We start from the raw sequence: 71,195 nt of genomic DNA on the forward strand, positions 1-71,195 counted from the left end.
GACAGTGGCCAATGCCAGGTGCCTAGAAGGAGTGAACCTAACAGGTAATGATCAAGTGATTTCTCTCCTGCCATCCATCTCCACCCTCTGACAAACAGAGGCTAGGGACACCATTCTTTACCCATCTTGGCTAATAGCATTAATGGACTTAACCTCCATGAATTTATCTTGTTCTCTTTTAAACCCCGTTATAGTCCTAGCCTTCATAACCTCCTCAGGTAAGGAATTCCACAGGTTGACTGTGCGCTGTGTGAAGAAGAACTTCCTTTTATTTGTTTTAAACCTGCTGCCCATTAATTTCATTTGGTCGCCCCTAGTTCTTATATTATGAGAACAAGTAAATAACTTTTCCTTATTCACTTTCTCCACATCAGTCATGATTTTATGTTCCTATATCATATCCCCCCCCCCCTTCAGTCTCCTCTTGGCCTTCTCTGAACCTTTTGTAATGCCAGTATATCTTTTTTGAGATGAGGAGACCACATCTATACGCAGTATTCAAGATGTGGGCGTACCATAGATATATATAAGAGCAATAAGATATTCTCCATCTTATTCTCTAACCCTTTAAAAAAGATTCCTAACATCTTGTTTGCTTTTTTGACTGCTGCTGCACACTGCGTGGACGTCTTCAGAGAACTATCCATGATGACTCCAAGATCTCTCTTTTCTGATTAGTTGTAGCTAAATTAGCCCCCATCATATTGTATGTAGAGTTGGGGTTATTTTTTCCAATGTGCATTATTTTACATTTATCCACATTAAATTTTTTACTTCATTTGATTCTACATTTTCTTACACATATAGTGCCACTCTCCCTTCCCTTCCCTTCCCCCCCCCCCCCCCCTGCATAACCTGTTCTGTCTTTCTACTACATTTTGTACCCCGGAATGATTGTGTCCCATTGATTGTCCTCACTCCACCAGGTTTCTGTGATGCCAATTATTATTATCCTCCTTTAACACGAGGCACTCTAGTTCACCCATCTTATTATTTAGACTTCTAGCATTTGTGTACAAGCACTTTAAAAACTTGTCACTGTTTGTCTGCCCTTTTCTGATGTGTCAGATTCTTTTTTATGTGAATGTTTCCTGTCTGATCTGGCCCATACTTTATCTTCTTCCATCCTCTCCTCCTGACTAAAACCTAGAGACGTCTCTGTCTGATCCACGTGCTCCTCTGCAGCAATCAGCTCTCCTAGTTTTAAAACTGCTCTGCAACCTTTTTAATGTTAAGTGCCAGCAGTCTGGATCCACTTTGGTTTAGGGGCAGTCCATCCTTCCTGTATAGACTCCCCCATCCCAAAAGTTTCCCCAGTTCCTAATAAATCTAAATCTCTCCTCCCTACACCATCGTCTCATCCACGCATTGGAATTCTGAAGCTCTGCCTGCCTATCTGCCCCTGCGCGGGGAACTGGAAGCATTTCTGAGAATGCTACCATAGAGGTCCTGGATTTCAGTCTTTTTCCTAGCAGCCTAAATTTGGCCTCCAGGACGTCTCTCCTACCCTTCCCTGTGTCATTGGTACCTACATGTACCACGACCACCAGCTCCTCCCCAACACTACACATAAGTCTATCTAGATGCCTTGAGAGATCCGCTACCTTCGGACCATGCAGACAAGTCACCGTATGGTTCTCCTGGTCATCACAAACCCAGCGATCTCTGTTTCTAATGATCGAATCACCCATTACTAACACCTGCCTTTTCCTAATGACTGGAGTTCCCTCCCCCAGAGAGGTATCCTCAGTGCGAGAGGATACCCCAACATTATCTGGAAGAAGGGTCCCAACTATGGGAAGGTTTCCCTCTGCTCCCATTGACTGCTCTCCTTCCCTGAGCCTTTCATCCTCCTTAACAGTGCTGGGGTTGTCTGACCGGGGGTGGGACAAATCTATAGTGTCTCGGAACGCCTCATCAACATAAGTCTCTGCCTCCCTTAGCTCCTCCAGTTCCGCCACCCTGGCCTCCAAAGCCCGTACGCAGTCTCTGAGGGCCAGGAGCTCCTTGCACCGAATGTACACATATACCACCTGCCCACAGGGCAGGTAATCATTCATGCTATACTGAGCGCAAGAAACAAGATAGCCCCCAATCTCCTACAGCTGCCTAGGTTACTGACAGGGGTTTTTGTTTAAATCAAGAAGTCTTGATTATAGTTTAGTTTAAAGGTTTTAAGGAATGGCAAGTGTACCTCAACCCCTTCCCACTCCCCTTCCAAACTTCCTCTCGAAGCTCCTTGTTAGCGGCCCCTGGTCATTGACTCACTGCTTTATAAAGCCCTGGCCTCCCTGACAGCCCCGCCCCCTGACTAAGGCTCAGCCAATTAACAGAGGCTTCTAGAGTTCAAACCTTGTTTAGAAGCTCACAGCTTTCAAATGTCGGTCACAGCACACGGTCCTTCAAACAAATAAACAGACAGACAAATACAAGCTCAGCACACATCAAGTAACCCCCAAACACAAACACACACTACAGACAGCCACTTACCTCAAGGGTCCTGTATTTGCTTCTCCTTCACCTGGAGAACTCCCTCTTCAGCCCCCACCTCTTGGTTGAAGGACCCATCTTCCCCTGCTTGCAAGAGCTCTGCTCCTTGGGCTCTGGTGATGCCAAAGGTGGCTTCTTTCCTTGCTTATATCTTCCAAAGCTCAATGACCTTGGTTCAAGAGGCAGGATGACCTCATGCTGTTCTTCCCTTCCTGTGGGCTTCCCATCTCCCAGTGTGATTTCTACATAAATGGGGCTTCCATTGTTTTGATTCTATCAGGCTTAATTTACATAGGTGACAGGTAAATAGCTCGCCCACCTCTTGTCTGGGAGGGAACTGTCTCTTCCTTTGTTTGGCCTCACACTTTAAAACATATCAATGAATATCCATAATTCCTCCTAGTGTTAATACAGGCTGTTCACAGTGATATTAATCACCAGTATCTCAGAGGCTTTCAGCAAAGACCCCACTCTGAACACTTGTATAATAGGGTCATATTGTATCCAATCAGCTGATTCAGTTGCTTATCACTTGAGGCTCAGCCCCCCTGTCTGTATAGCCCAGTGAACTTTTGCACTGGAGTCTTCTGAGAAGTAAATCCCAGACCAAGCTTCGCTCTTGCCAGATGTGGGCGCCATGCTGCCTTCCTCCACCCCCCAGCTTGTTAATGTGACTTTACCTCCACCCCTTGTTAGACTGATGACTGTTTACTGCTTATATGTAAATTGAGGTAAACACATTTCTTTCTTTAGGCTAGACCTGCTTAACAACTTGCCTGACCTATCTAGTTCACACACACTTTAGTTATAACTCCAGCATATATGGGTGTCTTCATACCCATCATGTACATACATCATGCAAGAATATTAATGATCAGTGAATTATTAGTTTTCAAATGATAACTCACAAGGCATATTTTGTACAAGATTACTAGCATAGTAGTGCGAGCTGTGAAGACGTGTTCTTAGTGTCACATTGTCCTCCTTCCAGTCCTGCCTCAAAACTCTCCTTTGCTGTGATGCCCAGTTAGGCTGCTGGTGTGCAGAGATCACTGCCCATCACCACCAGTATTGTCTTTTGTTTCTTTGTACTGGCCTGTCTCTCTTCATCTGGTGTCTCTTGTCTTATTCCTAGATTGTAAGCTCTCTGGGGCGGGACAGAGACGGTGTCTTTTTGTTCTGTGTCCATATCGCACCTAGCACAATGAACATAAGAATGGCCATACTATGTCAGTCCAGCTAGCCCAGTAGCCTGTCTTCTGACAGTGGCCAGTGCCAGGTGCTCCAGAGGGAATGAACAGAACAGGTAATCAAGTGATCCATCCACTGTCACCAATTCCCAGCTTCTGGCAAACAGAATGGGGTCCTGGTCCATGACTGGGGGACCTAGGTACTACAACCATACAAATAATAGATAAAAATCAAACTGGTGATTAGTCACCCAGGAGAACAGAACTGTCCATTGGTTGTAGGGAATGATGCAAACCCAGAGGACAATGCCCAGACCTGAAGGCAGCTCTGTGCTGTGCTGAGGGCCCAGGCCTGGCTCAGAGACCTGGGTGCTCTGGGTAAGGGCCAAATGACAAACTGGAATGTAAGGTTTGCAATCAAAGCTTTAATCATTTCAGATCCAAATGTCAGACTGAGGGAGAGTGGCTGCATGGAGGCACCATCTCCCCTCGGCACAGGTGCCAAGTTCCCACCCACTGCTCTCCAGACAGCAGAGATATCAGCCACATCCTCTCCTCATAGCAGCAGTTCTGTCACTTCAGGAATTGGGGCGGGAGCAGGGAGGGAATCCCTGGCCTGCGAGCCGTGCAGTGACTGCTTAAGAGGGATGCAGTCTAGAGAACTTCCAGGAGCCCAGTCACACCAGGGTGCTGGTACAGTGGGCCCGGGGAGAGCAAAGTGTGTCCAGCAGGAAGATGCAGACACCTCCTCCTATGTACTCATTGTGTGGCAGTTTAGACAGCCACAGCATAGCAAGGGTTAAAGCTGCATTAGAAAATCAGAATTATGATGCGCTGTGTCGTCATATTCAAGGTTTTTCATTCACACCAAACCTGCTGCTCCCCACCCCCTGGCATGGTCAGTTTCCATTGAGTGGATGGTTGTGGTTGATCCACAGCAGAACAGGTCTCCGGGGCAGGAGGGAATTTGCCCCTTTTGACTGACACTGACACACACACACACACACACCCCCCCCCCCAGGAGGGCCAGGGACTTGCGTTATGGACTTCAGTCTGTGGGGAGGAAGATGCCACTCTGTGGGCACAGGGCTTGCAGGCTGACAAGCGTATGCCAGCTGAGATCTCCTGCTTCTGGGGCAGAGAGAGAGACACACAGAGAGTTCACTGTGGATTGAGGTGGGGCAGGGAGCTGGAAGGCAGGCAGCAGGCGGTCTACCATGGGCTAAACTTCAGGATGATGGACTCTCCATCCTGAGGCTGGTAGTCAGAGATGCCTACAAAACAAGACAGCAGAGCACAAGTCCATGAGTCAGAAGGAGCAGCCTGGGCACAGATTAAGGAATTCATGCAGCACAGCTGAATTAGGAGCAAGAGCCACTACCTCAGAGACAGTCGGCTTCCTCGGGGTTTGGTACCATTCCTCATGCAGGAGGCACTGAGAATGATTTCCTGGGTGTTGGCTCATGTGCTTGGAGGATCTGCCTAAGGTGCTTATCCACCACTTCACTGTAGTGTCTGATACCTCACAATATCGAATGTATTTATGCTCCCATCACCCTGCAAGGCAGGGCTGTGCTATTATCCCCATTGTACAGGTGAGGAACTGAAGCACAGAGCAAGTGAGTAACCAGCCCAAGAGAACTGAACCCTTGTCTCCCAAGTCCTAGCCTAGTGCTCTAACCATTGGACCATCCTTCTTGATGAGATGGAGCCCAGAGCAGTAGCTGAGCCCCAAAGGGGCGACATCATGGAGTTGTGATGTTGCACTCCATATGTTATGGAAATATGCTTATGAGGTATCATTACAAAGCTTTTAATCTATTGACTGTGTTCATCCTATTTGTATCTGAAGCTAGAAATATGAAGTATTACTCTGAAGTCTTATTGTAATTATGCAAAGTGTGGGCCATTAATGGTGGCTTGGAATCTTGATGGCTCCCATTAAGTAGGACACTTGGTTGTGAATTGCTCTGTTTACGTATAAGCCTTCCTGGGGCTCTGCGGGGCTAGACCCCAGGTCTGCGGGAAGGCAGATATCTCCATGCCACTACTTAGCAGCCATGATAGAGCCCTCACAGCAGGCCAGACTGACAGCTTCTCTTGAAGCTTCTATGCTCCCCTACCAGCCATAGTGACAGACCTGCCACTTGGCTCGCTCTTGGACTCCTGTCCCTTGGCTCTGACTCCTGCTCTGGTTTCTGACCACAGCTCTGACCTTTGGTGCTGTTCCTGGATGCTGACCACCCTGCTCCAACCACTAGGTCTGAATTCCTGAGTCATGTGCTCCTTTATCTTCTCCCAGACCTTTTCTGTGCCATCGGCCTACAGCGAGTCTGGCCCACCTTGCTGAGATAATTTGTTAGTCTCTAAGGTGCCACAAGGACTCCTCATTGTTTTTGCTGATACAGACTAACACAGCTACCACTCTGAAACCTATCAGCCTATTTAGGTTCCCCTAAGAGCTATTATTGCATCTCAAGCCACCTGTGTAGCTACCTGTCCCTACACGCCCAGTCTGCTTCACATCTGCCCCTGGGATATAAGCCACTGGTGATGGCAGGCACTATATATACAGGCTTAAGGAGTCCCCTGAAAAGAGCCACTGTCTTCAGTGGGGCAGCCCAGGGGTCTCTGAAGGCGGGATTTGTTGATGATGCATGAGCCAGAATGGAATCCACCTCTCTCCCCAGTGCCGGGCGTGCTGCAGCAGTAACAGCAACCACACTCATCTCTAAAGTGGGCTAATCTGGCTGGGACACAGGGCAGGTCTAGCTTGCAATCCAAGGTGTGACTGCAGCTCAGGCAGACCTATCCTTGCTAGCTTTACCTGCACTAGCATTGCTACAAACAGTGCAGTGTAGCTGCAGTGGCATGAGCTTCAGCACAGGCTCGCCAAGCCAGCCTGGATCCCTGGGTACCTATTCACATTGCTGCCACCCACGGCACTGCATCTACACTGCTCTGTGTAGCAACGCTGCCATGGGTACATCTACCTGAGCTTCAGACAGCACTGACCTACCCACGCATGGAGCCGGATTCCCCATTCCCTGGCACCTCACGTAGCCCTATAACAGCTGTGCACAAAGCCACCAAACCAGATGGCTCAACTTGCCTCCAGCAGCAACTGTGCAGAGGGGTAGGTGACAGCACAAGGTGCTGGACAGTGGGACATCAGACCCACAGAGAGCAGATCTGCCAAGCAAGAGGGTGCCACTTTAAAACCACATTTTAGGCTAGAACTGCACTTTATCATTGCGATTCCTTTGGCAGCTGGAACATAACCCCTTTATGCACCATCTGGAGATACGGGACCAAATCCAGCCCTGAGGGATGCAGCTCTCACTGAAGTAATGGGAATGACACCTGCTTACACCAGCCTGAATTTGGCCCCTAGGGTCTATGTGATGCATGGAAAAGCCTTTCTTGAAGCTGGTCGATCCCTGGAAGAATCCTGCGGCCTAGGAAGAGGGGTGGATCCAGACCAGCAGGTCCATTTCTTACAGCACTCTCCCTTTCCATGCCCCAGAGCTGTACCCCTCTGCCCAGAATTCATTGCCCTTCATAGCCACGTGAGCAAACAGCCCCTGCCCGTGTTCTTTAGAGCAGCTTTTGGTGCATTGCAGCAGCAGCAAATTGACAGAAAATTCCAGGGCTGCCTTGGGGGGGGTAGGGGGGCGGCAAGGGGAGCTGGGGGGCTCCCCAAGCACACACTGACCACGCAAGGTGCCAGACTGCACTGTTTCCCACGTGCTGTTTCCCTCACCTTTCTGAAGACTGGTGGCTGGGGCCTGGAGGAGCTGCCAGTATCTCCGCTCTCCATTGCTGGCTTTCACCCCCATCACTGCAGTTAACAAGGGCCCATGCAGGGTGTTTTGGGTTTCATACCTAGAGTTGAAAGGGAAGGAGAAGAGGGGACATGACCCCCAGGCAGAGCAGAGAGCAGGTTGTTTCTACTTTGGTTCCACTCAGGCAGCAACAGCAGTGTGTCCCCGACATCAGGGCCCTTGCACAGGGACTGATGGGCTAGGAGCATAGTCCTGACCACACATAGCTGCACATGGTGCCAAACCTCCTGTCACAGGGAGGTGCTGGGTGTAGCCCCCATCTATGACTAACTAGCTGCCTTCCCACAGGTGGGATAAAAGACTAACAAGCAGCGCTGCAGACAGGCTCCTGCAGGAGACCCTGGGCCAGAGAACAGAGATGGAAGGGAATTGGCCACACCAGCCGGGGAGAGACCTGGCTGGGGATCCCTGGGGTGCTGGCAGCAGCAGAAGCCCCTGAGGCAGAGGCTTTAGAAGGCGTCAGATGGCAGGGCCTGGTTCACCTATCTGGACTGATGTTGCACTGAGTTTGTGTGAACAATAAATCTCCGCCTTGGAGAAGGGAATGAAATGCTGATATTGGAGGAAGCTTTCCCAATGTGCTGGCTGTTGAATTGGTCTGCCGGCTAGCACAAGAGTGAGGAAACTGAAGCAGATGCCAGGTTTGGGGAGATCCTGTTACTCTCCCTTCAGGATCATCCCACTTGTACAGACCTTCCCCACATACCCAGTAGATCCCTACAGAAACTACAACCTATTCAAGCACAGAGGGGTTGTTTCATAGTGACGGATGTCCCAGAACTGTCGTAAGAATCTGACACCTGGTAACTGTCTGGAATCCCTGAGGGGGCCGGGAAAATCCAGACCAGGTCCAGAAGGCGGACGGGACACTGTATTGTTACTGAACTAACAGCGCTTTGCACCGAAGGGTCTCACAGCACTACACAGCAGGTTGGTGGGTGTGATCATCCCCATATTATGGGAGCGGGGCAGGGGGAACTGAGGCACAGGGAGGGAGAGCAACTTATCCAAGGACACACAGTGAATGAGTGTCAGAGCCAGGAACGGAACCAAGAAGCTCTGCCTTACAGGCCTGGGCCCCGGGCCACTCTTCCTAGCATTAGTCCTGGAGGTGTGCAGGCAGATTCCCTGCTAGCATTGTGGGTGGGCATGCCCTGGACTGCCTCCCCCCGCCCCTTTAGGAGGCGGCGCGCTCCTCTTCCCAGGCCTCCCCATCAGTTTGTTCCCAGCACAAGCAGGAGGCTCTCACGTGAACTGCTCAGGGCCCTGCTCCACAGCGGTTCTCAGCACGTCCTGGAGGGAGGACCCAGAGGGCACTTGGATGGAGTGGTTGTACAGTGTCTCAGGGCTCGGAGGGTGCTCCACAGCCAGCTGAACGGTGATCATCTTGGTCCCCAGAATTACTGTCCTGGATCCTGGGCACTTGGTGTCTAGCTCCAAAGTGTCTGAGAAAGAGGGAGAGGCTGTCCGAAGCACCAATAGTCATGCAGACCCACTGGCATCAACTTTTGTTGGTGCCAGTGGGTGCTCGAGCCCCCCCGGACCTGCCCTGACTCTGCCCCCTCCCTGCCCCTATTGGATCCCCACCCCAAATCCCCACCCTGGCCCCGCCTCTTCCCCAAGTGTGCTGCGTTACTCCTCCTCCCCCCTCCCTCCCAGCTTGCCGCACAAAAAAGCACTGGGAGGGAGGGGGAGAAACAGGACACAGCAGCTGCTCAGGGGAGGATGCGGAGGTGGAGGTGAACTGGGGCGGGTCGGGAAGCTGCCAGTGGGTGCTCCTCACCCACCAATTTTTCTCGGTGGGTGCTCCAGCCGGAGAAAAATTGGTGGGTGCAGAGCACCCACTGGCAGCTCCCCATCCCGCCCCCCCACACACACCTATGCGGCGCCTATGCGCAGACCCCTGTGGGGAGCCCTAGCATGACAACCTGCTACCCTAGTCTTCCCTCTTCTCGGGGCATGTTTGCTGGGCTCCTGGGATTTCTCCACCCTAGCTCCTTTCTTCAAAGGTCCCTACTGCAGTGACTGTAACTCTAGCCTCTCCCCTTCCCTTCCTCTTGGTGGGATCTGCAACTAGGTGTGGGACCCAGGGCTCCCAAACCCTGCCCCTCACTCTAGCATCCCTGTCCTTCCTGTTACCTTGCTCTGCCCGGCACTCCATGGTGGCAATATCCAGGTAGCTCTTGCCATCCAGCACGGGCAGCAGCTGGGACATGATCATGGGGTTCTGGAAGTGACCCTGTTCCAGGCTCCCCAGCAGGGCATCCATGCCTTTGGGACACTCTGGCTTCTTGCTCATCCCGGTGGCGATCAAGAGCTAACAGGAAGGGTTCAGAGGAAGGGAGAGAAGCCTCATTTCAAACAGCTGACCCCCCGTGTCAAAGCCAACTACAGGGGAAAGTGAACCATCTGGCGGGCAACACCCCCTGCAAGGCAGCTACTTCCCTTCACATGAGTTGGGTGGGCGGACACCTGCTCAGTTTGCTCCCACCCGGGGATGGATGTGGGGTCAGGATAAAATTGAGCATGTCACTGTAAGAGGAAGGGCAGGATAGTAACACCTGTAGGGGTGAAGCGTCAGCAGCCTGACACAATTTAACATGTGGGGGAAGAGAGCTGGGGGGCCTGGGGTGGTATTATCCCTGGGGTGAGTGACTGTCCCATGTGTGCCAAACACACTTACAGCTAACTAGGGGGGAGGTGGTTTGAGCATTGGCCTGCTAAATCCAGGGTTGTGAGTTAAATCCTTGAGCATTTAGGGATCTGGGGCAAAAATCTGTCAGGAATGATACTTGGTCCTACTGTGAAGGTAGGGGACTGGACTCAATGACCTTTCATAGCCCCTTCCAGCTCTATGAGATAGATATATCTCCATATAAATAAGCCTGCTCATCATTAAGGCTACAATTTAGTCATAGGTAGTTTTAGTAAAAATCATAGACAGGTCACGGGCAATAAACAAAAATTCACAGCCCATGACTCGTACCATAAATACCCCTGACTAAATATTAGCTAGGGGCCAGGAGGCACTGCTCTGGGCGGGGAAGCTGGGGGGCCACTGCTGGGTGGGGGGCTCACAGGCCAGTGGCACCAGCTGCTGGGGGCCACTGAGCTGCGGCTATTCCCACAGCCCCCGGGATCGCTGTTCAGGTGGTCCCCAGGGCCAGCTGCACCGGCCGCTGCTCAGGTGCTCCCTGGGGCCAGCTGCCCGGGGCTGTTCCAGCAGTGCTGGTGCGGCTGGCTGCTGGGCTGCTCACCCGCCGCTGCTGCGTCCGCCCCTGAGACCGCTGCTGCGGGCCGCCAAACTGCGCCCCTGGGACCGCTGCTCAGGTGGTCCCCGGGGCCAGCTGCTTGGGCAGCCCTGGGTTCAGCCACACTGGCCACTGCAGAAGTCACAAAGGTCACAGAAAGTCATGAAATCCATAATTTCCGCAACCTCTGTGAAAGACACAGAGTCCTATTCATCATCATTCTGCGTGCTTTCCATTAAAGGAGCATTGCCAAATAATGTTGGCCTGGCACTCAGAAAAGATTCAAATAGACTAGGATTTCAATTTCACCCCTGCTCGCCCTATGTTAGAAACTCAGAGAGGCTGGCCATGCGCTAGTGCAGGAGAACCAGGAAGCACAACCGACCAACTAGTTTTTCTATTTGAGCTGAGCCAAGTGCAAAAAGCAAATGAACCAATGAGACAAAACCAAGGCCCTTCCTGCTTGTGGCCCTCACACATTGACTGGCACTTTTTCTCAGAGCGGAATCCGTTAACTCCAGGATCTCCAAATTCCAACATGGGATCATTCTTCCCACTCCAGGATCAGCTGAAATTGTTCTTAATTTCCTGTCCTAAGTTACTGTGCAGTGATGATGGAGATTGCTAAAGAGCAGCTGCTTCCACCCCAGAGAGGACTGCCTTCCAGCAAGGAGTGAGGGTAAGAGATCCCAGAAACCTAGCTAGCCTGGTGATAAAGACTGGATTTGATTTGCTGACCTCTGTCAGTTTTATGGTACTAAATCAGGCAAGGACATTGGGAAAAAATCTACATCAGCCAGATGCTGGTGTAGATCAGGAGTAACTCCACTGAAGCAGAACATCAGTGTGAGACCTGACCCAGGCCCTATGTTTTTAAATGGACAATGTCCCTTTAAGCCAGTTTGTACTCTGTACGGTAAGAAGATGGGGCAGGGCAGAGGTAATGCTGATGGACAAGCAGGTGACTCGGGGTATGTCTACACTGCACACTGAGCCTGGGCTCTGACTCAGATTTGAGCTCAAGCACCCCTTCATCCACACACAAATCAGTCTGACTTTGGTCAGCAAGCACTCAGGGCCCAGTCCTAGGACCCTGCTGGGGGTGGGTCAGCACCCAAGTCCTGCTGCGACTCGGGTCCAAACCCTGTCACTTTGCAGTGTGGAGGGAGCTCAAGCCATAGACACCAGTCAGAAGGTCTGCATAGTGCAGCATGGTCACATTAGCACAGCTGAGATCCGAGTCCAACAACAGTAAACCCAGATTCACAATGCCATGTGGACGTTCAAGCATGGACTTGGAAACACCGAAAGTACACAGCCTGCCTCAGAGCCTGGGTCAGCTGACTTGGGCTCGCAGGATACGTGCTACGGGGCTGACAATAGCTGTGTAGATGTGCAGCTCGGGTTGGAGCTCAGGCTGTCAGACCCAACCCCTTGCCAGGTTTCAGAGCTCGGGTTCCAGCGCAGCCAAATATCCACACTGCCTGCCGGGTGAGCCAAGTCAGCTGACCCAGGCTCTGAGACTCGGTGCCGCGGGTCCTTCTTTGCAGTGTGGATGTCTCACGGGCTTTGTGTGCAGTGCAGACGTATCCTCAGAGGGCTCCCCCAGAACAAAGGGCTATGCTACGGGAAGCTGGCAATGCTGGGATCCTGCAAGCCACGCAGGAGGAGGACGTGCTCCAGAGACCCGCTCTCCCCACCTGCACGGCCAGTGGGCTACTGAAGATGTTGCCGAAGGTGCCCTTGGTGGTCTGAGCCTGGAGAATCCTGTCCGTCACTCTCTGGACAGCGAGGCTGATCGCTGCCACTAGCCTGGGCTCGTAGAGGTTGGCCTGCTCCAGGCAGGCGAAGGCCAAGCCTGCCATGGCCTTGGTGTCTGTGTGAGGAAGAGCAGGAGAAGGGGTTACGAAGAGAACCACCCCATGCCCAAGCGACTTCAGTGGAGGTACGGCCCTGTGTGGCTGGAGCACGGAGCTGAGAATGGGAGAAACCAAACCCCTCTCGGAGGGAGCTGACTTGCATGTACCTCCCAAGGGAGATGCAAAGGCTGTGCTATCTCCAGTCAGGGCAGGAAGGCCGGCTAGCCTGGGGAGCTGGCACAGAGGACCATGCCAACAAGCACGTACCCACGGAGAGCTTGCCGCCATGCGTGAACTTGTTGTGCTTCTCAGCATTCAGGAGCTTCTGGATCACATGGGTGTCGATCTTCTTGCCATGGACACACAGGGCCAAGACCCCCAGGCTGTACTGGTAGTAACTGGTGATGGGGCGGCCGTTCCCTTTGAAAGCTGTAAGCAGGAGAAAGGAATCAGGATGAGCTCCCCTCCCCCAGCACAAGCCATCCCTCCCCCTCCATGTCCCGGGATTCTGCACCAGGGACTTTCCTCATCGCACCCCATTGGATGGAACTAATACAGCAAGCTTGTAATCCAAGCCACTGCCCCCACTTCTGATCCTTACCCGGTGCATACTGAGTTGGGGGTGGGGGTGGACAGATGCTTCCTGGTGTTCCCAGTGTGGCTCTTTGTTATGAATGGCTCAGGAGGGATATTGCCACTGGGCCTGAGCTGTGAGCAAAGAACTAGTGTTCCACTGACCCCCGTTCTCTGGCAGGGACATTGAGCTGGGAAGCGTCCCAGAGATGCTGCACGCCACCCCAGGCAGCTTCCTGCCACTCTCTGCAGTAGCCCTCAGTGCCAGCCCCGAGCAGTGCCCTCTTACCTATCTGCTCCTTCTCCTTGTGCAGATGGTACTTCAACCGGGTCACCAGCTGCCTCCCCATGAGCGTCTCCATGTCTTGGCAGGCAGCCCGCAGTGCTAGGAGGTACAGAGCCAGGCGGCCCGTGTTGGGCTGCTTCTGTTGGCCACCTGCTACGGAGCTGAGGTGACAACACAAGTCAAATACTCACCACCTGGCTCCTCCTTCCCACACGTGCCCCCAGCCCTCCCGCCTCCCCCACCCCCCGGCTGAGGGGAGTTGTGTCCCCAGGGGCAGCAAACACCAGCACTGGGACAGCGGCGTCTCTGAAGATCCTTAGCAAAGTTTGGGGCCTGACTGACCATAGCCTTTTGTGTACCTGACAGGAGCCCGTAAATGCATCCGGCCCCACGCCAACAGTAAATCAGCAGAGAGCCATGCCTACCCTCACACTGTCTGGGCATCTCCCCTGGAGCTGCTGGGGCACAGGATCTTGGGGCAAGTGTGGGAGGTCACCACACACAAGTGAGCGGAAAGCCAGCCCCTTTGAGAGGAGCCCATGACAGGAATAAGACAGGCTTTGGGGAGGGCAGGGGGAAAGCGTGTTCATCTAGAATGCCTTTGCCCCAAGGGTGCTCCTGCAAGTGGCAAGATACAGAGGGGCCCTGCTCCTTGTTCCACTCTTGATGGTGGGATTTGGGCTCCATTGGCCATACCTGCTGGCACTGGGCTGGAAAACATTCTTCAGTCTCTGGAGGTACTGGGCCTCTTTCTCCAGACTGTGGTCAGCAGAAAGACGAAGGGCCACATACACACTAGGGTTGAGCTCCTCCGTCAGATCCTGGCTGAGTCTCAAGAGCTCCGTGTTCAGGCATTTGATCAGAGCAGAATTTCCCCTGGGGATTTCTTGGATAAAAACAAAGGAAGGAAGAATGGAAGGAGAGGAGAGGAGAGGAAAGTGATCAGGAACAGTCAGCATGGATTCACGAAGGGGAAGTCGTGCCTGACTAACCTAATTGCCTTCTATGATGAGATAACTGGCTCTGTGGATGAGGGGAAAGCAGTGGATGTGTTATTTCTTGACTTTAGCAAAGCTTTTGATACTGTCTCCCACAGTATTCTTGCCACCAAGTTAAAGACGTATGGGCTGGATGAATGGACTGTAAGGTGGATAGAAAGCTGGCTAGATCATCGGGCTCAACGGGTAGTGATCAATGGCTCCATGTCTAGTTGGCAGCCGGTTTCAAGTGGAGTGCCCCAAGGGTCGGTCCTGGGGCCGATTTTGTTTAATATCTTTATTAATGATCTGGAGGATGGTGTGGACTGCACTCTCAGCAAGTTTGCAGATGACACTAAACTAGGAGGCGTGGTAGATACACTAGAGGGTAGGGATCGGATACAGAGGGACCTAGACAAATTAGAGGATTGGGCAAAAAAAAACCTGATGAGGTTCAACAAGGACAAGTGCAGAGTCCTGCACTTAGGACGGAAGAATCCCATGCACTGCTACAGACTAGGGACCGAATGGCTAGGTAGCAGTTCTGCTGAAAAGGACCTAGGGGTCACAGTGGACGAGAAGCTGGATATGAGTCAACAGTGTGCTCTTGTTGCCAAGAAGGCTAACGGCATTTTGGGCTGTATAAGTAGGGGCATTGCCAGCAGATCGAGGAACGTGATCGTTCCCCTTTATTCGACATTGGTGAGGCCTCATCTGGAATACTGTGTCCAGTTTTGGTCCCCACACTACAAGAAGGATGTGGAAAAATTGGAAAGAGTCCAGCGGAGGGCAACAAAAATGATTAGGGGTCTGGAGCACATGACTTATGAGGAGAGGCTGAGAGAACTGGGATTGTTTAGTCTCCAGAAGAGAAGAATGAGGGGGGATTTGATAGCAGCCTTCAACTACCTGAAGGGGGGTTCCAAAGAGGATGGAGCTCGGCTGTTCTCAGTGGTGGCAGATGACAGAACAAGGAGCAATGGTCTCAAGTTGCAGTGGGGGAGGTCCAGGTTGGATATCAGGAAAAACTATTTCACTAGGAGGGTGGTGAAACACTGGAATGCGTTACCTAGGGAGGTGGTGGAGTCTCCTTCCTTGGAGGTTTTTAAGGCCCGGCTTGACAAAGCCCTGGCTGGGATGATTTAGCTGGGAATTGGTCCTGCTTTGAGCAGGGGGTTGGACTAGATGACCTCTTGAGGTCCCTTCCAACTCTGATATTCTATGATTCTATGATTCTATGAAGCCATGGAACAGAGTAAAGGGTAGGCAGCTGTGTGAGAAAAAAGACGGTTACTCACCTTTGTAACTGTTGTTCTTCGAGATGTGTTGCTCATATCCATTCCAATTAGGTGTGTGCACGCTGCGTGCACGATCGCCGGAAGATTTTTACCCTAGTAACACCCGGTGGGTTGGCTGTGGAGCCCCCTGGAGTGGCACGCTTATGGCGCCGGATATATGTCCCTGCCGACCCAGCGCCCCCTCAGTTCCTTCTTGCCGGCTACTCCGACAGAGGGGAAGGAGGGCAGGTTTGGAATGGATATGAGCAACACATCTCGAAGAACAACAGTTACAAAGGTGAGTAACCGTCTTTTCTTCTTCGAGTGCTTGCTCATATCAATTCCAATTACGTGACTCCCAAGCCTTACCTAGGCGGTGGGGTCGGAGTGAGATGTCGCGGAGCGAAGGACCGCTGAACCAAATGCCGCATCATCCCTGGACTGCTGCACTATGGCATAGTGGGAAGCGAAGGTATGTACCGATGACCAAGTCGCTGCCCTACAGATCTCCTGTATGGGCACATGCGCCAGGAAGGCGAAGGACAAAGCTTGAGCCCGAGTGGAGTGGGCGGTCAGGTGTGTAGCTGGGACACCAGCTAAGTCATGGCACACACGGATACATGATGTAATCCAGGACGAGATGTGCTGAGTGGAGACCATCCAATCTGCTACAGATACGAACAGCTGGGTCGTCTTCCTAAAAGGTTTTGTTCGCTCGATGTAAAAGGCGAGGGCCCTGCGAACATCTAGGGAGTGCAGCTGTTCTCGTCGAGAAGCGTGTGGCTTCGGATAAAAGACTGGAAGGAAGATGTCTTGGTTGACATGGAAGACAGACACCACCTTAGGAAGGAAGGTGGGGTGGGGTCGCAGCTGTACCTTGTCCTGGTGGAACACCATATATGGTGGTTCCGATGTGAGTGCCCTGAGCTCAGACACCCGCCTCGCCGAGGTGATAGCTACGAGGAAGGCTGTTTTCCAGGAAAGGTACAGGAGCGAGCAGGTCGCCATGGGCTCGAAGGGGGCACCCATGAGCCTGGAGAGGACCAGGTTAAGATCCTACATAGGGGCTGGCTGTCTAATTCGTGGGAACAGGCGCTCCAATCCCCTGAGAAATCTAGTGACCATGGGACTGGAGAAGATAGAACGCCTGTTCTTATCCGGGCGGAACGCTGAAATAGCTGCCAGGTGCAGTCTGATGGATGATATCGCCAAGCCCTGCTGTTTTAAGGACAAGAGGTAGTCCAAGATGACAGGAACTGACGCCCGTAGGGGGGTCTTATGATTCCGGGCGCACCAGTAAGAAAAACGTTTCCACTTGGCTAAGTATGTGGATCTGGTAGAGGGCTTTCTGCTACCCAAGAGTACCTGCTGAACCAAGTGAGAGCAGCACAGCTCAGATTGATTTAGCCATGCAGCATCCACGCTGTGAGGTGGAGAGACTGTAGGTCGGGATGACAGAACCGTCCGTGGTCTTGAGTGATCAGGTCTGGCCACAGCAGGAGTGGGATGGGAATGTCCACTGACAGCTCGAGGAGAGTGGTATACCAGTGCTGCCTGGGCCACGCCAGGGCGATCAAAATCAGCCGGGCTCTGTCCCTGTGCAGTTTGAGCAGGACCCTGTGAACTAGCGGGAATGGAGGGAAGGCATAGCACAGGTGAGGCTTCCACTGTATTAGGAAGGCATCCGAAAGAGAACCCGGGGAGCGACCTTGGAGAGAGTAGAACACCTGGCATTTCCGATTGTCGCGAGAGGTGAATAGATCTATCAGGGGAAAGCCCCACCTCCGGAAGACAGAATGGATAACATCCGGGCGAACTGACCACTCGTGAGCCAGGAATGATCTGCTGAAGCGGTCCGCTAAGGTGTTCTGGACTCTGGGGAGAAACGACGCCACCAGATGGATCAAGTGGGCTATGCAGAATTCCCACAGACGAGTGGCCTCCTGACAGAGAGGGGGCGACTGGGCTCCCCCTTGCTTGTTGATATAAAACATGGCCGTTGTGTTGTCTGTGAGGATTGCAACGCAACGGCCTTGAATGTGCTGTTGGAACTCTTGACATGCCAGGCGCACTGCTCTGAGTTCCTGTACGTTGATGTCTAGGGATAATTCTCCTGTCGACCATAGTCCCTGTGTACGGAGATTCCCGAGGTGGGCCCCCCATCCCAGGGATGACGCATCTGTGACCAGGGAGACGGAGGGCTGTGGGGCATGAAATGGCACCCCTTCACACACTACCTTGGAGTCCAACCACCAGTCTAGAGAGGCTAATATTCCTGGCGGAATGGTAACCACTGTGTGCAAACTGTCCCGACTTGGTCAGTAAACTGTTGATAGCCAGGCTTGCAGCGGACATAGTTGTAGCCTGGCGTGCCTGGTCACATACATGCAAGATGCCATGTGTCCCAGGAGGCATAGGCATGTTTTCACCGTTGAGGTCAGGAAGGTTTGCAGGCGGCGGTCGACGTTCGCTATGGACTGGAAGCGCGTGTCCGGGCTAGGCCAGAGTCTAAGATTGCTCCTATGAATTCTATTCTCTAGGTTGGTACCAGAGTAGATTTCGCGACGTTGAGCAGTAGGCCTAGTCGATTGAACATGGTCATGTTGGTCTGAACATGAGACTCTGGAGCGACCTCAAATAAGCCAGTCGTTGAGATACGGGAACACTTGAATCTGTTGTCGACGAAGGGAAGCAGCTACAATTGCCATGCACTTTGTAAACACCCTGGGGGCCATGAAAAGGCCGAAAGGGAGGACGGTGAATTGGAAGTGCTGTTGGTTGACCACAAAGCGGAGGAAACGCCTGTATGTGTGTGTGTGTGGGGAAATCGCTATGTGGAAGTACGCGTCCTTCATGTCGAGGGTGATCCAGTCTCCAGGATTCAGGGAAGGAATAATGGTCCCCAGGGAAACCATGCGGATCTTCAACTTTACCATGAATTTGTTGAGTACGCGCAGGTCCAGAATGGGCCGTAGCCCCCGTTTTGCCTTGGGGATTAGGAAGTAACAGGAGTAAAACCCCCTGCCCCGCAGTTCTCTTGGAACCTCTTCTATCGCTCCGATAGCCAGGAGCGACTGCACCTCCTGTAGAAGGAGTTGCTCGTGAGAGGGGTCCCTGAAGAGGGACGAGGAGGGAGGGTGGGAAGGCGGGGGACAAAACAAATTGGAGTCGGTATCCACTTTCTACCATGCATAGGACCTAGCGGTCTGATGTTATGTGGGACCATGCAGGGAGGAAATAGGAGAGGCGGTTGGTGAAGGGTGGAAAAGGATCCTGTAAGGAGACTGGTGCTCCGCCCTCGGGCACACCTTCAAAAATTTTGCTTGGGACCCGCCGATGGTTTGGGGGGGCCCTGATTCTGGCCCATCTGAGGGCCAGATTGTCTCCTCCTACTACCCTGGCCACGTCTTCTCGAGAAGTCCTGCCTTGGCCGAGGGGAAGGGTAGAATCTCTGGGGCTGCGGCCTGAAGGGCCTTCTCTGCGTTACCGGCGTATGCATGCCCAGTGAATGCATGATGGCCTGGTTGTCCTTCAAACTCTGCAGCCTTGAGTCTGTCTTTTCAGAGAACAGACCCTGTTGCAACTCTGGTGGTAATCCAGAGACCTGCAGCCATGAGATAAGGCGCATGGCTATGCCCGAGGCCAGGGTCCTAGCCGCCGAGTCCGCTGCGTCCAGAGAGGCTTGTAGGGAGGTTCTGGCCACCTTCTTGCCCTCCTCTACTAGAGCTCCAAATTCTTCTCTGGACTCCTGTGGGACCAACTCTTTGAATTTGGACATAGATACCCACAAATTATAGTCATAACGGCTCAGGAGTGCCTGTTGGTTAGCCACCCTGAGCTGTAAGCCTCCCGCTGAGTACACCTTGCGCCCAAACAAGTCTAGGCGCCTAGTGTCCTTTGACTTAGGCACACGGGCCTGCTGGCCGTGGCATTCCTTTTTGTTGACCGAAGCCATGACAAGGGAGCACGGTTGGGGGTGTGTGTAAAGGAACCCGTATTCCTGAGAGGGAACAAAGTACTTCCTTTCCACGCCCTTGGCCGTCAGTGGAATAGAGGATGGCGACTGCCAGATTGTCCTGGCAGTGGCCTGTATAGTCTGTATGACGGGGAGGGCCACTCGGGACGGTGTCTCCGCCGACAGAATGTCCACCACCGGGTCCTCTACCTCCACCACTTCCTCCACTTGGAGGTTCATATTGCACGCCACTCTGCGGAGCAGTTCCTGGTGGGCGCGGAGGTCCATAGGGGGAGGACCCGTAACTGTAGTGCCCGCCACCGCCTTGGCCGGCGAGGACAAGGAAGATACCCCCGGGGCTAAAGGACCCTGGCTGAGGCCCTCCTGTGGAGGGTCTTGCTGTTCAAGGTCCGTCATGTTAGCAGAGTGGGCCTGCAATGGCACTGGAGCAGTTGCCTCAGCATCCCCCCGGGGGGGGGGGCGAGATACCGTGGCCTCTGGTACTCGTGGCTCCGAAGGGGTGGAATGAGAGGCCCTCGAAAGAGTCCCTTGGGCTTGATGGTATGCCCAAGGGGTCCAAAAAGACCACTGTGGGGGTTCCTGGCCTGGGTCCTGGACTTCTTCCAGCCACGGCCTGCATCGCCCTCGCCCTGGTCCTGGGCATGGAATGCCCTCCCCCAGCCACCATGATGACGCAGAAACGGAGCGGGACGGCCAACGCGGTGCCATACGGGACGGTGCCGAGTCCCTTGGTGCCGCGCGGTGCCGAGGACCGGTGGCGTGATGCAGAGCTGTACCGAGATGGTGAACGGTGCCTTCGGTCATAGCGGTACCGAAAGCCTGATCTAGATCTCGATGGAGACCTCCGACGAGATCGGCCCTGAGATCGGCGCCGAGAGTTCAGTCGGTACCGGCCGTACGACGATTCAGACCTCCGTGAGCCTGAGTAGCGGCGCGAGTGCGACAGGCGTCGAGAACGAGATCGCTGCCGGGACTGCGAGTGGTGCCGAGGCGGGTGCCGGGACCACGATCGGGATCGGGACCGGTACTGTCCTGCTTCACTGGGTGACGGAGGTCGCATCAGGGACGGCTTCCCTTTTGACCGGAGTGTCCGCACCGGCGGCTGCTGAAGAACCGGCTCCGTGAGCGCGATCAAATCCTGCACTGTTGAGAAGGTCTCTGGTGTAGAAGGCAGTCCCAGCTCAACCATGGTGCGCCCCGGGGAGCTCACAAGCACCGGACTCGACGGCCCTTGCGGTGCTGGAGTTGACGGTGCAGGAGCTGCTACTTGTCCTATGCGCTCCAGCAATGGACGCGGCTCTGGCTGCGGTGCGGGAGGTGCCGGCGGTTGGTGAGCCGACAAGCTGGAAGCGGCCGGCACTTGTTTGGGATGCTTATTCCTTTGACTCGGAGACAGGGACTGGCGCCGTGGTGGTGGAGGTGCTGTGGAGGTCTGGCGCGTGTCTTTTGATGAGTCTGAACATGGTGCCAGACCAGTCGGTGCCGCAGGGGCACTCCGCACCGACGATGACGGTGCCGGGTCCTGCAAAGTGGAAGGGACTGAGCTAAGTGCTGCCTCCATGAGAATCTGCTTCAATCTAAAGTCCCACTCCTTTCTGGTCCTTGGCTTGAAGGCTTTGCAAATGCGGCACTTGTCCGCTTGGTGGAATTCCCCCAGACACCTTAGGCAGGAGTCATGGGGGTCTCCCGTCGGCATCGGCCTCAGGCAAGCCGAGCAGGGTGTGAAACCCGGAGACCCTGGCATGGGCCTAGGCATCGGGCGGGGGGAAAGACCCCACTCCCTTTCAGAAAGAAACTAATCTAATCTAACTACACTAACTACTACAACTGTAAACAACTATTAACAACTACTTATCACTGATGAGAAATATTAACACAAATGAAAGACAAATGCTAGGGAGGGTGGAGAACAGCTAGCTGCGCTCCACAGTTCCAACAACCATCACGGGTGGTAAGAAGGAACTGAGGGGGCGCTGGGTCGGCAGGGGCATATATCCGGCGCCATAAGCGCGCTACTCCATGGGGCGCCTCAGCCGATCCACCGAGTGTTGCTAGGGTAAAAATCTTCCGACGATCGTTCACGTGGTGCGCACACACCTAATTGGAATCAATATGAGAAGCACTCGAAGAAGAAACAGCAAGTCCGTAACACTCAGAGTATCATCCGTAAATCTCAAATTGCTTCACAAAGTGAAGTTCCCCTTTAGGAAACTGAGGCACAGAGAAGGGGAAATGACTTGTCTGAAGTCCCGCAACAAATCATGCAGAGCCAGGAAGAGAACTGAGGTCTCCCAGCAAGGAGACCAGTACCTGTCCGGTGCTTCCCATATATCATGATTAATAAAAGCAGCCTTATAGGAGATGAAATGTTGCTATATTTTCCATTAGCTGCAATTTGGATAATGTGACACAAGTCCAGAAAGGATTAAGCAGCTCACAGGTTAAATTATCCTAATTTTTAACCTTTAGAGACATGTTTAAAAAGTATGTAAATTGTAATTAGGGCCATTTCATGTTAAATAGACTAGAGCTTTGAAAAGCAAATCTGTATGGTTAGAGAATTAGAATTAGAATACTAATTGTGTTTACTTATATCTTGTTAGATGTTAACCATGTAAACAGATGGCTCAGGTTGGGGGCAGGAGGGATAGCTCAGTGGTTTAAGCATTGGCCTGCTAAACTCAGGGTTGAGAGTTCAGTCCATTTAGGGATCTGGGGCAAAAATCTGTCTGGGGATTAGCCCCCCTTTGAGCAGGGGGTTGGACTAGATGACCTCCTGAGGTCCCTTCTAATCCTGATATTCTATGATTCCATAATCTATTGATTCAGAGATCAAAAGGGAATATTAGCATTTAGATGAAACCTATATTTCTCTTTAAAGTTTGTAGTAAACAGTCTATGAGCTGCTTAATGGATAATTACCTTATGCTGATGAACACAACTAGTTACCTGTGTATACATAGGAAATAGGTAATTCTATTTCTAAGCAACTATTCTTCACCCAAGGAATATCTGCTGTCAAGAGGCTATCATAACCTGCCAGTGGTCTATAAAAGAATGCTTGGACCCTGATCCTGTTACCTCAGATCTACTTAAGTTTCATCAGGGGAAGTTTGAGTCCCAAGACTGTGGTTTCCAGTTCCATTCTGGATTGCCCTGATGTTGGATATTGGACATTGGACTATAACCTGATGAACTGATTCTGGAACAAACTCTTTGCAACTCAAAAGCTCACCATCTCTACTATAAAACTGACCTAAGAACTTCATTCATATCTGTATGTGTAATGATCTTTTAACCTATACTCTCTCTCTCTCTCTCTCTTCTTTTTTAATAAATTTTAGTTTAGCTAAGAAGAATTGGCTGTAAGCAGGTATTTGGGTAAGATCTGAAATATTCATTTACCTGGGGGTGTAATATGTCTGGTATTGAACTAGACTCAGCATTAGAAATTTTCCACGACACCAAATGGAATTTGCATGGAAACTGGATGGTGCAGAGGGTTGAGAATGAATAGGCTGATGAATTGTCCACATCTAGGTCACTGGTCCAAATTCATCCCAGGTCAGTAATCACTGATGGCTGCTGCTGCTGCTAGGAAATGAGTTAAGGAGGCTTAGATCGGCCCTTAGGGGGTGGGTGGCTAGGTCTTGGCTGATGTTATCTGACTCCCTGTCAGTACAGAGGCCAAGGTGATGAAAAGCAAGTCTTTTCCTCCCTCTCAGAACTGGCCTGCTGGGTGAAGGATGAGTCTGATGGGTGGGATGGCACAGGGAAGCTTGCCCATGCCGAACTGGTTCTGTGGAGGGGGAGAGGTCTCCAGCATAGCAGAATTCATCAGTCTAGTTTTGCAGCATTTGTGGAAGTGGCACTCCATCCTGCGGCTGCCAGTTCCCATGCACAGCCTGCTCTTCATCCACTCTTCCCCTCCCATTGCTGCACGGTCATGTTATGGCACTATTGTGGGGAAGGAAAGAGGAGGGGGGACATCTGCAGAGGGGAACCATCTCCTTGGTCCCTGCTGTAAGCAGTCAAAGACATTTCTAGCTTCATCCCAACCCAGAGGCAGGCTTGATTACAGCAGAGAGGTACAAAAGACCAGGGAGTGAAAGAGCCAGGAGCCAACAATTCTCGGTGTTGGAGACTGTTATAATAAGCCATAAATCCAATGTCTCTGTTCAATCCATGATATTTAGACCATATCTACACTAGCAAGCTTACAGCGGCACACCTCTACGGATGCAGCAGCGCTGCTGTAAGATTGCTCATGTAGCCACTCTATGCTGATGGGAGAGAACGCTGCTGCTGACATTACAAAACTACCTAAACGAGTGGTGGTAGCAGGGCCGTCCTTAGGATTTATGGGGCCCTATGCAGTATTATTAAGCTGGTGCCCCTATGCCTGACAGCAGCCCAGGCTCGCAGCCTGGCAGGGGGAGGGATGAGGAAGCAGAGGATATCGAGCCGCCTGGCCCACCTCACGGCGGCAGAGTCACAGTTCCCCGCAGAGACCCCCGTACCCTCTCCCTCACACAGAATGTGCAGAGCCAGCGCATTAGGCTCTGTGAATACGGCCCCTGCCTAAGGACACTGCAGCGCGCGCTGGGTGTGTGGGAGCCCACCCGCTCTTACCTGCTGTCATGGGCGGTGGGTGAAGCTGCCACTTGAGGAGACTAGCTCCCCAGCCCACCTCTTCTGCCTGTGACCCTGTCCATACTCCACTCCTGCTCCGCCTCAGGCCCTGCCCCACTCTGCCCAGGCCCTGCCCTCTCCCCACTGTCTCCCTCCTCTCTTCACTCCCCCTCCCCCTTCTCTGCTCACTCCCTTCCAGCCAAATCCCTGAACCCAAATGAAGCAAATGACATTGAAAAAACACTCTTCTGCAATTTCTTTCTAAAGAAATGGAGCGTGTTTTCTACTGCATGCCAGATGGTGAAGACTGGACATGCAGAAGATACCTAATTAAAAACACTAAACTTGGGAATAAAAAATGTCAGCCACGGGTTTTTTGATATACTCTGAAGTTTGTCAAAGATTTATTTGCAAAAACTTTGTAGTAAGGGCAAGTCAGCTGTCCTGCTGAATACAACATTAAATATTATGGAATATATGATGCACTCTTCTCTGTTTGACATTTTCTTAATCAGTATTTCTAAGCTGATTTTATATTTTAAATGTACTCCTAAGCCTTCATAAAGTAATCATTCCAAATTACTACAAATTTAACTCACTGAAACAAAGACATTATTTTAAATTAATCAGTCACAGAGGTTTAGTGTGTTCATAACAATGTTCATTGCTTTTAGAAAAAGGGAACACTAATTTACTTTGTGTGATCTCCATAACAATAGACGTGTTTATGAAATTTCACCCCTGATGGCGTGGCTGATATGATTGATATGATGTGACACCATCATAGGACCTAATCACATCAGCCACGCCATCAGGGGCTCATTCACCTGCACATCTACCAGTGTGATATATGCCATCATGTGCCAGCAATGCCCCTCTGCCATGTACATAGGCAAAACCGGACAGTCTCTATGCAAAAGAATAAATGGACACAAATCTGACATCAGGAATCATAACATTCAAAAACCAGTAGGAAAACACTTCAACCTCTCTGGTCACTCAGTAATAGACTTAAAGGTGGCAATTTTGCAACAGAAAAGCTTCAAAAACAGACTCCAACGAGAAACTGCTGAACTGGAATTAATTTGCAAACTAGATACCATTAACTTGGGCTTGAATAGAGACTGGGAGTGGCTGGGTCATTACACAAATTGAATCTATTTCCCCATGTTAAGAATCCTCACACCTTCTTGTCAACTGTCTGAAATGGGCTATTTTGATTATCACTACAAAACATTTTTTTCTCCTGCTGATAATAGCTCATTTAATTAATTAGCCTCTTAGAGTTGGTATGGCAACTTCCACCTTTTCATGTTCTCTGGATCTATATACACCTCTACCTCGATATAACACTGTCCTCGGGAGCCAAAAAATCTTACCGCATTATAGATGAAACCGCGTTATATCGAACTTGCTTTGATCCACAGGAGTGCGCAGCCCCCCCCCCTCCCCCGGAGCACTGCTTTACCGCGTTATATCCGAATTCGTGTTATATCAGGGTAGAGGTGTATAATTTCTTACTATATGTTCCATTCACTTTTTGAAGTGGGCTGTGGCCCACGAAAGCTTATGCTCAAATAAATGTGTTAGTCTCTAAGGTGCCACAAGTACTCCTGCTCTTTTTGCGGATACAGACTAACACGGCTGCTACTCTGAAACCTTTCACTTTTAAGTTACTAGATCCCCTCCGGAGGAAGACTCACCAGGCTGCAGCAGCTAGCTGTGGGAGCCTGCCTGTGGGATCCTGCAGGAAGGGTGAGAACAGGGAGAGGAAGAGGTGGAAGGGTGGACGCTAAGACCCAGTGGTGCCCCAAATTTTTGGGTGCCCTATGCAGCCTGCATATGCTTAAGGATGGCCCTGGGTGGTAGCTGTGTCAGCAGGAGAAACCCTCCTGTCAGCATAGCGCTGCCTACACCAGGAGTTAGGTTGGTGCACCTGTGTTGCTCAGGGTGTGGATTTTCAGTTATACCAACACTCGTTTGCAGCATAGACCAGGGCTAAGCTTTCATGTAAATGTAACCCAGGCTCAAACAATGGGGCGCTCTGTAGTGGCTGAACCACAGAGAGATTTAAGAGTCTGCGACAGCATTCCTACTCAGAGATCTGGATTTAGCTCAGGCAAGAGGCAGTTATGCCTCTAGCTCTAGAGGGTGCTGGTTCAGTCCCTGTTAACACTAAGTCACTAAGGGTTGGGTTTTTTACATAAAAATATTAAGAGCATAGTCCTTAGGCTGGAATCTAACATTCTGGGTTCAAACTTTTCAGATTCAGAATTGTGCCCTTACCTTAAATTTGAGTCCAAACTCATGGATGGCCTGGAACGGACGGAGCACAGATGCCTGATGCTTTATACAGTCTATGTAAAATCTTATTTAGTAAGCCAGGCTCACTAACAGCCTCACTAACACCTCCTGCAGGTGCTGGAGGCTAACATGAGAGGGAAGGAAACAATGGCTTACCGACAGGGCAACTGGATCCAAATTGGTTGCCCCCTGTGGTCTGGGTTGGGAAGGTCAGTTGCTTTGGTTTCAGCAGGGCTGGAAGGTGCTTTGGGGGGAGAACAAGAAGATATGATCCCTAATAAAGGAAGGCAGCGGCACCAGCTCTGGCTGCACACGGGGCTTTCCTGGGAGACACAGCTGAGATGGACAACTTTGTGGTGGCTGAATCTGATAAACGCTTTCTGTGCTATTTCACATTCTTCAGGGGTCTCCAGCAAAGTCTTGGAACTAAAGCTTTGGGCCTGCTTGACACAGATTCCTGCAATATCCATCTAGGGGAGCCTTATTTCTCTAGTGCCTCTCTCCAGTAGCTGGAGTCTTATTTTACACAGCCTGATTTGAGCCTTGGAAAGCGGGAAGCAGGGTTCCTCCCAGAGAGACTCTGACCTTGGGGCAGCAGGGAGAGAAACCGTCAGTCATGGCCCATGTACAATTAAAAGAATAACTGAAGAGCTGAATGCACCCAAGGAATGTGCCTGCTACGTGACCTCACGGGTATGAAACTAGCATGATACTAATCTAGAGGACTGTTTGACTGAGGGGACCGGGAAGGAGATATGGAGTCTTTTGACTCTAAGCCACCCGTTGGAATCTGGTCCCAAGTGAGCAATGACAAAGTTGGTTCCATCTGGCTGGTGGTCTGCGTGAAATATATTGGGAGTCTTGGACAACTCTGTAGGGGACAAGTGTCCTCACCACTAGGGGGGCATCATAACTGGCACTACTAGGCACCGTGGCTGGCACTCTCAGCTGAGGGGCCAAGGATCAAGAAGACATGGACATAGGTGCCAACTTTCTCCCCGACTCCACCCCATTCCCGCCCCTGGCCCTGCCCCCATTCCAACTCCATTCCAACCCCATCCCCAAAGTCCCTGCCCTAACTCCGCCCCCTCCTTGCCCCTATTGGATCCCTTCCCCAAATCCCCGCCCTGCTCTTCCCCCAGCGTGCCGCATTCCCCCTTCTCCCCCCTCCCTCCCTGCCCCACGAATCAGCTGTGTTGCGGTGCAAGTGCTGGATGGGAGGAGAAGCAGGAAGTGGCGGCAGGCTCGTGGAGGAGGAGGCGAGCTGGAGCAGGGGGGCGGGGCGGGGCCACGGGGAGCTGCCGGTGGGTGCAGAGCACCCACCAATTTTTTTCCGTGGGTGCTTCAGCCCCGGAGCACCCACGGAGTCGGCGCCTATGGACATGGAGACCAAAGGTGAAACCCTGGCCCCTGTTCAGTAATAAAACCCACAATGACTTCAGTGGGGCCAGGCTTTCACCCTACATTCCACTAGAGGAAGGAGGTCCCTCCAGGTCAGGATTTATGCACTGGGAAGGGGGAGATATCCATCGCCGCTGCCCATGCTGCGTCTGCTCTGGGCACAGATAGGCTCCAGGAACCTCAGAGCATTAAATTAACTTTAAAAAACATAGGGTGTGGGGAAGGAGGAGAGGGACATAAAGCAGTGCACTGGTCTCTCCCAATTCAACAGAAGCTGTTTGCTCACACCAAGGGCAGAGCTCGCTCCCACATGTGGCCTAACGTTAGCAATAAAATGCCTTGCATTCCAGTGAAAAAAGGAATGCAACACTAAGGGCTTGGCTACACTTGCGAGTTACAGCGCAATAAAGGAGCCCCAGGCGCACTAGCTCACTACCTATCCACACTGGCAAGGCACATAGAGCACTCTGACTCCGTGGCTACAGCGCTGCTGGTACTCCACCTCAGCGAGAGGAATAACGTTTGCTGCGCCTTAGCTACAACGCCCAGGCGTCAGTGTGAACGAGGTGTTGCATTACTGCGCTCTGATCGGCCTCTGGAAATGTCCCATAATCCCCTTAAATCAAGTGGCCACTCTTGTCATTGTTCTGAACTCTGTAGGAATGCGGAAATGCCCTTTCAAAGCTCCGTTTCTGACAGCCGACATGCAAGCCATTACTGTGGAATGCTGTGTGTGAGAGAGAGGGGCGGGGGGAGGGGGAGGTCTGCTGCTGTCTGAATTTACAAGACAGCATGCTGACATGCTCTCAGCCCCCCAAAACCCCACTCTCTCTCCCCCCACATATACACAACACACTCCCTGTCACACTCCATCCCTCCCCCCATTTGAAAAGCACTTTGCAGCCACTTGCATGCTGGGATAGTTGCCCATAATGCACCACTCCCAATGCCGCCGCAAGTGTTGCAAATGTGGCCACGCCAGTATGCTTGAAGGTGTCAGTGTGGACAGATTGCAGCGCTTTCCCTACTGCGCTCCATGAAGGCTGGTTTAACTCAAAGCGCTCTACATCTGCAAGTGTAGCCATGCCCTGAGCTTATCGTCTGCACTTTTTTTTATCCAGGGCCGTACACAGTGCCCATTGCCATGGTATCTGAGGACCTTTCACCTCCTACAGCTCAGAGGAAAACCATCATCACTCCAGGAAATGGGGAGGAAATAAAAACCAAGTGAGCCAGACACAAGCACCAAAGAGAAACTACTTGGAAGAGAAGCTGAATCAAGTGTATGCATTACTCCCCCAGTGACTGCAGACATGCGGGAATCTAGGGCTGCTCATGGGCAGATCTGGGCTCTGTCAGGGAGTTCAAGCTCGTTCTTAGCCAAGAGAAAAATGCCTAGCATTTATACAATGCTTTCCATCATGAAGAATCCCAAATCATGCCACCCACTAGTGAAAAACAGCCACCTCTGGAGAGGAAGACAGCATCTGTTTCCTAGCATACAGCAAAGCTACACAACAGTTTAAAGCAGGGAGTGATGAATCCTGGCATAAAACCACAAGGGGATTTGGTCAGGACGATATCAGGGCTCACACCCTTGATCTCAACAAAACCGCCTGGACTCTTTAATGCTCAAGAACAGTCAGGAGCTCTGTTATGTCTTGTGACATATGTTCAGCAGCACAAGGACTTCCTAGCATTGCTTCAGTACTGACTTACAGGGAAGAGCACCCCCTACTGCAGCACCAATACTGAGCTGTGGTTTATTTTTAATGGGAAGAAGAGAGGTGCTTCCATCTACCCTGGTCGGGGTCTGCATGTGTTAATCGATGCATGCATGGAGCGGAAGTGGGGAGAAGCAGCGAGTTGCCTTTAAAAGTCTCTCATGGTACAGGAAGAATGTGTGTAGAAAGCTTCTGTACTCACCACAGAGCTGGACTGGGAGGGCCAAGACATGGAGGACGAGAAGGAGCTGCAACATCCTGGGCTCCATATCTGCAGTAGGAGGGAAGGCAGTGGGGAGAGGTGATCAGAGCCCTGGCAGGGAGACCACACACTGATCTGCAGAGCCTGGCGGCTGCAGTGCTGAGCCAATTCCTTTGAAGTCACTGATTAAACCAGGGAAGTGTCGCAACAGGATCCTCTGCTCGGGTTCAGGGGCTAAGTCAGCAGAAAGAGAAAGGACTTTGGCTGAGTGTGAAATGAAGAGAAACCCAGAGAGCCAAAGCTGCAAGGAGCTAGGAGCAGAGATAAGGCGGCGCAACTGCTTTTCTTTCCTGCTTCTTTTTGCGCTCTCCTGGTCATCCGCCCTAAGGGGCAGTCTCCTGTCCTCATACAGATAGTATGTTGGACATCTTAACCAGGCGGGCTGGGGCTTTCAGCCCCTTCTCCTGGGCAAACAACAGCAGAACAACGCAGGGTCGGACAGCCCTGACAAGCAAGTCAGTTTCAAACTGGTGTAACTTCACTAACTTCACGGGAGCTACGCCTGATTTACACAAGTGTGAGGGGAGAGTCCGGCCTACTGAATGCCTGTGAACTGCTAGAGAAGCTCTTGGTGCTGGGTATGAGGGACGTGGAGCTGGGGAGAGGGAAAGAGCTACTTAAACCATTTCCATGTCCCAGAGCTAGGAAACTACTGCATCCCGAGGATGCCCTCCCCCAGCTCTGAATGGGCTAGGACAGACACCTGGAAGTAGCATCAGGAACTAGCAAAAATGGCTGGATCATTCATGGCCACCAATAGCACTGGGGTTATGCACATGCTAAGGGAATATGTAGAGACAGTGCGCTGAATCCTGGCCTCAGTTATGGGATAGAAGTCCAGGGAGCATCTCCGGGTCAGGTGTAACTGACTGCAGCCTTTGGCTCACTATTTAGTTATTAACCCAATGTGATGAAGTGGGGGATTTTCTTGTTTTTTTCTTGTTTTCGGTGGGGTTTCAATGGTTTGCATGCAGAGGGGGTGGGACTCAGTTTCCCTGGGTGTTATTGGTTTAACGAGTTGAGGGGAGAGGGAGTTTGTTGTTACAGAGGACCGGAGAGGGAACTTGGGACCCCAGCCAATGGCCTGGAGGATGGATACCCCAGCGACTGGTGACCTGAGACCCTGACCTGGAGACCCAGCTCAGGAGTTGCAGCCGGTTCTGGCCAGTGGGAGAACAATGGGCTGCAGAGTGAGGACCCAGTGACCTAACCAGCCGGTTCCAGCCAGAGGACAGAAGTGAGGAGAGGAAGCCCCAGTTTACGACCCTGTTTACCTGGAGAGAAGACAATGGACAGAGGTGGGGCTTGGGGCTGGAGAGGGGGAGCAGCTGGGAAGCAGGGGGGCTCTGGGCTGGAGAGGGGGAGCAGGCAGAGCCCACCTGGATGCAGGGAGACTGGGATGTGCTGGGCTGAGGGAGGCCAGGCCTGAGGCCCTGAGAGTTTCGTGCTGTGTTCAACTCTCAATAAACCCTCCTGTTTTACTCTGGCTGGGAGTCACTCTGGTCTAGAGAACAGGGTTGCATCAACCCCTTTGGGGGGTGGAGGCCCCAGGGGTCCAGAACGAGGGGACTCCCTGAGGGGGCCCACGGTGAGAAAAAGGTGTGCTAAGGCTCCAGGAGGTGGTGGGGCTTAACCCTGAGAGAGAGTGGACCCCCGAGAAGGGCTGTCACACGGATAGGGGCACCCCCCCCATGGACCGCACGGGGCCAAGAGTGGGCACGATCTGTGAGTCCGTGACACCCAATAAACCTGAAGTTCAGCCCCACTGACTGTGGATCTGTAGCGTTAAACCCAATCTCTACCCAGATGCACACCCTCTCTGGCCCTTCTGAACAGTCCCCATTCCTCTCACTGGCCTCAGAGCTCATCAGCTGCTGGCAGCTCCGGCAGGCTGATGGACACAGAAGGCTCCTTTTGCTGTCCTCACATCTAGACCCCTAAATCAAGCAGCAGCACAGATTGTGCAGACACTGCTTGTGACCGGCATGTTCCAGAGCACCAGAGCTATGGAACTGCAAACGCTCATAACAGTCAGGCCAGGCCAGTATTCAGCAAGTGACGAGTAACCAGAAGACATGCTAAATGTGTAACAAAGCATGTGCACTGCAAACACCAGCCCTGAGCAGACAGGTGGTCTTTAGGACCCAGAGAGGGACGGAAATCTGCCTGTCTTGCTCGTAAACAAAACGAGCAGGGGGCCAAAGTTACACCCGATAATCGGATCTCCCCTGAAAATCCTGGGCTGCCTGGAGCTCAGACTAAAGCCCGGAGCTAGTCTGCTAGCCTGAGCGGCTCTAAAACTAGTTGCAATAATACAGCAGTTCCCACTGTGTTTGGGGGTCTTTCTGCCCCTGAATGCTTCAATCTTAGGATTTTGGACAGGGGGGTCCCGAAACTAGCTGTTATAAAAGGAGGCTGGCTGGCGTCCTTACCCTGGTTACTTGCTCTGTTGACTGGCTGCCGCACAGAGAGATCCCGGAGGCAGAACAAAGGCTGGCCAAGGCATTGTTTCTCACTCTTGTTTTTCGGTTGTGGTCATGTGACCTCTCCTCCGCTAGTTCAGCTGCTGAAGTCAGCTGTTTGCTGTATTTGCTTCGGGAAGCACAGAGCGAATACAGCTCAGGGCAACAGGAGTTCTGGAATGGAAAACTGGGGCAAGGACCTAATCAAAGCCCCGAATGGGTCAACGCATTGGGTTTGATTATTAATAAAATCAAAGGAAAAAGATTCAAAATAGCCTGAGTTCTAGTCCTGGGTTTAGATTAAGTCTGTTCCCAGATCATTTAGAACTTCACCTAGAATTTAAAAGAAATAACTCTTCCCCATCAGATCAGACCCGAAATTCAGAGTCAATAGGGCCATAACTGCTAGGGTGACCAGACTGCAAATGTGAAAAATCAGGACAGGGGGTGGGGGGTAATAGAAGCCTATATAAGAAAAAGACCCCAAAATTGGGACTGTCCCTATAAAATTGGGACATTTGGTCACCCTAATAACTGCTCAAGTATGTACCCTACCCTAACTCCACTTGAAACCCCGTTTAAGAATTCCCCACACAAGAAAACTCCACTAGGACAACCAGGGCTGTAAAGCAAAACGTTCAAAAGCCAGGAAGTGCCAAAGCCCAGGGTGCATGTGCAACCTTAACTCTGCCCCCTTGTGTGTGTGTGCATCACAACACGGCCTGTCATTCCGTGACCACAGACAGCTATTTCTGCAGGACCCCGGCACATTCAGGGCTTATTCCTACAAGGTGCTGATCGCCCTCAGCTCCCACTGACTTCAATGGGGAGCTGAGGCACTCAGCATCTTGAAAGACAGCACACTTATTGACTAGATTGGACCAGCGCAGAGTGAATGGGGCAGCCATGCTTATTTTTATCCTTTAACGATTGGGCACCTGCCCCACTCATTGCCCACTCTCCAACCTGCACAGACAGCCCAGGTGTGTTCTGTTAGGGTACGTCTACACCAAGTCTCAGAGCCTGGGTCAACTGTTGGGCTCAGGCAGTGAGTCTAAAAATAGCAGGGTAGATCTTTGGGAGCTGGAGTTTGGGTTCTGAGAGCCACCCCTCTTGTGGGGTTTCAGAGCTTGTCATACCTGCAATGCACAGGTCCCCCGAAACCTTTTAAAAGAAGGGCTTTGACACGCAGGGCTGGCCATAAGTGAAAGTCCAAGAGGAAGCCTGGGCAAAAGAGGAGACACTCTCTGCCTGGTAAAAGAGAGATATTTTAATCAACATGGCTTTTGTTCACTGCGGGTCTGAAGAGTGCACCAAATCCGAACTAGACTTGTTCCAAATAGCCCCTACGCAGACCAGCATCGAGAAAAGCATCTACATCGAGGTGCCGCCTCTATCGGCCATTACGGAGTCTGTCCCCACTGACTTTTTTATAGTAGGGAATGGCATTATATGGATTTAAACAACACGCTGCTGTACCTGTGTTGCAAGATTGTAAAAGGAGACTGAACTGAACTCACCAAGGACGCCGAGGTGGGTCTGGTGAATTACCCCGTGGCCTCTATTTTCAGTCAGTTGGATGGTACACTGGGAGACCGCTTCATAAGCCAAAGCAACAACTGTTACCCTTACAGGGCCTTTACAGAATCGGTGCTCAATTACAGCGACAACACCCTCGCCACGCAATTTTCTGCCGGCCTGTTTTACAAAGACACTGCTGGACAACATGAAGAAACAGAGTTGGATGGAGGGAATCTAGGGTTTGTGAGGCGTGCAAAGCTGACGGCCGAGAGCAGAACGGTAGAGCTGCTGGGCCATCTACACAGTGACCTGTTTTTTCAAGAAAAACTTCTGTTGAACAGAGAGGATGTGAAAATTAAACTGACGCGCAGTAAAGACGCTTTCTGTGTAATGGGCAGTGCAGCTGAAGGCTTTAAACTGCGCATTGTATCAGCGTTCCTTTTTGTGAAGAAAGTACAGGTGGCCCCAACTGTCTGTCTGGGGCACGCAGAGGCCCTGCTTACCGCTAATGCTAAATACCCCATGGACCGTGTGGGAATGAAAGTGTTTAGCATCCTCGCGGGCAGCAGGGTCAGTAACCAGGAGAACCTGTTCTTGGGACAAGTATCAGAGGGGTAGCCGTGTTAGTCTGGGTCTGTAAAAAGTTCATCTGTTAGTCTTAAAGGTGCCACAGGACTCTCTGTTGTTCTTGGGACAGTTACCCAAAATGCTTGTCCTAGGGTTTGTGGATAATGATGCCTTTAGCGGAAGTTATGCCAAAAATCCCTTTCATTTTAAACATTACGATATTAATTTTGTGGCCTTGTATGTGGATGGTGAACAGATACTGACCAAGCCTCTGCAACCGGACTTCGAGGCAGGACGCTGCGTGAGAGAATACATGAATCTGGTACAGACGGCTGATAAACACATGAAAGATTATTCTCTGTTAATTGACCATGTGGAGTTTGCACCTTGTTTACCTTTGACCTGTCTCCCGACCAGGAATGCGCCAATCACTATTCACTGATTAAAACCGGGAACCTGAGAGCAGAAATACATTTTGGGAAGGCTTTAACGGTCAGCGTCAATATGATTGTGTATGGGGTTTTTGACAATGTCATAGAGCAGGCCTGCACAACTCGTAAAGCGGCAAGGGCCATATTACTCCAAAGAAAACAACTGAGGACCGAAACCCCCCAAGCGCCGCCAACCCCCCCCCCAGCGCCACCCAGCCCCCCCCCGAAACACAACACCCCCCCCAGCACCGCCCGCCCCACGGAAACAACCCCCCCAGCGCAGCCGAACCCCCCCCCCCCCCGCGCGCCATCTGCCCCGCGGAAACAAACCCTCTTCCCCAGCACCGCCCCACCGAAACAGCAGTATTGAACCTCGGTAATATGTTATAGCGGCCCCTAAGGTAGTATAATTAAGGTAAAAGAAAAATGTCTTTTTGCTAGAAGTAGAATAAGATCTTCCCCCCCACTTTGTAATCGATTGCCCTGTTGAATGAATGAGGTGTGAATGAGGAAGGCGTGTAAGGCAGGCACCTCTGGACAGCTGCAACGCTTGGAGAGGGCAGGGCCAGCTCTAGGATTTTTGCCGCCCCAAGCAAAACAATTTTTGGCCGCCTCCCCTTTCTTTTTCGTGCCCCCAGCCCCACCCCAACTCCACCCCTTCCGAACCCCTTCCCCAAATCCCCAGCACTGCCTCCTCCCCTGGCGTGCCGCATTTCTCCCCCCCCATTGCTTCCTATGGGCCCCCCATGACGTCCTGCCCTAGCTCACCTCCACTCCGCCTGCTCCCCCGGGCATGCCGCCGCTCCGCTTCTCCCCCATCCCTCTCAGGCGAGGGAGGGCGAAGAAGCGGAGCAGCAGCGCTTTCAGGGGAGCAGGCGGAGCAGAGGTAAGCTAGGGTGGGGGGGCGCAGGAAGTAACGGGGGTTAGAGGAACCCACTCCAGCTCACCTCCGCTCCACCACCACCGCCTCCCCCACCGCTCGGCTTCTCCTCCCTCCCAGCCTTGCTGTGCGAAATAGCGGTGGCGGCGCGCTCAGGGGAGCAGGCGGAGTGGAGGCGAGCTGGGGTGGCGGGGGCACTTTTTTCCCATGCCCCGGAGTCGGCACCTATGATGGCCGGCGCCAGAATGCCACCCTTAGAAATGTGCCGCCCCAAGCACCTGCTTGTTTTGCTGGTGCCTGGAGCCGGCCCTGGGAGAGGGGATGGGAGCAAGACCAGATCAGTAGAACAGGTCAGCCACCGACTCACCACTCGCCTCCGCAGCCCCCTTGCCCCGGCTCACCTACTCACCCCCCGCCACTGCCTGCTTGCTCGCCTCCTCAGCCCTCCACCCTCCCGGCTCGCCTCCTCATTCCCTGCCACTGCCCGCTCGCTCACCTACTCAGCCCCCCTCCCTCACCCGCCGCTTGTCTACTCGCCCCCCCCCTCAACCCGTGGGCCGCACAGTGAGCCCATCTACTCAACCCCCGCGGGCCGCACAATGAGCCCCCGCGGGCCGCATGTTGTGCAGGCCTGTCATAGAGATTAATCAGAGGAGAAACGTTCTGTTTGACTATATGTGAACATGGACACCGTGCAACTCTCACGTGTCTTATCAACAGACCCTAACACGAAAAAGAATTTCTTAGATGTGTTCCCTTGCGACTGGCTCCCTGGAGGCAAGCTGTCTCAGAGACCCCTAGGTTTGGTGGTGAACACGCATCCACACAACCAACCTGGTGAACACTGGCTCGCCTTGTATCTGGCGGAGCGTAACCGTGGAGAGTTTTTTCACTCATATGGGCACCTCCCGAACAGTGTGTTGTTTCCTAAAAGCATTATGAAATTTTTAAACAAAAATGCCACAGACATTGTGTTTCACAATAGGCAATTACAAGACCCCTGCTCCGTCGCCTGTGGCTATCACTGCGTGTTTTTCTTACATCATCGTAGCAAGGGTTTATCTTTTGACCAGATTTTAAAATTGTATTCTAACGACTTAGTGCAAAACGACTGGATGGGAATTAATTTTGTAAAAAATAAATTTAAATTCTTGGGCATGCCTAGCCTTGCTCAAAACATGTTTCAACAAGCCCTGATGTGTATCATGCAATGATTTTCATAGCCACGTTACCCAATAAACAGGGCCGGCTCTGGCTTTTTTGCCGCCCCAGGCAAAAAAGCCTCCCGCCCCCCCCCTCCCCCCCTGCCAGTGCAGCAGGGGAGGGCACCGAGCCCGGCCTCGGGCCCGCTCTCCCCGACCGGCCAGAGCGCCGGAGGGAGGGCGGCGAGCCCTGCCGGGGCTCCGCTCTCCCTGGCGGCCAGAGTGCCGGGGGGAGGGCGACGAGCCCTGCTGGGGCTCCGCTCTCCCCGGCGGTGAGCCCGCTGCGGCTCTGCTCTCACCGGCGGCTCGCCGCCCGGGACTCCACTCTCCCCGGCGGCCAGAGTGCCGGGGGGAGGGCGGCGAGCCCGCCGCGGCTCCGCTCTCCCCGGTGGCGAGCCCGCTGCAGCTCTGCTCTCCCCGGCAGCGAGCCGGCCGGGGCTCCGCTCTCCCCAGCGGCCAGAGCGCCGGGGGGAGGGTGGCGAGCCCTGCCGGGGCTCTGCACTCCCCAGCGGCCAGAGCGCCGGGGGGAGGGCGGTGAGCCCGCTGCGGCTCCGCTCTCCCCGGCGGCCGGAGTCGGAGCGCCGCGCCGCCCGCCTCCAGGTGCCGCCCCAAGCACAAGCTTGGTGGGCTGGTGCCTGGAGCCGGCCCTGCCAATAAAGCATCCCAGGTGAGGGGTTTAAAGTCAAGCGTGTCAGAACCATTAACCATGTACACAAAAGCCCCTTTATCGTTCCATAAAGAGATATTTTTATCCTGGCCCAGCTTATTTAGCAATACTAATGCATTTTCTTATAACGCTTATTCATGTTATCCAACACCTCCTGAGCAACAGAGTCTGAGGTCTTTGGTGTTTCTGGGGGTTTGGCAGTCACACTCTGTTCCTGTTCCGGTAGAAACAGACTTATTTTCCCTTTATCCGCATCTCTCTGCTTCACGTACATTAGGTACCTTTGAAGCACGGCGCTGCAAAGTTTAGCCTTTTCGTATTCGGCTAAGTCAGTTCTTTGAAGAACAGACTTCATTTCAGCATCCAGTAAGCGAGTTGCCGTCGTTCTGATATTTTCCTCTGCCGGAGGGGGAGCCCGTAATTGCTCCAACTGGCAGCTGGGCACCAGATACATTTTTCCTGCATACTCCATTATCAATTAGTTAAAAGCCCCGTTATCAGAGGGATAGCAAATTTTAACAGAGGTCCGATAAACCCCCCAGGATGGCTTCACCAGATGCTTCTTTCTTTTAAATGAAATCCTTATATTACACAAAGTTTTTATAAGCATGCGTTTCTTTTTCAGGACACGCACTGGATTCTGTGTTAAAGGTACGTTTCCTTTTAAGGTATTGAGCACTATTTCTGAGATGGCCGCTACTAGATCGTCAGAGGCCGAACACAGTATAGCCCTCCTATGCTGTGGGGATGATTTGCTAAGTAAGGCCCAGGTTTCTCTTCACGCAGCTAGACATGTTTTCGGTCAGCAGCCCCAGCTGTTAAAAAGGGGTCTGCAAATAATTCATCTCTTTTTATACCCGACTGTTGTTCTTTTCAAAGTATAAACTGCCGGCCAGTCTGGAGGGAAAAGACCAGTTCTTAGTCTATAAGCTTCCGGTGTGGAAGCATTTAAATCCACCACCAGGTAGCCATAAGGTCTTTTGGTAGCATCCTCAAAAGCTTCTAGAAATAATTGAGCTTTACCGGGCTACATTTGCCGAGCGAGCGTAGCGATTTGCAATTTATCCCTGGGATTTTTGAACAGAACCATGTACTTTGTGTTAGGTTAATTGTGTGACTCTTTTTTCCCCTGACAAAATATGTTCTGAACAATATACATAATGCTCAGGTTCCTGTGATGCACGTACTTGGTAAAGGCTTTCTCGATTTCATCGCTTTCACAAGCAGAGTTCATCAGATCATCTATGATAATCATATTTACTTTATTGGTAGGAAACAAACAGCCATTGTCAAAAGCATCAGGCAGCCCCTCCACAAAACTGATAAAGGGATATTTACAAAGCAGTTATTTATACAGAGGTTGCCAACAACTGTAACACCACACAATATTCTCAGGCATAACAGACAGTGTTTGTTTGGCATTATCCAATACAGTTTTTATAAAGTAACTTTTCCCTCAGTTGCTAGGCCCCACAAGAATTGCAGAAAAGGGGTGTTTCCACCTTGTATCCATTTTTCAAAAGCCATAGGGCAGGGTTTAAAACACTTCTCCTACGACCCTCTTGTTGTAAACGACTTTCTGTGTTTTTTAAGGGTTTTTGTTTCTATTTGCCACTGATTTTTATTTCTTACGATAGAGGGCTGCTGCACCTCTATCTTTTTTTAGGTGTTTTCTCGCAGACCCGTGCAATAGTCCGGGACTAGATCTTTCAAACTGTCAAAGTTGATCTTTTCACAGTTTGCTACGTTTAGGGTAATACCTTTCACTTTCATACAGGCCTTTCCTCCCAACAGCTTATACCCAAATGTTTTTGGGCCGGCCGACACAAACTCAGTGATGTGTTGATTTGGCGGGATCTCGCTCATGAGGTCCCCTAAATAATCCCCCAGAGGGGGATTCCAGTCACCCTCCCTTTTCACAAATATCACCGAGTCAGTGTTGTGGTACAGGTACCGCTCTTGCAACCTGTCTAGGAGGCTGTATACTTCTAAGCGGGCATAAGCAGTGGTGAAACAGGCTATAAAAACATTGGTATTGCCAGAGACAGAGTACCGTTCTTTAAAAAACTCGCAGGATGAAACCTTGTAATTGGGGGAAAACAGGTACTGAAAGAGTTTGTCAGGGTCTCTCACGATGCTGGTGTTGGGTAGGTTTGTTCTTTGGCCAAATTTACCCCACAGAGAATTTAAAAACAGTTTAGCAATTTGGCATTTAGCAGGGTTCGACCTGATCTCCTGTTGGCGTAATCGCATGCCTTCTTTCTGGTAGAAATCGTTAATGTACTTATTTTGTTTTTCTTCTTCTGTGCACCAGCCGGGATACCCTGAAGCCTCTTGTTTCTGGCGGAGGTTAATTTTATGTACTCTGAAAAGAGTTAATCAGATTTTTCATTAAAATGCCAGATTTCATAGATTTTAGCCACCGTGTACCCCTTCGCTATGGCCGCGTTTAATTCCACCGTGCACCAAGTCCCCAGGATGGCCCCAGGATGGCCCTCTCCTCATCAGTATAGGTGCATGTCTCCCGCTGCTCGGTTTCTTCACAGGTTCAGTATAGCGGGAACATAAGCTTGCCACCCACTCTGATAGTTAACAATGGGAAAAAGAGGCCTCACAAGGGGTACACTTTACCTTTTGCAATTCCAAAATAATTTGCAAGGGGTCCAAATTTGTCATAAACTATATCGGGGTGTCCGATAGGGTATTCTTTGGTTTTGTTTACCAAAGGGTACAGGCCGGTGAAATCGTAATAGTGGATTTCTTCCCCGGGGTTAGGCTTGTAATATAGACGGATAGTGTTTGTCCTCCCCCCAAAAAGAGCATCCCTAGGCACGAGAGGCTGGGGTAACTGGGCTCGGTTTAAAAAGTCTGCAAGCTCCCTGTATGTTTCTTTCATCACCTCCCACTCGTGCTCCCAAAGAGTCCTCACTACAAAACCAAGTCATTTTAGATAGTCGGTCTTGAGCTGCGTCTTGTAATAAAGAAACCCAAAGGATGTCCCCGTCATACGGTTTTGTGCTTTTTCACAATGACATGTGACACAACCGTGAAAAAAACACCTGTTAAACTCAAAGGCTGTGCGTACCCCATCAACATCGGCATAACCGTCTAAAAAGTAGGGGCCTACCTAGTTCCCCACCCTGTAAAGTGTGCCGTATTTGTATATTTTCTTTGTGAGAGGTATACAACAGCCACTGAATAGATGGGGTCAAATATCTCTTTTTCTGCCTGTGATAGTTGTCTGGAGGGAGAAGAGCTACTGTGTTAGGCTCCAAAAACATAAACCTGTACATAGCCCTGCAGACAGCTGCCAGTGTTATGTACTGGAATGGATCTAGACACAGTTTTATCTCGGTGAATTTAGCAGGCTCTTTCTCTACTATATCTCCCTTCTCCGTCATTTTCATAATCTCTTTTCTGTATAGGATACAAGCCTGTCTCAAAATTTTTACATCCTGCTGATAGTAATACGTGAGCTCTTTCTGCAAGTCAAACGCCTCAGAGCTGTGGTCCCAATACCAGTCGAGAAACTCTGCTTTTTTCCTGGGCATCATGCTTTCTACACCATAGTGCTCCACACCAGGCATAGGCCCCATGTAATTTTGATTTTCTAAAGTGTTAAAAAAAAATGTGGAAAATACCCTTTGCACCCTTCAAACCCCACCGTCTGTGGTAGCTTGCTAAGCTTCACGGGCAAGAAGTTTAAAGAGTCTATAAAACGAATGCCCAAGGCATCAACTTCCACACACATTAGTTTACGACCCTGAGTGATCAGTTCTAGGCACATCTTTTCCTTCACTAACTGTCTAACGATGAAGTACACATCATAATCTTTGGAACTGTGTGTTAGGAACATGTAGTCCCGAAACATAGAAAGACACTCATCGCCCTTAAATTCCCAGGATTTTTCTGGCTTTAGGGACATAACAAAAATGTAATTGGGAGTGTGCAACCCAGTCTCCTGCGTGCTTTTGAAATCATAAAAAATAGCCCGAATCCTCAGAAAAGTATTTCTAAGGCTGTCCATAAAACAGAGGTGACTGTCTACATCACCAGCGATCAAACCCTGACACTGCTTACGCCGCCTCCCTTTACACCTGTGCCGCTTGTCCATGTAAGACTGACACTTATCACACAAAGTTTTAGACAGACATTCAGCTTGGTTTTTTGATGCATAGTCAATATGTCTGTCTAAACACTCTTTGGACCGACAATACAGTCTACAGCTAGGACACCGCAGCTGCACGCCCGTGCTGTCTGAGCACGTTACGCTCAAGCAGAGGCGGCAACAATACCTGCAAGAGTGGTCGTGGCTGTACACCGTGTGGCAAAACTCACAATAATTTTTCACTCCGAACAACTTTTTTACATCCAGAACCCCATAGTAATGCTCATCATGCAACAGTATGAAATAAGTCTTGGGGTACACTGGGCCCCCCCGTTTTAAAAAAGCCCCAGCCGCCTTTCGCCGTATACAGCACCACCTGTATGTTAACTCCTAAATGCTGTTCAAACTTTGCTACGTCACTGAGCAGAACCTTTTATTGATCTGACCACCCCAGTTTCTCATGCAACTTTCTCGCCTCCGCTAACAATTCCGCGTCCGTAGGTTTACGATTGGACATGACGGCCAAGAGCCCACCCGCAAAACACAGATTGGTACCGGTGTAAGTCATAGATTCATAGATTATAGGACTGGAAGGGACCTCGAGAGGTCATCGAGTCCAGTCCCCTGCCCGCATGGCAGGACCAAATACTGCCTAGACCATCCCTAATAGACATTTATCTAACCTACTCTTAAATATCTCCAGAGACGGAGATTCCACAACCTCCCTAGGCAATTTGTTCCAGTGTTTAACCACCCTGACAGTTAGGAACTTTTTCCTAATGTCCAATCTAGACCTCCCTTGCTGCAGTTTAAACCCATTGTTTCTGGTTCTATCCTTAGAGGCTAAGGTAAACAAGTTCTCTCCCTCCTCCTTATGACACCCTTTTATATACCTGAAAACTGCTATCATGTCCCCTCTCAGTCTTCTCTTTTCCAAACTAAACAAACCCAATTCTTTCAGCCTTCCTTCATAGGTCATGTTCTCAAGACCTTTAATCATTCTTGTTGCTCTTCTTTGGACCCTTTCCAATTTCTCCACATCTTTTTTAAAATGCGGCGCCCAGAACTGGACACAATACTCCAGCTGAGGCCTAACCAGAGCAGAGTAGAGCGGAAGAATGACTTCTCGTGTCTTGCTCACAACACACCTGTTAATGCATCCCAGAATCATGTTTGCTTTTTTTGCAACAGCATCACACTGTTGACTCATATTTAGCTTGTGGTCCACTATAACCCCTAGATCCCTTTCTGCCGTACTCCTTCCTAGACAGTCTCTTCCCATTCTGTATGTGTGAAACTGATTTTTCCTTCCTAAGTGGAGCACTTTGCATTTGTCTTTGTTAAACTTCATCCTGTTTAACTCAGACCATTTCTCCAATTTGTCCAGATCATTTTGAATTATGACCCTGTCCTCCAAAGCAGTTGCAATCCCTCCCAGTTTGGTATCATCTGCAAACTTAATAAGTGTACTTTCTATGCCAATATCTAAGTCGTTGATGAAGATATTGAACAGCGCCGGTCCCAAAACAGACTCCTGCGGTACCCCACTCGTTATGCCTTTCCAGCAGGATTGGGAACCATTAATAACAACTCTGAGTACGATTATCCAGCCAGTTATGCACCCACCTTATAGTAGCCCCATCTAATTTGTATTTGCCTAGTTTATCGATAAGAATATCATGCGAGACCGTATCAAATGCCTTACTAAAGTCTAGGTATACCACATCCACCGCTTCACCCTTATCCACAAGGCTCGTTATCCTATCAAAGAAAGCTATCAGATTGGTTTGACATGATTTGTTCTTCACAAATCCATGCTGGCTATTCCCTATCACCTTACCACCTTCCAAGTGTTGGCAGATGATTTCCTTAATTACTTGCTCCATTATCTTCCCTGGCACAGAAGTTAAACTCACTGGTCTGTAGTTTCCTGGGTTGTTTTTATTTCCCTTTTTATAGATGGGCACTATATTTGCCCTTTGCCAGTCTTCTGGAATCTCTCCCGTCTCCCATGACTTTCCAAAGATAATAGCTAGAGGCTCAGATACCTCCTCTATTAGCTCCTTGAGTATTCTAGGATGCATTTCATCAGGCCCTGGTGACTTGCAGGCATCTAACTTTTCTAAGTGATTTTTAACTTGTTCTTTTTTTATTTTATCCGCTAAACCTACCCCCTTCCCATTAGCATTCACTATGTTAGGCATTCCTTCAGACTTCTCGGTGAAGACCGAAACAAAGAAGTCATTAAGCATCTCTGCCATTTCCAAGTTTCCTGTTACTGTTTCTCCCTCTTCCCTAAGCAGTGGGCCTACCCTGTCTTTGGTCTTCCTCTTGCTTCTAATGTATTGATAAAAAGTCTTCTTGTTTCCTTTTATTCCCGTAGCTAGTTTGAGCTCATTTTGTGCATTTGCCTTTCTAATCTTGCCCCTGCATTCCTGTGTTGTTTGCCTATATTCATCCTTTGTAATCTGTCCTAGTTTCCATTTTTTATATGACTCCTTTTTATTTTTTAGATCGTGCAAGATCTCGTGGTTAAGCCAAGGTGGTCTTTTGCCACATTTTCTATCTTTCCTAACCAGCGGAATAGCTTGCTTTTTGGCCCTTAATAGTGTTCCTTTGAAAAACTGCCAACTCTCCTCAGTTGTTTTTCCCCTCAGTCTTGATTCCCATGGGACCTTACCTATCAGCTCTCTGAGCTTCCCAAAATCTGCCTTCCTGAAATCCATTGTCTCTATTTTGCTGTTCTCCCTTCTACCCTTCCTTAGAATTGCAAACTCTATGATTTCACGATCACTTTCACCCAGGCTGCCTTCTACTTTCAAATTCTCAACGAGTTCCTCCCTATTTGTTAAAATCAAGTCTAGAACAGCTTCCCCCCTAGTAGCTTTTTCAACCTTCTGAAATAAAAAGTTGTCTCCAATGCAGTCCAAGAATTTGTTGGATAGTCTGTTCCCCGCTGTGTTATTTTCCCAACATATATCCGGATAGTTGAAGTCCCCCATCACCACCAAATCTTGGGCTTTGGATGATTTTGTTAGTTGCTTGAAAAAAGCCTCATCCACCTCTTCCACCTGGTTAGGTGGCCTGTAGTAGACGCCTAGCATGACATCTCCCTTGTTTTTTGTCCCTTTAAGCCTAACCCAGAGACTCTCAACACTTCCGTCTCCTATGTCCATCTCTACCTCAGTCCAAGTGTGTACATTTTTAATATATAAGGCAACACCTCCTCCCTTTTTCCCCTGTCTATCCTTCCTGAGCAAGCTGTACCCATCCACACCAACATTCCAATCATGTGTATTATCCCACCAAGTTTCAGTGATGCCAACAATGTCATAGTTGTATTTATTTATTAGCACTTCCAGTTCTTCCTGCTTATTCCCCATACTTCTCGCATTTGTATATAGGCATCTAAGATATTGGTTTGATCTTTCCTCCCAGTTTTTTCCTGACTCTCCTTTCTCTCTGCCAATATAGCCCACACTCCCTCTTGTTTCCGACTCATTTCCCCGGTCTCCATGTTCCCCACTTACCTGTGGGCTTTGCTCACCTGTCCCCGTCGAACCTAGTTTAAAGCCCTCCTCACTAGGTTAGCCAGTCTGTGTCCGAATAGGGTCTTCCCTCTCCTCGAAAGGTGAACGCCATCTCTGCCTAGCAGTCCTTCCTCGAATAGCATCCCGTGGTCTAGGAAGCCAAAGCCCTCCTGGCGACACCATCTTCGCAGCCAGGCATTCACCTCCATGATGCATCTGTCTCTGCCCGGGCCCCTACCTTTGACAGGAAGAATTGAAGAGAATACCACCTGCGCTCCAAACTCCTTCACCCGTGCTCCCAGAGCCCTGTAGTCACTCTTGATCCGCTCAGTGTCACACCACGCAGTATCATTTGTGCCCACATGGATGAGTAGCATGGGGTAGTAGTCAGAGGGCCAGATAATCCTCGACAATGCCTCCGTAACGTCTCGGATACGGGCCCCCGGCAGGCAGCATACCTCCCGAGATGAAATGTCAGGGCGACAGATGGGCGCCTCCGTCCCCCTCAGCAGAGAGTCTCCGACCACCACTACCCTACGTTTCCTATTCGCAGTGGTGGCAGCAGACTCTCCAGCCTTAGGGGTACGAGGCTTCTCCTCCTTTACAGTAGGGAGTGATTCCTTCTTTCCTGTATCAAGGAGAGCATAACGGTTACCTATAACCACGGCAGGAGGGTTCGGAGCAAGGGTGGAGCACTGCCTGCTGCCAGAAGTAACCAGCTGCCAGCGTCCACCCTGAGCCATCTCCTCCTCCACCAGTGGTGTATCAGCAGTCCTGTGTACTGGGACAGCTACCTCAGCTGTCTCCACATGGACACTGTCGAGGAATTGCTCGTGGATACGGATGCTCCTCATCCTAGCCACCTCCTCCTGTAGCTCTCCCACCTGCTGCCTGAGAGATTCCACCAGCAGGCACCTTTCACATTGGATGGTCCCCCCAGCCTGGATATCAGTAAGTGGAAATTGCAAGTTACAGTCTTTGCAAAACCACACCAGGATCTGGGTAGAGGCATCCATGCTTAGGCGCTCTGTCTGGCTACAGGCACAGGTGGAGGAGACAGCAGCAGTGCTGGCACAGGTGTTGCGGGTCTTCCTAACCATCGTAAGCCTCCCTCTGTCAAACTCCCATCTGCAGCCCCCTGTCAGCTGAAAGGGTTGTTTAAGCAAACAGTTAGAATGTAGTTGCTTTATAGGTATTAAGGGGAATCAAGAGAAAACAGATGGAACCGGCAAGGGACCCTCGCCCCCTTCCTGCTCCCCTTCCAAACTCCCTTGCGAAACTCCCTGTTAGCAGCCCCTGTTCGCAAAGCCAGGTCTACTAAACATTGTCTCTTTTTTGTGACTAATCTGACTACTAAGGATTGAATTTAAAACTCTACGAGCGCCCCCACTTGTTTTTTTACAACTGTCACAACGAGGCGCAATGTCCCATCGACATGCATCTCTCTATTGCTCTGTAGCAGCTTTGGGGTCTGATTTAAGAACTCCTCAGCAGACAGCTCATCCCTAGTTCTTCTGACCGAAAACAAAGGGTTAGTTAAATTACGGCTCTCTAAACATAACTGAACATAATCATCAGGGCCTACCCTACCATTAATGTCATCGAGAACTAACTGTATCCCCCTGTGTATGGCTTCAACCAGGGGCGGCTCTATGTTTTTTGCCGCCCCAAGCAGGGCAGTCAGGCGGCCTTCGGCAGCATGCCTGCGGGCGGTCCGTGGTCACATGAATTCGGCGGTGTTTCTGCGGGTGATCTGCCGGTTCTGAGGCTTCGGCGTGCCCGCTGCCGAATTGCTGCCGAAACCATGGGACCGGCGGACCTCCCGCAGGCATGCCGCCAAAGGCTGCCTGACTGCTGCCCTCACAGCGACTGGCAGGCCGCCCACCGCGGCTTGCTGCCCCAGGCACGTGCTTGCTGGCTGGTGCCTGGAGCCACCCCTGTCTTCAACAACCTGCTGAGCTGAATTTATTTGCTCAAGATTGACAAAATGAAATTCTTCACAATACACCAACCCCCCAAATCTAGAAAAAAGCAACAGAGGGTCCTGTCAGGACTGAGATCCCCACTTTGAACTTTAGGGTACAAATGTAGGGGCCTGCATAAAAACTTCTAAGCTTAATTACCAGCTTAGCTCTGGTTCGGCTGCCACCATCAATGGATTCCCTCCCTGGGAAACCTTGAAAAACCTTCACCAAATCCCTGGTGAAAACAAATCCAACCCCTTGGATTTAAAACAAGGGGAAATTAACCATTCCCCTCCTTCCTCCCACCAACTCCTGGTGAATCAAGATCCAAAACCCCTTTGGATCTAAAACAAGGAAAAAATCAATCAGGTTCTTAAAAAGAAGGTTTTTAATTAAAGAAAAAGGTAAAAATCATCTCTGTAAAATCAGTATGGAAATCAACCTTACAGGGTAATCAAACTTAAAGAGCTCAGAGGACTCCCCTCTAGTCTCAGGTTCAAAGTACAGCAAACAAAGAGAAACACTCTAGTAAAAGGTACATTTACAAGTTGAGAAAACAAAGGAAAACTAACACGCCTTGCCTGGCTATTTACTTACAAGTTTGAAATAGGAGAGACTTGCTTAGAAAGATGTGGAGAACCTGGATTGATGTCTGGTCCCTCTCAGTCCCCGAGAACGAACACTCCCAAACAAAGAACACAAACAAAAGCCTTCCCCCCCCAAGATTTGAAAGTATCTTGTCCCCTTATTGGTCCTTTAGGTCAGATGCCAGCCAGGTTACCTGAGCTTCTTAACCCTTTACAGGGAAAAGGATTTTGGAGTCTCTGGCCAGGACGGATTTATAGTACTGTACACAGGACAGCTATTACCCTTCCCTTTATAGTTATGACACGCCCCCCAAATCACAGATAGTGTTGGATGTTTGGTTCCACACTGGCTGTGATTTCTTCCTGGAGTTCTAGGAGAAAACAGAGTTAATAAGACACATGTACCTTTAGACATACTACTGATTGTATAAAAACTAACAATATGTTTCATTCCAAAAACAATTGTTAACCAGTTAACTCTGGGAAACTTTCCCGGGAGAGTGCATCAGCCACTTTGTTAGAAGCTCCCGAAATGTGTTGTATTTCAAAATCAAAATCTTGGAGAGCTAAACTCCACCGAAGAAGTTTTTTGTTATTTCCCTTGGCGGTATGAAGCCACTGTAGCGCAGCATGGTCTGTTTGTAGTTGGAAACGCCGTCCCCAAACATATGGGCGTAGCTTTTCCAGCACATACACAATGGCATAGCATTCCTTTTCGCTGATTGACCAATGGCTTTCCCTCTCAGACAGTTTCTTACTGAGAAATACGACAGGATGGAATTCTTGATCCGGTCCTTCCTGCATTAAAACTGCTCCCACGCCTCGCTCGGACGCATCTGTGGTTACTTGGAACGGTTTGTCAAAGTCTGGGGCCCTTAGCACAGGGTCAGACATGAGTGTTGCCTTAAGCTGGTTAAAGGCCTTTTGACACTCATTAGTCCACTGAACTGCATTTGGCTGTTTCTTTCTGGTTAGGTCTGTCAGCGGGGCGGCGATTTGGCTGTAGTGGGGTACAAATCGCTTATAATATCCAGCCAAGCCTAAGAAGGATTGGACCTGTTTCTTAGACTTTGGAACCGGCCACTTTTGGATAGCATCCACTTTGGCCTGTATGGGATTTATAGTTCCTTGACCCACCTGGTGCCCCAGGTAAGTCACTCTGTTTTGGCCTATTTGACACTTTTTAGCCTTAACAGTTAGTCCTGCCTGCTGGATGCGCTCGAAAACTTTTTCCAGGTGCTCCATGTGCTCTGCCCATGAATCAGAAAAATTGGCCACATCATCGAGGTAGGCAACTGCAGATTCTCCCAATCCCGCTAGGAGACCATCTACAAGTCTTTGGAAGGTGGCGGGTGCATTTCGCAACCCAAAAGGGAGTACATTGAATTCATACACCCCTGCCTGGGTGACGAAGGCTGACCTTTCCTTAGCGGGTTCATCTAGTGGTACTTGCCAGTACCCCTTGGTTAAGTCTAAAGTAGAGATGAATTGGGCATGTCCCAATTTCTCCAATAGCTCATCTGTGCGGGGCATTGGATAGTTGTCAGGACAAGTTACAGCATTTAGCTTACGGTAGTCCACGCAAAAGCGTATTTCCCCATCTGGTTTGGGAACTAGAACCACTGGAGATGCCCATGCACTCTTAGAGGGGCGGATTATACCCATCTGTAGCATGTCCTGGATCTCCCTTTGTATAGCAGTTTTGGCATGAGGTGACTCCCGGTAGGGTGGGGTTCTAATAGGGTGAGCATTACCTGTGTCAATGGAGTGGTATGCCCGTTCGGTCCATCCTGGAGTGGCTGAGAAAATTGGTGCAAAGCTTGTGCACAGCTCCTTGATCTGCTGTCACTGCAGACGTCCAAGGGTCATGGAGAGGTTCACCTCTTCCACGCCACCATCCTTTTTTCCTTCGTAGTAGACACCTTCAGGCCACTCCGCGTCATCTGTTTCCTGGGCTGTAAACTGGCAAACGTTTAATTCTCTGGAATAAAAGGGCTTAAGAGAATTAACATGGTATACCTTAGGCTTTATGTTGGAGGTGGGGGAGGTTATGAGATAGTTAACAGCTCCTAGGCGCTCCTGGACCGTGACTGGTCCTTCCCACGACGCTTCCATTTTATGGGCCTGGATTGCCTTTAAGACCATGACTTGGTCTCCTACTTTGAAGGACCGTTCTCTGGAATGTTTCTCATACCAGGCCTTTTGCTCTTCCTGAGCATCCTTTAGGTTTTCTTTAGCAAGGGCCAAAGAATGTCGGAGGGTGTTTTGTAGGTTGCTTACAAAGTCTAGAATGTTTGTTCCTGGAGAAGGCGTAAACCCCTCCCATTGCTGCTTCACCAACTGTAATGGCCCCTTAACCTCACGGCCATACACAAGTTCAAATGGTGAAAACCCTAAACTGGGATGTGGTACAGCCCTGTAGGCAAAAAGCAACTGCTGCAACACGAGGTCCCAATCATTGGAGTGTTCATTTACAAATTTACGTATCATGGTCCCCAAAGTTCCATTAAACCTCTCCACCAGGCCATTGGTTTCATGGTGGTAAGGGGTGGCAACCAAGTGATTCACCCCATGAGCTTCCCACAGGTTTTCCATGGTTCCTGCCAGGAAGTTAGTTCCCGAATCTGTAAGGATGTCGGAGGGCCAACCTACCCTGGCAAAAATGTCTGTTAATGCCTGGCACACACTTTTAGCCCTGGTGTTGCTTAAGGGTACTGCTTCCGGCCATCGGGTAGCAAAATCCATGAAAGTCAGTACGTACTGCTTTCCTCTGGGTGTCTTCTTTGGGAAAGGACCCAGAATATCCACAGCTACGCGCTGAAATGGGACCTCAATTATGGGTAGTGGCTGGAGAGGGGCTTTAACCTGGTCTTGGGGTTTTCCCACTCGTTGGCACACCTCACAAGACCGGACATAATTAGCAACGTCCTTGCCCATTCCCTCCCAGTGGAAGGACTTCCCCAACCGGTCTTTGGTTCTGTTCACCCCAGAATGGCCACTGGGATGATCATGGGCTAAGCTCAAGAGCTTTACCCGATACTTAGTGGGAACTACCAACTGCCTTTGAGGATGCCAGTCTTCCTGGTGCCCACCAGAAAGAGTCTCCTTGTATAAAAGTCCTTGTTCTACAACAAACCGGGATCGGTTAGAAGAGCTGAGAGGCGGTGGGGTGCTCCGCGCCGCCGCCCAAGCTTTCTGAAGGCTGTCATCTGCTTCCTGCTCGGCCTGGAACTGTTCCCTTGATGCTGGAGACATCAGTTCCTCCTTGGACTGTGGACTGGGGCTTGGTCCCTCTGGAAGCGATGCAGGTGCTGGGGCTGTTTCCATTGACTGTGAACCGCTGTCCGCTGGTGCACTATGTGGGATTTCAGGCTCTGGCTGAGCCTCTTGGGTAGGGTTATCTGCTGCTTCCGCCAGGTCAGGCTCGCTGGTGCCCTCTGGCATTGGAGTTGTAGACGGGTTTGCAAGCGCTGGACTCAGGGCTGGCAATGGTTCTGGTGCTGGTTGCGTTGCCAGTTCCGGTTCTGGGACTGGCTGTGGCTGGGTCTCTGGGATTGGATCCACTACGGCTGTTGCAGTCGTTGGCAGGGGATCCAGTTCCACCACCTTTGTCTGGGTCTCCGGTAACACAGACGGGGCCCTGGTGGACGGCTCAGGAACAGGGATGGGGGTGAAAGCTTGCTTAGCCTGGCTGCGGGTGACTATTCCCACCCTCTTGGCTAGCTTCACATGGTTGGCCAAGTCTTCCCCCAGCAGCATGGGAATGGGATAATTGTCATAGACTGCAAAAGTCCACATTCCTGACCAGCCCTTGTACTGGACATGCAACGTGGCTGTAGGCAAGGTTACAGACTGTGACACGAAGGGTTGAATTGTCACTGTAGCCTCGGGGTTGATGAGTTTGGGGTCCACTAGGGATTGGTGGATAGTTGACACTTGAGCCCCAGTGTCCCTCCAAGCGGTAACCTTCTTTCCGCCCACTCTCAAGGTTTCCCTTCGCTCCGAGGGTATGAGAGAGGCATCTGGGTTTGGGGATCTTTGGTGTGATTGGGGTGTAATGAACTGTAATCGGTTGGGGTTCTTGGGGCAGTGAGCCTTTATATGTCCCAGTCCATTACATCTAAAACATCGCCCTGCTAAGGTATCACCGGGACGAGGTTGGTTGGTGGAGACTGGTGTGGTGGGGTGAGAAGGCGTCTGGGGTTTCCCTTGGGATGTGGGTGGGGCCTTGGGTTGTCCCCGGTGGTAAGGTTTTGTTTCGGCTTGCCCCTTCTGATATTCGCTCCAACTGCTACTAGTTTTTTTCTTTTCTGCCACCTCCACCCATTGGGCTCCAATCTCCCCCGCCTCAGTTACAGTTTTGGGCTTCCTATCTAGGATGTACCTTTCTATTTCCTCAGGAACACCCTCTAAAAACTGCTCCATTTTTACTAGGGAAAGCAGATCTTCCAGAGATTTAACATTTGCTCCTGATACCCAGGCATCACAATTTTTGTCAATGTGGTAGGCATGACGGGTAAATGACACATCCGGTTTCCACTTTAGGGCTCTGAACCGCCGACGGGCATGCTCGGGTGTTAGCCCCATTCTGAGTCTGGCCTTGTTTTTAAAAAGTTCATAACTGTTCATGTGTTCCTTAGGCATTTCAGCCGCCACCTCTGCTAAGGGTCCACTGAGCTGCGGCCTCAGCTCTACCATGTACTGGTCTGCAGTGATGCTGTATCCAAGGCAGGCCCTTTCAAAATTTTCTAAGAAGGCCTCAGTATCATCGCCTGCCTTGTAGATGGGGAATTTTCTGGGATGGGAAGTGGTACCTGGAGGGGGGTTGTTAGCATTGGCTGGTGCATCCTGCTTAGCTTTTGCTACTTCCAGTTCATGCTTCCTTTCTTTTTCTCTCTCCTCCATCTCTTTCTCTTTCAGCTCCATAGTTCTCTTGTGAGCCTCCTCTTTGGCTTTTTCCAGCTCCATCTCTCTTTCATGGGCCTCCTTTTTGGCTTTTTCTTCTCTTTCTTTTAGCTCCATCTCTCTCTTGTGGGCCCCCTCTTTGGCTTTCTCCTCTCTGTCTCTCAGCTCTATCTCTCTCTTGTGGGCCTCCTCTTTGGCTTTTTCTTCTTTGGTAGTCATTTTCCTGTTTTCTTGTGCTGGGTCACCCCCTTTGCAGTTGACAAACTGGGAAGCTCTCAGCTCTGGCTGCTGCAGAGTTAACAGTAACTTTCTAACTAGCTACTCCCGAGGATGTAAAAAGAAAAAAAAAAAACAATTCAGCTTGTAAATACCTTTTACCAGTCATTTGCTAATTGAACCCTTCTCTTAACAAAGGACCTGTAAAAAAAACTTAACACCTCTGCCTTCAGGCAAGGAGAGATAAGATATACATCTATCTACTTCCAGCTCGGCTTTCCAAGCAGCTAGAAGGGAAAAAAAATCTCACTGGCTTTTGGGTTTAAAATGATCCCACCGCTATTCACCATGTCAGGACTGAGATCCCCACTTTGAACTTTAGGGTACAAATGTAGGGGCCTGCATAAAAACTTCTAAGCTTAATTACCAGCTTAGCTCTGGTTCGGCTGCCACCATTTTCAATGGATTCCCTCCCTGGGAAACCTTGAAAAACCTTCACCAAATCCCTGGTGAAAACAAATCCAACCCCTTGGATTTAAAACAAGGGGAAATTAACCATTCCCCTCCTTCCTCCCACCAACTCCTGGTGAATCAAGATCCAAAACCCCTTTGGATCTAAAACAAGGAAAAAATCAATCAGGTTCTTAAAAAGAAGGTTTTTAATTAAAGAAAAAGGTAAAAATCATCTCTGTAAAATCAGTATGGAAATCAACCTTACAGGGTAATCAAACTTAAAGAGCTCAGAGGACTCCCCTCTAGTCTCAGGTTCAAAGTACAGCAAACAAAGAGAAACACTCTAGTAAAAGGTACATTTACAAGTTGAGAAAACAAAGGAAAACTAACACGCCTTGCCTGGCTATTTACTTACAAGTTTGAAATAGGAGAGACTTGCTTAGAAAGATGTGGAGAACCTGGATTGATGTCTGGTCCCTCTCAGTCCCCGAGAACGAACACTCCCAAACAAAGAACACAAACAAAAGCCTTCCCCCCCCCCAAGATTTGAAAGTATCTTGTCCCCTTATTGGTCCTTTAGGTCAGATGCCAGCCAGGTTACCTGAGCTTCTTAACCCTTTACAGGGAAAAGGATTTTGGAGTCTCTGGCCAGGAGGGATTTATAGTACTGTACACAGGACAGCTATTACCCTTCCCTTTATAGTTATGACAGGTCCTGTGGCACCTTTGAGACTAACAGAAGTACTGGGAGCATAAGCTTTCGTGGGTAAGAACCTCACTTCTTCAGATGCAAGTAATGGAAATCTCCAGAGGCATGTATATATCAGTCTGGAGATAACGAGGTTAGTTCAATCAGGGAGGGTGAGGTGCTCTGCTAGCAGTTGAGGTGTGAACACCAAGGGAGGAGAAACTGTTTCTGTAGTTGGATAGCCATTCACAGTCTTTGTTTAATCCTGATCTGATGGGGTCAAATTTGCAAATGAACTGGAGCTCAGCAGTTTCTCTTTGGAGTCTGGTCCTGAAGTTTTTTTGCTGTAAGATGGCTACCTTTACATCTGCTATTGTGTGGCCAGGGAGGTTGAAGTGTTCTCCTACAGGTTTTTGTATATTGCCATTCCTGATATCTGACTTGTGTCCATTTATCCTCTTGCGTAGTGACTGTCCAGTTTGGCCAATGTACATAGCAGAGGGGCATTGCTGGCATATGATGGCATATATAACATTGGTGGACGTGCAGGTGAATGAGCCGGTGATGTTGTAGCTGATCTGGCCCCCAAATCTAGGTAATTCACGTTGCCAACTTCTCACTCTCTCCATATAAACCTCTGCATTTTCAGGATTACTTGGGGGTTCCTCTACGGAACCATTAGTGGCATCTTCTACATCAGATGCTATTTGAGAGTGAGACTCCGAGGCACCTCTGTGAGGGTCATTGGGAGTAGAACGGGACCCGTCTAGAGAGCCCTCTGGGGAATTTTCTAAACCAGAGTCTGATTCCGCCTCCCTATTTTCAGACAAGCCAGTTTGAGAGCCTCCAGTAGGGGACATCTCTTTTTGTTGTTTTTTTTCCTCATTACCTCTTTAGCCCTTCTTAAAATTTTTACAGCGACCCTGGCCTGGAACTTTTTGGCAGCCATCTTCTTTATCCCCCAAGCGCTGTCCCCCCCTTTTGTTTACACATGAGCTGATGTGTACCCTGGAGGGTGCCCCTTTTACCCAGGCCCCTTTCCACGACTAGTCACACCTGCTCAGAGCCACCCTTTCCAGCCCTCCTTTCTTTTAGGCCCCTGAGGATACAGAGTTCACCAGTGTTCTGAACAAAGCATCATATTTTCCCCAAACCTTTTTAGAATGCTGTTCTTTTTTAGACCCCCCGAGGATACAGCGTCCATCAGTTTTCTGAATGAAGCATCAAACTCTTCCCAAATACTAGAATATGGGGGAGCTGTGACAAGCTTCTGGTTTGGGGAGAATGGTTTGTCAGTCCTTGGTTTTTTATTCACAACCCCTAGAGCACATGCTCCGGGTTTGTGAATGTGGGTGTTTTTTCTCACAGTTTCCTCAGGGCTTGGTGTGGCAGTGGCCGTTGAGGAACTGGAGTTGTGGTGGCGTGGTTGTTTTTTACCAGAGTCTTTTGTTTTGTCCTTGGGTTTGATATATATGAGGTTTGGCCTGCCCTGATGCTTCATCTGCACTCTTGTGCTGTTTTGCCTTGTTAAAGGTCTCAAAGCAGATTCTTGGTTCTTTGGCGGTTCTGGAGGAGGTGTCCTTGTAGCTCTAACTACAGCATTGTCAGAAAAGTTGCCCATGCCTATGGGGGGCGGGGGGAGAGGACATTTTTTTTTTTTTTACAAAACTCAACTTTACTATCTTTCTCACCTACACCTATGTATTTACTTAAAATACAAAACCTCATAAAACAACCAAACCAATAAGCAGAATATATTTACTGGGCTTCATCCATCCATCTGATGGTCACTGATGCTGGTGATTTTTCCTTTTCAGCTGTCTTTCCTTTTTTTGTTTTGAGCTTGTTTATCCTCTGGTCTAAGGATCTCTCATGTTTTGACCGTACTGTGGAGCAAATAACATTATTATAAAACACATGAAACCATCTTGTAAACTTAAAAAATAAAATATTCATTAGGGTGTTTTTCTATTTAAAAAGTCATAGCTTTAAAACAAAATAATCCATTTCAGGCTGTACAACAAACACGAGTTTTGAGTTTATTTCTACCACTTAAAAAACAAAAAAACAACAAAAAACCCACAAACATAAAAAAAAAAAAATACATCTCATTTTGAAGAATAAAAAACCAAACTGCTTTTAAAATCCATTTTAAAACACATTTTGCACAGAAACCCTTGTTAGTTTGAAACACACCTACCACCAGTTTAAAGCCCCACAGTTTGCAACCAAATACTTTTCAATAAACCCACATGCATTTAAAAGCCACATGGTTTTTCTGTTCCCCACCCCCAATGTGTGTTGGGCCTTCAGGTTAAAGAACAAGCAAAAATGTTAGGTAGTATTACCCACAAATGCATCAACCCCCCATTTTAAAAACACAGCACATTTGCACTGTAAAAAATCCTGTTGGTTTGAAACAAACCAAGTACTTTAAAAAAAACCTACACCTATGCCTTGCACAGACCCCTCACACTCAAAACAGCAGCTTTATAAACATACCATTACCATCAGTTTGCAGCCATATACTTTTCAATAAACCCACATGCATTTAATAGGCCCATGCTTGCTCTATCCCCCCAGCCATGTGTGCTTGGGCCTTTGGGTTTGTTAGTATTATTCCCCCAATTGCATCAAACCCATTTTAAAAACACATCACATTATGCACAGTAAAAAACCCTGTTGGTTTGAAACAAACCAAGTACTTCTAAAAAACCTATATCTATGCCTTGCACAGACCCCTCTCACACACAAAACCAACAGCTTTATAAACTAGGGTTACCATATTTCAATACTGCAAAAAGAGGACACTCCACGGGGCCCTGGCCCCGCCCCAACTCCGCCCCTTCTCCAAATTCCCTGCCCCAACTCCGCCCCCTCCCCTGAGCACCCCGCATTCCCCCTCCTCCCTCCCGCCTCCTGGCTGCTGCTGCGCTGGGGAAGTTGCTTCGGCCCCCGCTGCGGTGGAGAGCAGCGGGAGCCGGGAAAGTTGGAGCCCGGAGAGGAGGCGGTCCCCTTACCATGCCTCCCTATTTTCCTGGACATGTCCGGCTTTTTGGAAATTCCTCCCGGATGGGGATTTGAGGACCAAAAAGCCGGACATGTCCGGGAAAATCCAAACGTATGGTAATCCTACCCCAGAGCCACCTCCCGCCCGACTGCTGGACCCCCCAGGCCTCACCCCAGAGCCGCCTCCCGCCCGCCCGCCAGACCCCCCAGGCCTCACCCCAGAGCCACCTTCCACCCATCCGCAGGACCCCCCAGGCCTCACCCCAGAGCCACCTGGTCTCCACAGGGCTCATCCTCAGCCTTCTCCTGCCTCAGTGCCCCCTCTCCTGAAAGCCTGGCCTCCGCAGCCCCCCCCTCCACAGCCCCTGCCTCAGAGACCCCCACCCCCTCCCATAGCGCCCCCCACCTCAGTCCTCCCCTTTACCTCCATCCATAACCCCTACCCTTCATTTCCCCACCTCCTCCGATAGCCCACCCCCTCCACAGCCCCTGCCTCAGAGCCCCCCATCCCCTCCCATAGCCCCCTACCCTCAGAATCCCCCCCCACCTCAGAGTCCCCCACCCTTCACCTCCCTCAGGGGAGCCTCCACCCCGCTCCCAGCTGGACCCGGCGAGGCTGCGGCAGCTCAGGCTTCGGGAGGTGCTGTACCGCGGGCCCTTCCCGGGTGGGGGAGCTCGGGCTCCTGGGAGCCACCGCACCCCGAGAAACTTTCCCCTGCGCCAGGACCCGCCCCCAGGCAGCGGCTCCGCCGGCGGGGAGGCAGCCCCGGCTGCACGGACCGCTGGCGGGGGGCTCCTTGTACGGCCGGGACGGAGGGGGGAGACTGAGGCTCTGCCAGAGCCACGGGGGATGCTGGGAGGAGGGAGAAGTGGCTGCGGGTCCCCCGCACCAGCAGCTGGCTGCAGAGACGCCACCGCTCCTAGCCGTGGGGTGCAGAGTTGCAGCAGCACGGGGGGGTTGTAATCCCCAGGCTGAGCGAGCTGACACCCCAAGAGGAGGGGGGCAGTGGGTAGGGTTATCATACATCCATATTTTCCGGATGTTTTTATATATTTAAAAAATCCTCCCGGACGGCAATTAACAACTAAAAAGCCGGACATGTCCGGGGAAATACGGACATATGGTAACCCTATATAAACACTCCAAACCAAAAAAAGAAGAACAGGAGTACTTGTGGCACCTTAGAGACTAACAAATTTATTAGAGCATAAGCTTTCGTGGACTACAGCCACAAAATACTTTTCAATAAATCCACATGCATTTAAAAGCCAATTGTAAAAGTTACCTTTTACTACAGAATAAAGTGTTGCAGGCACATGTTTGTTCTGTTTCCTCCCCCCCCCCCACTACCCCCATGTGTGTTTGGGTTCAGGTTAAAGAACAGGCAAACATTTTAGTTAGTATTACCACCAAATCCCTATACAACCTGTGTAATACCTAATTTTTTTTTTTAATTTAACAATCTTAAGCACAACTATAGTTAAAATGTTTTTTACCTTGGCCTGGTGGTGAAATGCAGTTTAAAGTTATTGGTTCCATGCTAAACAGATCACACTGCAATAAACATAGGTACCATTATTTGCTAAGACAGCATGGGCAAAGAGTGGCATTATATAATATATATTTCAGAGTTAAAAACAGGGAGCATACCTCCTTCTACAGTCCAGCAGCAGCAGCCACTGAAGAACGTTTCTGTTGAAAAGGAGAGTCTCCAACATACCTGAGGTTTTTATACCATCCTAGCCCATTGTTTCAAACAGACTTCAACATAGTAACTAGCAGGTTAATTTAATCACCACAGCTCTGAAATAATAGAGCCTTAAGGACTTTAGGCACCCCTCCCATAGCATTCCCTTTTGTGATCTGAGGTAGGGGAACCAAATTGTCTGCACAACAGGGCTTTTTTGTTCTTTTCCTGTTTTTTTTTTCTTCAGCCTTGGCTACACTGGCGGTGTGCAGCGCTGGAACTCACCATCCTCACCCACCCAATTTAACCCTATGGCAACAAGGGTAAGTAATCACAGTTACCTGGCTATCCAGTGGGAGTGTGATTAATACCCATTCAGTTCAACAGGATAAGTCAATTCTATTGTACTCAAACACATGTCTGAACCAGCCCTGTTTGTTTTATTGTAAACACATTTTTAGGATTTTTTTCCCCTCCCACAACATACATTTCAGCTTTTTGCTGTAAATGGGTCTCTTTTACACAAAAACACAAGAGCTAGGTTCTCACAAACAATAATTTTTTTTATTTAAAAGACATACAGCTCCTTGAAAACAAACCAAGATGCTTCATTAAAACTTTTAGCTCACTTAAGGGCCAAAAGCCTTCTAACAGAAACACAGATAGTCACAAAGTCCTTTTTCAATAGTTTTTTTTTTTAATTTACAGCTACCAAGTTTTATATCGCATGTTTGTCCCCTCACCATTCTCTAACTTAATCCTTTTAGATTTCTTACAAACAGGCTTTTTCTTAAGCAGGGTTCTGTAACTTTTTGTGCGGACTAGATAACGCTGTAAGCAGTGTGATACAGCATGGCCAGAGGGCAGCAGGAAAGGGTTAGATTTGTTAAAATCAAGTCTAGAACAGCTTCCCCCCTAGTAGCTTTTTCAACCTTCTGAAATAAAAAGTTGTCTGCAATGATGTGGAGGCATAGCTCCTGGCTTTTGAAAGAGCAGCCCTGCGGGAGGCCTGGCCCCAAGATCAGTGGTCTGGTATCCTTGCCCCCCCATTCCTGTGTGGGGAGGCCCAGAAGGTCTACAACGATATGGCCGCAGAGACTGCAGCAGATTACCCCCAGCTGAAGGCACAGATCCTGGCCAGATCCGGAGTAATGACGGCGTTGCGAGCCCAGAGGTTCCATGAGTGGCAGTATACGGAGGACAAGACACCCTGATCGCAATTGTTTGACCTGATCCACCTGACCCAGAAATGGCTGTGCCCTGACGCCCTCAGCTCTGAGAAGATGATGGAGCTCCCGGTACTGGATCGGTATATGAGGGGGCTACCACCAGGCCTCCGGCTTAGGTTGGCCAGAATGACCCCTCCACCTACGATGAGTTGGTCTCCCTTGTGGAAAGACAGCTGGCAGCCCATGAACTGTTCCAGACCCCAGGCGGGGAGACATGGCAATCCAGGAAGCCAACATCAAACCCAGGACCCCGGACTGTCGAGAACTATAGGAGAACTGTAATGGGGAGGAAAGACACCGAGGAATGGCCTGAGACCAAGAAGGGACCTGGGGGTTTGGGAAGAGAGGGCTGGGGGGGGCGGCCAAATAGCCCCAGGCAGAGGATGACAACCAGAATAAGGGGGCAGTGTTAAGAGTGTGGGAATTGGGGCATATAGCAGCCCAATGCCCCAACAGGGCATAGGCTCTATGCAGTGTAATCTGGAGGATCATGGGGAGCAATGTGGCCTAATCGGCCTGGTAGGGTTCACAATGACCTCGCATGGGTATACAAGATCAGTAAAAATTAATGGTATTAAGACCATAGCATTAATAGATTCCGGGAGTGCTGTCACGCTGGTCTCGGAAGTTGGTGGGGCAAGACCAACTAACCCAGGCCAAAACCACAGGGGTAACGTGCGTTCATGGCACCATAAATTTCTACCCCACAATCCCGGTACGGATTGAGATACAGGGGAATACTACCAAGGTGACTGCAGGGGTGGTCCCCAAGCTCCCCTACCCTGTCTTAATAGGGACTTCCCCGGGTTTGAGAGTTTACTCCCCCAATAGAGCCAGGGGAGGGTAGCAACCCCTGGGCTGAGATGGAGGCACCTACAGATAGCCTCACCCCAATGTTTGCCGAATTTGCCCCAGTTATTCTCATCCCCCGGGAAACCCCAAAAGTCTAGGCAGATAAAGGAGGGCAGATAAAAGATTAGGGACCAGGATTCTAGCAGAGAACCAAAAAACCTCCCTTGTGGGTAGGCAAACCCGTTCAGGAGGCCAGGAGATAATTCAGGCCAGTGAGGACTCGGAGGTGGTTCCTAGCCCAAGTAGGAGCAACCCAAGGGGCAAAGTAGAAATAGGCCCCCTAGAATTAGGTCAGATTGGTACCGCATGTGAGAATTTCGGGCAGGACCAAGCCAATGACCCGAATGTGGAGGAGGTAGTAGAAATAAATGGTGTACCAGTGGAAGGAAAGATCAAAGGCCCAAGGCCATATTATGTGATCTGTTGTACAGGATAGAGCAAATACGAGGGGAAGAAGTAGAGCAACTCTTAGTCCCATGGAAACACACAATGGCAGTACTAGAGTTAGCTCACAGTCGTCTATTTGGGGGACATCTAGGAGTAGACAAGACACTGGATAGAGTCCCAAGAAGGTTTTATTGGCCAGGAATATGTGCAGAGGTCCAGCGCTATTGTGCCTCCTGCCCTGAATGCCAGTTGCATAGCCCCCGACCTTACTTGAGGGCCCCATTAGTACCTTTGCCTATTATTGAAGTCCCTTTCGAGAGGATAGCCATGGACATAGTGGGCCCACTGGAAAGATCGGCACGGGGCCACCAAAACGTACTAGTCATCCTTGACTACGCCACGCAGTATCCAGAAGCCATTCCTTTAAGAAACCCCACATCCAAGGAAATAGCAAAAGAACTACTCCAGGTTTTTGCCAGAGTGGGCATCCCTAAGGAGATCCTGACAGACCAAGGAACCCCTTTCATGTCAAAATTAATGAAGGACTTATGTGCCCTACTCCGCATCCAGGCCATACGGACCTCAGTCTACCATCCACAAATAGATGGACTGGTCAAGCGGTTTATCTGTACCCTTAAAAGCATGATCTGGAAGGTAGTAGCACAGGATGGAAAAGACTGGGATACCCTTCTACTGTATCTAATGTTTGCTATACGGGAAGTCCCCCAGGCGTCCACTGGTTTCTCTCCCTTTGAACTACTATACGGACGCCACCCACGCGCAGGGCCGGTGCAAGGAAGTTTCGTGCCCTAGGCAAAACTTCCACCTTGCGCGCCCCCCTCCCCAGCCCTGCAGCACCTCCCCGCCTCCCCTCTGCCCTGAAGCACCCCTCCCATGGCAGCTCCCCCTCATGCCCTGAGGTGCCCCCCCACAGCAGCTCCCCCCCCGGGGAGCCGTGCGGCAGCTCCCCACCCCAGCTCACCTCTGCTCCGCCTCCTCCCCGAGCACGCTGCCCCCGCTCTAATTCTCCTCCCAGGCTTGCGGCACCAAACAGCTGATTGGTGCTGCAAACCTGGGAGGCGGGAGAAGTGGAGTGGCGACCACGTGCTCGGGGAGGAACGCTGTAAAAAAAATTGGGGGCACCGCTTTTTGGCACCCCCAAATCTTGATGCCCTAGGTAACCGCCTAGTTTGCTTAATGGTAGCACCGGCCCTGCCCACGCGGAATATTAGATATCGCCAAGGAAGATTGGAAAGAACAGCCCAACCCAAGAAAGAATGTCATTGAGCACGTGACACAGATGAGAGAGCGAATAACTTGAGTAACCCCTATAATACGAGAACATTTGGAAAAAGCACAAGAGGCCCAGCGGACATATTACAACCGTCGGGCGAAAGTACAGAGATTTCAACTGGGGGAATGGGTGATGGTGCTAGTGCCGACAGCAGAAAGCAAATTCCTAGCCAGCTGGCATGGACCATATGAGATAGTGGAAGCCATTAGGGAGGTGGACTATAAGGTTAGACAACCAGACCGCCGAAAGCCAGAGCAAATGTACCACATCAACTTACTAAAGCCCTGGCATGACCGAGAGACATGCCTGGTCATTCGGGGAGCTCCACCCCAGACAGATGACCTACAGGGGCAGGTGAAGATATCTCCTGAATTAGAATCATAGAATATCAGAGTTGGAAGGGACCTCAAGAGGTCATCTAGTCCAACCCCCTGCTCAAAGCAGGACCAATTCCCAGCTAAATCATCCCAGCCAGGGCTTTGTCAAGCCGGGCCTTAAAAACCTCCAAGGAAGGAGACTCCACCACCTCCCTAGGTAACGCATTCCAGTGTTTCACCACCCTCCTAGTGAAATAGTTTTTCCTGATATCCAACCTGGACCTCCCCCACTGCAACTTGAGACCATTGCTCCTTGTTCTGTCGTCTGCCACCACTGAGAACAGCCGAGCTCCATCCTCTTTGGAACCCCCCTTCAGGTAGTTGAAGGCTGCTATCAAATCCCCCCTCATTCTTCTCTTCTGGAGACTAAACAATCCCAGTTCCCTCAGCCTCTCCTCATAAGTCATGTGCTCCAGACCCCTAATCATTTTTGTTGCCCTCCGCTGGACTCTTTCCAATTTTTCCACATCCTTCTTGTAGTGTGGGGCCCAAAACTGGACACAGTATTCCAGATGAGGCCTCACCAATGTCGAATAAAGGGGAATGATCACGTTCCTCGATCTGCTGGCAATGCCCCTACTTATACAGCCCAAAATGCCGTTAGCCTTCTTGGCAACAAGAGCACACTGTTGACTCATATCCAGCTTCTCGTCCACTGTGACCCCTAGGTCCATTTCTGCAGAACTGCTACCTAGCCATTCGGTCCCTAGTCTGTAGCAGTGCATGGGATTCTTCCGTCCTAAGTGCAGGACTCTGCACTTGTCCTTGTTGAACCTCATCAGGTTTTTTTTGGCCCAATCCTCTAATTTGTCTAGGTCCCTCTGTATCCGATCCCTACCTCTAGTGTATCTACCAAGCCTCCTAGTTTAGTGTCATCTGCAAACTTGCTGAGAGTGCAGTCCACACCATCCTCCAGATCATTAATAAAGATATTAAACAAAACCGGCCCCAGGACCGACCCTTGGGGAACTCCGCTTGAAACCGGCTGCCAACTAGACATGGAGCCATTGATCACTACCCGTTGAGCCCGACGATCTAGCCAGCTTTCTATCCACCTTACAGTCCATTCATCCAGCCCATACTTCTTTAACTTGGCGGCAAGAATACTGTGGGAGACCGTATCAAAAGCTTTGCTAAAGTCAAGGAATAACACATCCACTGCTTTCCCCTCATCCACAGAGCCAGTTATCTCATCATAGAAGGCAATTAGGTTAGTCAGGCACGACTTCCCCTTCGTGAATCCATGCTGACTGTTCCTGATCACTTTCCTCTCCTCTAAATGTTTCATAATTGATTCCTTGAGGACCTGCTCCATGATTTTTCCAGGGACTGAGGTGAGGCTGACTGGCCTGTAGTTCCCCGGATCCTCCTTCTTCCCTTTTTTAAAGATGGGCACTACATTAGCCTTTTTCCGGTCATCCGGGACCTCCCCCGATCGCCATGAGTTTTCGAAAATAATGGCTAATGGCTCTGCAATCTCACCCGCCAACTCCTTTAGCACCCTCGGATGCAGCGCATCCGGCCCCATGGACTTGTGCACATCCAGTTTTTCGAAATAGTCCCGAACCACTTCTTTCTCCACAGATGGCTGGTCACCTTCTCCCCATGCTGTACTGCCCAGTGCAGCAATCTGGGAGCTGACCTTGTGCGTGAAGACAGAGGCAAAAAAATCATTGAGTACATTAGCTTTTTCCACATCCTCGGTCACTAGGTTGCCTCCCTCATTCAGTAAGGGGCCCACACTTTCCTTGACTTTCTTCTTCTTGCTAACATACCTGAAGAAACCCTTCTTGTTACTCTTAACATCTCTTGCTAACTGCAACTCCAAGTGTGATTTGGCCTTCCTGATTTCACTCCTGCATGCCTGAGCAATATTTTTATACTCCTCCCTGGTCATTTGTCCAATCTTCCACTTCTTGTAAGCTTCTTTTTTGCATTTAAGATCAGCAAGGATTTCACTGTTTAGCCAAGCTGGTCGCCTACCATATTTACTATTCTTTCTACACATCGGGATGGTTTGTTCCTGGAACCTCAATAAGGATTCTTTAAAATACAGCCAGCTCTCCTGGACCCCTTTGCCCTTCATGTTATTCTCCCAGGGGATCCTGCCCATCTGTTCCCTGAGGGAGTCAAAGTCTGCTTTTCTGAAGTCCAGGGTCCGTATTCTGCTGCTCTCCTTTCTTCCTTGTGTCAGGATCCTGAACTCGACCATCTCATGGTCACTGCCTCCCAGGTTCCCATCCACTTTTGCTTCCCCTACTAATTCTTCCTTGTTTGTGAGTAGCAGGTCAAGAAAAGCTCTGCCCCTAGTTGGTTCCTCCAGCACTTGCACCAGGAAATTGTCCCTTACACTTTCCAAAAATTTCCTGGATTGTCTGTGCACCGCTGTATTGCTCTCCCAGCAGATATCAGGGTGATTAAAGTCTCCTATGAGAACCAGGGCCTGTGATCTAGCAACTTCTGCTAGTTGCCAGAAGAAAGCCTCGTCCACCTCATCCCCCTGGTCTGGTGGTCTATAGCAGACTCCAACCACGACATCACCCTTGTTGCTCACACTTCTCAACTTTATCCAGAGACTCTCAGGTTTTTCTGCAGTTTCATACTGGAGCTCTGAGCAGTCATACTCCTCTCTTACATACAACGCAACTCCCCCACCTTTTCTGCCCTGCCTGTCCTTCCTGAACAGTTTATATCCATCCATGACAGTACTCCAGTCATGTGAGTTATCCCACCAAGTCTCTGTTATTCCAATCACATCATAGTTCCCTGACTGTGCCAGGACTTCCAGTTCTCCCTGCTTGTTTCCCAGGCTTCTTGCATTTGTGTATAGGCACTTAAGATAACTCATCGATCGTCCCTCTTTCTCATTAGTACCTGTAGAGAGAACATGGAAACGATTGCTCACCTGTATCTCCATTGCTGGTGCATGGATGCTCCTCTTTCTCCTTCTGGAGGTCACATGCTGCCAAACCTCTTCACAATCCTTCTGTCCCTGCTGCGCCTGCTCTGAATCTTCAGAACATTGTGGCCGTAGAAGCATCTCCTGACGTCTGTCCAGGAAATCTTCATTTTCCCTTATGCAGCGCAGAGTCGATACTCGTTTCTCCAGCCCTCGAACCTTCTCTTCCAACATGGAGACCAGCTTGCACTTTGTACAGACAAAGTCGCTTCTGTCCTGAGGAAGAAAGACAAACATGGCACAACCTGTGCAGGTGACAACAGCTGATCGCTCACCTTCCACATCACCGTCCTCTTAAGAGCTTCCTCATCTGTTGCAGGAACTACTCAGAGAAACCTGCAGATGAAAGCCTCAGTGCGCTCTCCCCAAGCGAACTCCCAGGCAAACTCCCGCTGTTAGCCTCTGCTGTGCGCCGCTCGGCTGGTTCGCTGCTGACTGCTCTTATATACCAGTCAGGCCCACTCAAGGCCCAGCTGGAACAAAGCACTCCCAATTCACACTTTTCAAACAAACAAGCAAGCAATCAAGCAATTAACCCCAGAACAACGAACAGAGGTCATTGATATGATCCAATGGAATCAGGACGTGTTCTGTACACAGCCGGGCCATACGACACTGGTCCAACATCGTATTGTCACCAGCCCTGGAGTAAGGGTGACGATAAGACTGTACTGAATACCAGAAGCTAAAAGGGAAGTGTCATAACTGTAAAGGGAAGGGTAACAGCCCTCCTGTGTACAATACTATAAAATCCCTCCTGGCCACAGACTCCAAAATCCTTTTCCCTGTAAAGGGTTAAGAAGCTCAGGTAACCTGGCTGACACCTGACCCAAAGGACCAATAAGGGGACAAGATACTTTCAAATCTTGGTGGGGGGAAGGTTTTTGTTTGTGCTCTTTGTTTTTGGTGGTTGTTCGATCTTGGGACTAAGAGGGACCAGACATCAATCCATGCTTTCCAAACCTTTCTGAACAAGTCTCTCATATTTCAAACTTGTAAGTACAGCCAGGCAAGGCGTGTTAGTTTTATCTTTGTTTTCTCAACTTGTAAATGTACCTTTTACTAGGGTGTTTACCTCTGTTTGCTGTAACTTTGAACCTAAGGCTAGAGGGGGTTCCTCTGGGCTCTTTAAGTTTGATTACCCTGTAAAGTTATTTTCCATCCTGATTTTACAGAGATGATTTTTACCTTTTTCTTTAATTAAAAGCCTTCTTTTTAAGAACCTGATTGATTTTCCTTGTTTTAAGATCCAAGGGGTTTGTATCTATATTCACCAGGGAATTGGTGAAGAGTCTCTCAAGGCTACCCAGGGAAGGAAATTAGCACATTGGGAGTGGTGGCAGCGGACCAGATCTAAGCTGGTAGTTAAGCTTAGAAGTTTTCATGCAGGCCCCCACATCTGTACCCTAAAGTTCAGAGTGGGGAAGGAGCCTTGACAGGAAGAAATTAGGACGGAAGTGAAGAAGTTGCTGGAACTCGGGGTTATTGAAGTAATACCCCCCATAGGGCTGGACTTCCAGTAACAAGAGGGAGGGGCTAATTGGTCAAGGGGCGGGGCTTAAGGGGTCAAGGGGGAGGGTTAGGGTTTGATTGTCAGTAGGGCCCTTATACTGGCACCATAAGAACATAAGAATGGCCATACTGGGTCAGACCAAGGGTCCATCCAACCCAGTATCCTGTCTACCGACAGTGGCCAATGCCAGGTGCCTAGAAGGAGTGAACCTAACAGGTAATGATCAAGTGATCTCTCTCCTGCCATCCATCTCCACCCTCTGACAAACAGAGGCTAGGGACACCATTCCTTAACCATCCTGGCTAATAGCCATTAATGGACTTAACCTCCATAGGGTGACCAGACGTCCCGATTTTATCGGGACTGTCCCGATATTTCCTTGTTTGTCCCGCATCCCGACCGACGTGTGGTCGGGACACGGGACAAACAAGGAAATGCGCCGGAGCCTGGAGCCCGGAAGTGCTCGCACCCCCCCCCCAGCCCCAACTACACCCCCTCCTCCCCCGATTGGCTCCCTCCCCGAATCCCCGCCTCTTCCGCGGGCTCACCATTCCTCCCCCCTCCGCAAGCCGTGGAGGGAGGCCCGGGAGACTCAGAGGCAGCGCGGGGCCGGGGTGAGTAAGAGTCCGGCCTGGCCCCGAGCAGGCAGGACTCAGTCGGGTGGTAGGGAGAGGAGGGGGGCGGCCCGCGGGGCCAGGCGGTGGGGCTGTTCTCACCCCCAGGCACCGGGACTCGGGAGCAGCCGCTGCTGCAGCTCCCACTGCCGCGGGGGAGGAAGCGGCCATGGCGCTTGGCGGCTGCGGCTCTGGCGCCCCCGAACCCTCCGAGCCGGGGCCTGCTGCAGGGACCCAGCAGTGCGCACACTGGGCCCAGTCCCTGGCCAGCCGCGTCTGGGCTGCTGCCCAGCTGGTGCTATCCCGCGGGTCCCCACAGCAGGCCCCGGCTCGGGGGGTTCGGGGGCGCCAGAGCCGCAGCCGCGGAGCGCCATGGCCGCTTCCTCCCCCGCGGCAGTGGGAGCTGCAGCAGCGGCTGCTCCCGAGTCCCGCTGCCCGGGGGTGAGAACAGCCGCCGCCTGGCACCGCGGGCCGCCCCCCTCCTCGCCCTACCACCCAACTGAGTCCTGCCTGCTCGGGGCCAGGCCGGACTCTTACTCACCCCGGCCCCGCACTTCCCCTAGTCTCCCAGGCCTCCCTCCAGCGCTTGCGGAGGAAGGGTTGTTGGGTTGTTTTTTTTTTTGCCACCCCCCCCCCGCCCCCCGCGTCCCGATATTTGACTTGGGTGATCTGGTCACCCTAAACCTCCATGAATTTATCCAGTTCTCTTTTAAATGCTGTTATAGTCCTAGCCTTCACAACCTCCTCAAGCAAGGCGTTCCACAAGTTGACTGTGCGCTGTGTGAAGAAGAACTTCCTTGTATTTGTTTTAAACCTGCTGTCCATTAATTTCATTTGGTGGCCCCTAGTTCTTGTATTATGGGAATAAGTAAATAACTTTTCCTTATCTACTTTCTCCACATCACTCATGATTTTATATACCTCTATCATATCCCCCCTTAGTCTCCTCTTTTCCAAGCTGAAAAGTCCTAGCCTCTTTAATCTCTCCTCATATGGACCCGTTCCAATCCCCTAATCATTTTAGTTGCCCTTCTTTGAACCTTTTCTAGTGCCAGTATATCTTTTTTGAGATGAGGAGGAGACCACATCTGTATGCAGTATTCAAGATGTGGGCGTACCATCGATTTATATAAGGGTAATGATATATTCTCTGTCTTATTCTCTATCCCCTTTTTAATGATTCCTAACATCCTGTTTCCTTTTTTGACCACCTCTGCACACTGCATGGACATCTTCAGAGATGCCGTTTTGGAGATCCACGATGATGCCAAGATCTTTTTCCTGATTTGTTGTAGCTAAATTAGCCCCCATCATATTGTATGTATAGTTGGGGTTATTTTTTTCCAATGTGCATTATTTTACATTTATCCACATTAAATTTCATTTGCCATTTTGTTGCCCAATCACTTAGTTTTGTGAGAACTTTTTGAAGTTCTTCACAGTCTGCTTTGGTCTTAACTATCTTGAGCAGTTTAGTATCATCTGCAAACTTTGCCACCTCACTGTTTACCCCTTTCTCCAGATCATTTATGAATAAGTTGAATAGGATTGGTCCTAGGACAGACCCTTGGGGAACACCACTAGTTACCCCTCTCCATTCTGACAATTTACCATTTATTCCTACTCTTTGTTCCCTGTCTTTTAACCAGTTCTCAGTCCATGAAAGGACCTTCCCTTTTATCCCATGACAACGTAATTTACGTAAGAGCCTTTGGTGAGGGACCTTGTCAAAGGCTTTCTGGAAATCTAAGTACACTCTGTCCACTGGATCCCCCTTGTCCACATGTTTGTTGACCCCTTCAAAGAACTCTAATAGATTAGTAAGACACGATTTCCCTTTACAGAAACCATGTTGACTTTTGCCCAACAATTTATGTTCTTCTAGGTGTCTGACAATTTTATTCTTTACTATTGTTTCAACTAATTTGCCCGGTACTGATATTAGACTTACCGGTCTGTAATTGCCGGGATCACCTCTGGAGCCCTTTTTAAATATTGGCGTTACATTAGCTATCTTCCAGGCATTGGGTACAGAAGCTGATTTAAAGGACAGGTTACAAACCCTAGTTAATAGTTCCGCAACTTCACATTTGAGTTCTTTCAGAACTCTTGGGTGAATGCCATCTGGTCCCGGTGACTTGTTAATGTTAAGTTTATCAATTAATTCCAAAACCTCCTCTAGTGACACTTCAATCTGTGACAGTCCCTCAGATTTGTCACCTACAAAGGACGGCTCAGGTTTGGGAATCTCCCTAACATCCTCAGCCGTGAAGATTGAAGCAAAGCATTCGTTTAGTTTCTCCGCAATTACTTTATCGTCTTTAAACGCTCCTTTTGTATCTCAATTATCCAGGGGCCCCACTGGTTGTTTAGCAGGCTTCCTACTTCTGATGTATTTAAAAAACATTTTGTTATTACCTTTTGAGTTTTTGGTTAGCTGTTCTTCAAACTCCTTTTTGGCTTTTCTTATTACATTTTTACAGTTAATTTGGCAGTGTTTATGCTCCTTTCTATTTACCTCACTAGGATTTGACTTCCACTTTTTAAAAGATGCCTTTTTATCTCTCACTGCTTCTTTTATATGGTTGTTAAGCCATGGTGGCTCTTTTTTAGTTCTTTTACTGTGTTTTTTAATTTGGGGTATACATTTAAGTTGGGCCTCTATTATGGTGTCTTTAAAAAGCGTCCATGCAGCTTGCAGGGATTTCACTTTAGTCACTAAAAGAAGAACAGGAGTACTTGTGGCACCTTAGAGACTAACAAATTTATTAGAGCATAAGCTTTCGTGGACTACAGCCCACTTCTTCGGATGCATATAGAATGGAACATATATTGAGGAGATATATATACATACATACAGAGAGCATAAACAGGTGGGAGTTGTCTTACCAACTCTGAGAGGCCAATTAATTAAGAGAAAAAAAACTTTTGAAGTGATAATCAAGCTAGCCCAGTACAGACAGTTTGATAAGAAGTGTGAGAATACTTACAAGGGGAGATAGATTCAATGTTTGTAATGGCTCAGCCATTCCCAGTCCTTATTCA

At 50.1% G+C, this 71,195-nt stretch overlaps 1 protein-coding gene across 2 annotated transcripts; it reads right to left on the reverse strand.

The window, feature by feature from the left end:
• Nucleotides 1-4,085: 4,085 nt before the first annotated feature.
• On the reverse strand, nucleotides 4,086-32,589 carry TCN2 (transcobalamin 2). Of its 2 annotated transcripts, none has more exons than XM_054006493.1 (10): nucleotides 32,480-32,589; nucleotides 29,988-30,056; nucleotides 14,191-14,380; nucleotides 13,498-13,655; nucleotides 12,903-13,064; nucleotides 12,477-12,652; nucleotides 9,665-9,842; nucleotides 8,775-8,970; nucleotides 7,444-7,565; nucleotides 4,086-4,954 (listed from the first exon to the last, which is right to left on the reverse strand). In XM_054006493.1, the coding sequence occupies exons 2-10, from the start codon at nucleotides 30,052-30,054 to the stop codon at nucleotides 4,893-4,895; spliced, it is 1,311 nt and encodes a 436-aa protein (XP_053862468.1). In that variant the 5' UTR covers nucleotides 30,055-30,056; nucleotides 32,480-32,589; the 3' UTR covers nucleotides 4,086-4,892. The 2 variants fall into 2 exon arrangements, with proteins under 2 accessions (XP_053862468.1, XP_053862467.1); XM_054006492.1 differs by having other exon boundaries at nucleotides 29,988-30,221; nucleotides 32,480-32,587.
• Nucleotides 32,590-71,195: the final 38,606 nt, after the last annotated feature.

This window comes from Malaclemys terrapin, chromosome 16 (assembly GCF_027887155.1).
Source record: "Malaclemys terrapin pileata isolate rMalTer1 chromosome 16, rMalTer1.hap1, whole genome shotgun sequence".
NCBI classification, from domain to species: domain Eukaryota; kingdom Metazoa; phylum Chordata; order Testudines; family Emydidae; genus Malaclemys; species Malaclemys terrapin.

Excerpts from the sequence above, each read along its gene's own strand:
- TCN2 (XM_054006493.1), bottom strand. The coding sequence starts at position 30,054 with ATGGAGCCCAGGATGTTGCAGCTCCTTCTCGTCCTCCATGTCTTGGCC. Across the intron at positions 14,381-29,987 it reads CCTCCCAGTCCAGCTCTGTG|AAATCCCCAGGGGAAATTCT; the intron begins GTGAGTACAGAA and ends TTTTTATCCAAG. Across the intron at positions 8,971-9,664 it reads GGAGTGCCGGGCAGAGCAAG|ACACTTTGGAGCTAGACACC; the intron begins GTAACAGGAAGG and ends CCTCTTTCTCAG.